Source organism: Cyprinus carpio, chromosome A11 (assembly GCF_018340385.1).
Source record: "Cyprinus carpio isolate SPL01 chromosome A11, ASM1834038v1, whole genome shotgun sequence".
In the NCBI taxonomy this organism is placed as follows: Eukaryota; Metazoa; Chordata; class Actinopteri; order Cypriniformes; family Cyprinidae; genus Cyprinus; species Cyprinus carpio.
In genome coordinates this window covers 7,257,953-7,329,246 of record NC_056582.1, presented here as the reverse complement: position 1 = coordinate 7,329,246, position 71,294 = coordinate 7,257,953, and the positions used below count along the sequence as shown (strand labels likewise).

Genomic DNA, 71,294 nt, shown 5'->3' with positions numbered 1-71,294 from the left:
TAATGTTACAATAACAGCTAAAATGTTTAAAAAAAAAAAAAAAAAATGAATGCACTTACATTAATTCATCTGCTAAAACATGTTCATTATTTTAGCTGCATGAACATACATACTGTTTATGTCTATATTTCAGAAACACTGAGCATTTTAAACCTCATGAATTAGCCGTACTGTAACCCTGATGTTTAGAGGCACATTTCCCCAGTATAATTTGTGTTGTTTTCACCAATGACAATAAAGATCAATCAATATAGTAAAAAATATATATAAATAAAAAAATAAAAAAATAGACAGCTCATTTTGACTTTATATCTAACAATGAGTCTGTACATCTTGGAACCTATGACCTTGAAATTGTTCCTTTATCACAATGTGGATATCTCGCAATAGGATCTTCTGTCTCACCGTCATGATTTATGACAAATTCAAAGTGATTATATCTCACAATGCAACTTCATATATTTCATTATTTTATATCTCACAAATATGACTTTTTCACATCATTTCAACCTCACATTTCACAATGTGAGTTTATATATTGCAATTACGACTCTGAAATCTTGCAGTTAATTTTTTTTATCGACATAATTTCAACTTTATATCTTACAAGGTGACTTTAAATTTTGCAGTTATCTTGCAATTGCAACTTTTCTGCAAAATGTATAACTTTATATTTCACAATGTGACTATATATATTGCAATTATGACTTTTTCTCATATTTTTAACTTTATATTGCACAAAGTGGCTTTACATTTTGCAATTACGACTTTGATATTGCAACTTTATATCTTGCAATGTGACTGTATTACATTAATTTTCGTAAAAGCCTTTTTTTTGTAATTGTGACATTATTTCTCATATTAGTTACTATTTTAAATTTTGTCTCATAATTACTTTTTAATTGTTTTACTCTGAGGCAGAAACAGGCTTGCATCTTTCAAACGTTACAAACGGGAAAACTTTTAAAGCAATTCTATCAGGAATCCAACAAGGATAAGCAAAACTCCTCACAAAAGAAATACTTCACCCAAAAATTAATTCCATCATTGCATTCTATCATCTTTATGTCATTCCAAATCCATATACTTTTTTTTTTTTTGTTCATAATGTCCAGGTTTATTGTTTTCATACAATGGAAGTGAATGAATATTGTGGCCATCAAGCAAAAAAATTACAAAAGAGCACCATAAAATTTATCTGCTGTACATGACTTACTTGTGCACTATATTCCAAAACATGTAATTCTGCAAAACATCTGGTTTTATTTCAAGGAATAAAATAAGTCATATGACAGATTTTTCTTTTTTGCATTATTGCTTTAAAACTAGAAAAATACCCCGAATTTATGGACTGGCTGACAAAATAATCAACCATCATACAGACCACCAATACCAATTACTGCTTATATACTGTAAATTAAATTAGAGTATATTTACACAATTTGAATTTTAAAACAACAGAATACGACTTACCATTTCGTGGCAGCTCTTCTTGTGTGTCTTCTCTTCTCTCGTGCGCGTTTCTAGTAACGTCGCGCGCAGCAGACGCGCTTTATTCTGCCCTCGCGGCGGAGAAAGTGGTTTCTGCGTGGGAAGAGAAGGTTAAGGAGTTTTTTTTCCTGTGAGAGAAAACAACGACCTACTGCCCGACAGAGCAAAGAATCAACACGTTTAAAAGTCTCATTGAGGAGGTGTTCAATACTGAGCGTACAGTATTCTTGTATTCTTGATTCATAATGACTGGTCAGTGCCGGGGACACATTGTTATTTAAAGTTATTGTATGTGAAATATGATCTTCATTAAATGATAAATATGCATATAAAGTGGAAATGTTTTTAGCACTGCAGTACTTGAAGACAAGAGACAAATATTAAGCGTATCTCATTAACATGAAAACGTGATTGCTCTCACTAGTTGAGGTCCAGCCTTCAGATGTGTGTGTGTGTGTGTGTGTGTGTGTGTGTGTGTGTGTGTGTGTGTGTGTGTGTGTGTGTGTGTGACCTTCTGCTCCGATCCACCCACTCACCACCTACACACGTGTCTTTGGTCTATATAAACTCATCTCACTATTTCCCTTGCAGCTTTCCCCAAGGAACCTGCTGTTTTTATTTTTATTTTTTTATTTTTTTTGCAGCACACGGATAAGGGTTCATTTAACTTTCTATATTTTATTGTACGTTTGCATGAATGTATTTTCATGACAAAGTATGTTATGTGATATGAAGCTGATAGGAGCTAATCATCTTTTACTTCTGCAAGATTGACAAATAACTATTCATGTACAGAATACTGTTTTTAGAAAATAAGCACGAATTTAAGGAACTATGTACAAAAGTTCATCAAGTACAAACAATAAGAGAATGTTGTTCTCAGAACATTTTCCCTCAACATTATGAGACTGTATATCAAATATTAATAAAGTAATAAGAACGTTCCATAAACATTACTTCTAACAGTTATAGAGCTTTTATACAGGGAACATTCCCTGTTATCCCATGGGAAATTTGGGGTCTTTATATTTCAAACCACTAGTGACATTAAAGCTCAAAATTATACTTATGTCAAATTTGCTGTATTCCCACCATTTTGAAAAATATAATTTTCAACATCCAATTACATACTAGAATTTGGCCTATAATTGAATGGTTGCAGATTACATTCATGAACATGATTTAATTGCTTGAAAACATTCCTATCAAGCAATTAAACCCTTACCTGAACCATGACCCCATTTCATTTCTTTGCTTCTGAGCGTAATGCCAGCTGCTCGAACTTAACTTTCCAATAAAAGGTCTAGCTTGTTTTATAGTAGCTTAAAATATAAGCGCTTGTTTGTAGAAATGATTACTAGTTAAACTACGAAATAGGGAGTTTCTTACTAGGAATCCATCAGAAATAAGATAAAAAGTTTTTTTTCTGTTTATATTTCTTAATTGTAATAATCAACGAGATCTTTTAGCACTGTGTTCTGTTCATTCAGACTAAATCTCCAATGCTCTCTAATGGTAACTTGCAGCAAAATATGCAACAGTGTTATTATTTACAGTGGGATGAAATATATGCAAAGTAATAAAACTCTAAATGTGTGTGTCCGTTCTTCAGGGAGTGTAAGGACTGAAAACATGGTTTTAACATAAAACAGCGCATTTTGCATTTTTGAAAGATGAGAGCAGCAGATTGCATCGCTATGGTAACACAATGGGCCTGCCATGCAGAGTGTGGGTGTACCTTGCATACAGTAAATGTTCTCATTTAGCTACTGTAATTATACATTCAGCTGCTGAGAAACAGGCATCAAACGCATTAGATGCAGTTAATATAATTAGAAAAGGTTTGGGTTTATTTTTGTAAAGGCTGTAAGTGTTCTTATTACAGATTAGCTAAGCAGTGACAAATCATCATGTCATTACAGTCAGTGGGCTTTATAGTGATAAAATCATAAATTGTCATGTGACACTAAATACTGGAGTAATGGTGCTGAAAATTCAGCTTTGCATCACAGAAATAAAATGCATTTTAAAATATATTTAAATAGAAAATAGTTATTTCAAATTGTTATAATATTTCACAAAATTACTGTTTTTACCTCTATTTTTTTTTATCAAATATGCAGCCTTGCTGAGCAAAAGACACTTCATTAAAAACTTTTAAAAATCATGTTTCCTTTTAACTTTTGACAAACACTGTACATAAATTTTACAGTTACAAAATAAAAAAAAAAGTTAAAATCTAAATAATAATAATAATAAATCTAAATCTGGCCTATTCTGCTATTTGATGTCTTATTTTTGTGCCCAAAACTGTGTCTTCTTTCTTATTTTAAGGCAGATTAAACGCAGATGAATTAATTTAAAAATTACATTTTATTCAATAGATAATTTCCTAAGATGTTGCATATTATTTTAATGATCAGTCTAAGTTCACTAAAATGTTTATTCAATAAAAACATTCACTTTGAATGTGTTCTGTATGGTGGTTAGATAAAATCTTGATATGATTAGCAGAATGCCATTTGTTTGTTTACATATGAATATTAAACAAACACTATTTTAAAAAAAAAAGGTGCAGAATCTGTTACTGTGTTGGTACCTTTCCAAATGGTTTGTACTTTATTTACCCTTAAAAGATGCATATTAGTACCTTGAAGGTACATGTTAATACTGAAAGAGAACATATTAGTACCTATTAGTAACTGATATTGATTGAACTGCTCTAAGCTGGACGATGACATCACTGAATCAATGATAAACTGACTTCAACTGAAAAATTGAGTGTTTCCTATTAATCTCTTGTATTATCAACACTACTTTCCTGTTTAACACTGTAAAGCTGCTTTAACACAATCTGTATTGTACAAACCCGATTCCAAAAAAGTTTGGACACTGTACAAATTGTGAGTAAAAAAGGAATGGAATAATTTACAAATCTCATAAACTTATATTTTATTCACAATAGAATATAGTTAACATATCAAATGGCTCATTTCGGATTTCATGAGAGCTACACATTCCAAAAAAGTTGGGACAGGTAGCAATAAGAGGCCGGAAAAGTTAAATGTACATATAAGGAGAAGCTGGAGGACCATTTTGCAACTTATTAGGTCAATTGGCAACATGATTGGGTATAAAAAGAGCCTCTCAGAGTGGCCTTGTCTCTCAGAAGTCAAGATGGGCAGAGGATCAGTAATTCCCTCAATGCTGCGGCGAAAAATAGTGGAGCAATATCAGAAAGGAGTTTCTCAGAGAAAAATTGCAAAGAGTTTGAAGTTATCATCATCTACAGTGCATAATATCATCCAAAGATTCAGAGAATCTGGAACAATCTCTGTGCGTAAGGGTCAAGGCCTGAAAACCATACTGGATGCCCGTGATCTCCGTGCCCTTAGACGGCACTGCATCACATACAGGAATGCTACTGTAATGGAAATCACAACATGGGCTCAGGAATACTTCCAGAAAACATTGTCGGTGAACACAATCCACCGTGCCATTCACCGCTGCCGGCTAAAACTCTATAGGTCAGGAAAGAAGCCATATCTAAACATGATCCAGAAGCACAGGTGTTTTCTCTGGGCCAAGGCTCATTTAAAATGGACTGTGGCAAAGTGGAAAACTGTTCTGTGGTCAGACGAATCAAAATTTGAAGTTCTGTTTGGAAAACTGTGATGCCATGTCATCCGGACTAAAGAGGACAAGGACAACCCAAGTTATCATCAGCGCTCAGTTCATCCAGACATTGTCTCTTTCAGGGAAGACCTTGCATTTTCCAACATGACAATGCCAGACCACATACTGCATCAATTACAACATCATGGCTGCGTAGAAGAAAGATCCTGAAGTAAAGTAGCCTGACGTAAAACTGCCTGGACAAACAGCAAAAGGTCAGGAAATAGATTTGTTGCTCTGAAATGTCACCATCTTCAAGCTTAATGTGAAGACACAGACATTTACAGCCTGACAAAAAAAGCCAATCAGATACTCATTAGACATCAGAGCTGAGACCGCAAACTCTCCATTTAGGTTATTAAAACACACAAACCACATGCTAGAAGATTACTTTATTCGCTTACGTGAAAATATATCTTCATACAATCAATCGCCACAAAATATCTGTATCATAAACATTTTCAAAACATGAAAAATTAGGTGGGAAAAGTAATACTAAATACAAAACTGCAGTCCAATTGTGCCAAATCCAGATGAAGCTGTTTATCTGGTCAGAGGGTGAGATTTCAATAGCATCATTAGGCTAATATTATGTTAATTAAATACAAAAACAGTTATAAGATGAAGAGAAACAAAAAATAGCAAAATTAGTGGTCATTGAAGTACAACTGTACGCTGGCTGTTTCCCACATTACTTGATTCATTCATTAATGGGCGTGTATGTAGGTGTAAGTGTTAACAAGGAATGAGGTGAACACAATTCACTGTAGCCCTTGAGATCTTTGAATGAAATGATATGGAGTTTACAGACTCCAAGATACATTCAGAAGTATATGTGCTAAAGATAGTGTAGTATAAAGTGTAGCTAAACTGAAATTAGTGTAGCAAATTATGGAATGCAAACCACAATCTTCAGATCGTACTCTGAGAGCGATCATTCACACACACACACACACACACACACACACACACACACACACACACACACAGGTTCAGTTAGAGTTCAATACATCAAAATGATCTTTAGTCCATACCGAGTGTAAAGGGTTCCCTGGCATCACTCTTTGGCTGAGGGAGGCTGTTTGTTTTTTATTAGTTAAAACATGCTCTAAACATGTGAGAAACCAATAAAGACATTCAATTCGATCTAGTGTTTCAGATCTGCATTAGTGTTGCATCATGGACTGTCTGACTGCATTCTCCAGGGATTTTCTAGTGACGAGAAGCCTGACCACATCTTCATTCTTCTTGGTGAGTTTCTTTCGTGCCTGATCATGTGTCACCATAGTCATGTCCCAGCCGTTCACCTGAAATTAACATCGAGCGCACAAAATAAACACTTAAATAAGTATCTAGTTCAGTCATCAAACTCTAGATGGCGCCGTTTCTTTGCCATGTAGTAAATGATGTGATCGCTAACAGATTGCATGGAGAGAACTGCGACTTTGTTCCTTATCAGAAGTAACAAAACACAAAGCTCTTGCGATTATTGGATGGGAGGCATGATACAAATAATGAGTAAAAAATGCAGACCTGGCAACCTTGGCCCGAACTACAGCCATATTTGATAAAGTTAGTACCAATAACAGATGGAAAAAGTGAAACATGAAACCGCAAGCGTGAGCGACATGTGAGCAGTGCGTATTTTTTTCGGCATGCATGTTAACAAATGAGTGCATTCACACCAGAAGCAGGAGCAGCGCTTGAGCAGCACTGAAACTGCTCAATTAAAGTGACAGCACGCTTCTGATGGACAAAATATATGTTTTGTTTCCCATGTTAACAAACATTGAAGACTTCGTAACTAACAAGTTTATAAATGACCACCTTCTAAAAACAAATTTATAGTTGTCTTTGTAAAGAAATATGTAGCTTCGGAGCCGGTAGGTGAGTAAATAATGACAGAATTTAGCTTTTTTTTTGGGTGCACCACTGCTTTAAGTGTCACTAAATGAAAAAAAAAATAATGATGCCACAGCGCCTTCTAGTGGAGGATCATTCAGTAAAATCAGGAATCGCTTGGTTTTGTGCACTGCGAGGAATCACATATAATTATTTCTTATATTACGGGTGACAGGTCTCTCACCTGCATGATTTTGTCTCCCATCCTGAGACCAGCCACCTCTGCAGGTCCACCTTTAGACACGCGTGTGACATAGATTCCCTGTGACATGCATAAAGGTAGAAGAGTCACCTCTGAAAGACAAAGGAGGAAAGTGCCATCGCTTTTAAATACTAATCACTTTACAAAACGTGATTTTTCACCTTGTCTGTCTTGTCTTCAGAAAAAGGATTCTGGCTTGGATCTTGGTCGATTCCCCCTCCAATGCTGAATCCTAATATTAAATTATCACCATCCCGTAGTTTGTGAATCTCAATTCGTTGCTGAAACACAGACAGGAAACAACGAGACAGCTGTGTTATAAGGCAGGCACACTAAAAATGTGTCCCAAAAGTAGTTAGCTATAAACACAGGAGGCATTTCTGAGAACGGTGTCCAAAACTGCTGTCTAGATAGGCGGCTGACTAGGATTTAAGACAGATCCTATGGCACAGCTGTTTATGACCATATATGGCAGCACTACCTGAACAGCAACATGAGCCACGCCTACTTCACACCTGAGTGACATCAGAACATATTGAATATAATACAAAAGAACAATTCAATTCATCATTTAATATTAATCGGATCCCAAAAAAATGACTGGTAAGCTTTTTAGAAACAGCATTTCGTTTCAATGAAGCCACGTGAAACGATCTGGTTTTGCTCTAGTTTACTCGTAAAACGTTTGATTTCGTTATATTTTGCCACATATTATTTAGAATCTAATAAATGAATAAATAGAAATGTAAATAAATAATGAACTATTGGTCACTTTGTTCGCCCCTGGCTAACGTTAGCCTAGCATGCTATCCCTTTCCATTCTATCAACTGTTAACTTAAACCTAAATAAACTTCACCAAACTGACCTGTCATGACATAGATTAGTATTGGAAGCACTAGTCATGTTTACATTGATCGCTTTCCCAGTCAAACGATATTAAATGAATCCCTGTCAGCATTAAAAACACTAAAGCTCCGCACACAAAGGCACTGATGCTAGTCAACCTTCACATGCTACAACTTTCTCAAACTGGACGCGAACTCACCACAACTGCTGTGACCGGATGCCCAGGGATGAACGACATTTTTTGTTTGTTATAAAACGTTGGTTTCAGTGCAGTGATTTCCACTGATAATCACTCGAGTGAGGGTGTTTGGTTCCTCCTCTTTGGCTGTGTGTCATGTTGAGGCTGGGCTGCGCTACACACACCCTGCCCTCCAGTCCACATTTCTCTTCTCTCGCATTGTTCGTCTTATTAGTACTTAACCAGATTTATCAATTGAGCACGTGTAATTGTTGATGCGACTTATTTATGGGTCTATATTCGAGTAAAACAGTGATTGCAGTGTCATTTAAACAAGCACCAGCACGGACTCACCAGCAGATGGCGCACTTCATATGTGTTATTCATATGTGACTAATGCTGCGTCCCAACGTACCTACTTGTATATTACGTCCTTAAAGTATGTACTCGTTTGGTGAAGGAAAAAGTACACACTTTTGAGGGTGCAGTAGAAGAGTAGGCAAGTTTTGGGACCGTTACACGCACCCTATCACTGGCCTGTCAATAATTTTGTCACAGTTAACATCTTCAAGTTTAATTTAATTTAACTTCCTACCGGATTGGAGATTAAAAATAGCACGATGATCTGCCAGCCTTGGGTCTTATTCGGAAATCTCATATTTTTTGCATAGCCTAATGATGCGTTAAAAGCCCAAACTGATGTTTATAGAAGTTCACATTGTTGTTGCAGATTAAATATAACACAGTTAACATTAAATAAATATTTTTACCAGGTTAAAGATTGATTATTAGTTACTCAAACTCCTTAATCTAAAGCTGTCTGTTAGTAACGCACATCCACCATATTTGTAGTTTTTAAAGGGCTCATCAGATGCTACATGCACTTATACAAGTTGTTTGAACTGAAATGTGTGTTGGCAGTGTGTGTACACAACCACTCTATAATGATCAAAATCCACCCAGTGTTTTTTTTTTTTTTTAATATCTTTAAATCATTTCCCCTTTCTCAAATCAAACAGATCTCAGATCCCTGTCTGTGTGACATCACACAGACAGGCCCCTCCCACAATAGTTTGATTGACAGTGATGTTTCAGCATAGACTGGACTGGCATCTTACCTTATGGTGCGTTCAAGTCATGTTGGGTACATCGTATTTACGAGTTAAACACACATGAACGCCACCACAAAGTTGTAATTACGAGTGGGAAACTCTGAATTTTCTTTAAGCTCAGAATTTCTGAGTTGGGGGGCGTGTCAATGAGAAACATGAGAGAATCAATGGATCGATTGATGCAACGTTTGTTGTTGACGGTATTTTTTTAGTTGAAATTGATAGACAGGATTGAAATATAACAAATAATACGTTTTTATGCGATACAGATTAAAGTGGCGCCATAAATTATTTTTAAAAATTAAAAACGCAGCAATAGACCCGAAGTTAGTGTAAGTTTTTTTTAATGAATCTTTGCAAATTGCCTTTCCTAATAATGTGCTAATTAGCAAGTTTCACGATGAATGCTGCTAAAGTAAACAGTCCCTCAGAGAGCAGCTCTGAAGAGAGGGGCGGGGTCAGCAGAGCTCATTAACATTTAAAGCAAAATGCTACAAAACAGCTTGCTCTGGAAAGAGCTGTTTCTGACAGGGTAAAAAGGGTGTTGTTTTACACTACCATTGAGAAATTTTAACCAAACTATGTTATAGACTTTTCATTAAGACCCTGAAGAATCATATCAGCTTGTGGAAAATGGGCATCTGATGACCCCTTTAACGCTTTTTATTTGTGTTTGTAGTTGTGAACTGAATCATACGTCAAAGCTCAATGGATTGTGGGCAATATTAGCCATTAGAGTGTGCACAAATCCACACTTAAAAAATCTTCCTGAAATACTAGACCATCTGGGGACTTTTGGCTTACTCTTTTCAACATACTATGCTTTGGGACACACTTATTTTAATCTAACATACTATTTAGGATGGATAGTATGAACACTGGGGTGCAGGGAACGGTGAAGCCAAAACGTTTTGATCTGCCCCAAGTGGTTGGACCCAGTAGCCTATTGATCATAAACTCTACCCTCTCCATGTAATCTAATGGGGCGTGAAACAAATTAATGAATTGCACTTCAAATAAATTGTTTCCAAAGATGTTTTTTTTTTTTTTTTGTCATTCTATGTAGTTTTTATCACGCTGATGTAAGTTCAAGTGAGAAAGGTACAAACAGAAAATCACAACGTATGTTGGACGTGATCCTTATGTTATGAAGAGGAGCGAATTTTCAACTAAATTGAAATACTTGCCTGCCTTCGAGTCATCGGTGGATATAGGCTAAGCAACTAATCCTGATTGCAAACAAGCTACTTCGAAAGTGAAAAGTGTGGAAACATGCAGAACGAGCGAGTGTCTAGGTAACTGATATGATCATCATGAAGTGATATGGTCATTTAAATTTATGAATTTAATTAACTTGGGTATTTTTGAGAGATAGTAAAACACTTCGAGGTGGTGTAATCACAATGAAGAAAAAGTTTAATGATTAATATTTGAAAAACAGTTGTATGCCGAATCAAAGTCAGTGTAATATGACTAGATAATTTCTTCTACGGGAAAGAGGTTTTTGTTTTGTTTTTTCTTGGGTATCTTTTTTGGTCATTGACTCTATATAAATTGTCCCAAAAAATCTCATTTATAACATTTATATTATAAATGTAGGAATATATTCCATTTTTTTTAATACTTTCAGGTTATATATAATGGAAATAAAAGGCAACTTAAGTGTACTTAGAGTAAATTTTAATAACTTTTTTACACACTTAATTATTTTTTTTTTAAATGTGCACTTTGTAATAAAGTTTTACTTCATTGTAAGTAATTTATTTTTTTTAAGTAACATGCAACCAGTTTTCACTTACGTATATCCTTTTAAAACTAAATTATATTATTTCCATAGTGAGTCCTTTTTTTTTTTTTTTTTTACTATACTGTATAGTGTACTTTTTCACAAGGGTAGGCTTTTATGTTCATGGTATTTGATTTGTATGTACTAATGATAGGAGCAAATGCACAGCTGCCTGCCGTTGTTTTTTTTTTTTTTTTTTGTTTTTTTTTTTATCATGGAAATACAGTGATCATAAATTTCTGACAAAAAGTTAAAACAAATCTTTTTTTTCTCTCTTGTTTACACTTTATTTATTTTACTCAATACAACGCTGAAAATGGAAGTTTTTTTCATATACAGTCGTTACATAAGAGCTTTGTTTGTCGTTCATTTTTATTTTTAGTATGCAAAAATACTTGATATATCTCACTGTCAGCAATGTAAAACTTTATACCATTTCTCCACACCACTGAAAAATTCACTTGAACTGTTTAAATAGGACAATCAAAGACATGATCTATGTTCAGAATAGCATACTACCATACTACTCTTGATGTTTTGTTTTGTTTTTGGTATATAGTTTGTATACCGTGCATAGTGTGTAATACCTGGATGGCCATTTGCCAAAATATGCAGTATACAACCAAAGCATACTGCACAGAATACTGTATCCCACAATGCAGAGTACCATATTTACATGATAAACATGCAATATAACGAGGTCATGTGACAACAATGTAGCATAGTACTATTTGGGACATGTAATGTTGCATATTTCATAGTTTCACATACTATTCAATATAAAGCAGTATACAGTAGTATGCAGTATGCTAGTATTCCATTCTAAACATAGCCATTTACTGGTCACCATTGATTTTTCAAGTACACATCCCAACATTTTTGACTCATGCAGTCTGTTATAAAGATTCTTAATGTACATCTACACTAGCTTTAAAATAGTTCACTATGCTCTGAAAAGAAGGTATCATAAACTCTTCTTTAAAGCTTTGGATCTGTTAATTCTTCTTAATCAGTCCTCTGTTTATCATTCATCTTTCAAATGTTTTTGACAGAATTGATGCTCATGATGTGAAACATGAGGTATCCTGGTACTGGATGGCTCATTTAAACTGCATAGAAACATGCGTGTCAACCTCTTTTAGACATACAGTATATACACGATCAACAAAACCCAAAGCACAATATCTATCCACGCGGTTACTGTGGAAGCATGGGAGCAGCCTGAGATGGGACAAGGGAACAAGTCATCTTATTGTTCATCTACTGTCCAGGCACGTACGGCCAGCTGATGGAGCTTCCAGAGAGCTGCATGTCCCTGATAAGCGTCTCGATTGGCGTCTTGCCAACCAGCCGCATGAAGAAGAGTTGAGAGATGAGGCTGGCGGGAACGGCTCTCAGGGCGGGCAGTCGCAGCAGGAGTCGGCCGAAGCGCTGCGGCTGAGCTGGATACTGCATGCGCTCGTACTCGGTCAGGGCCACCTGTGCTTTCTCCTGCAGGCTCTCGATGTGCGCCGGATCTGACAGGCCACATGCGTCTGCAGGAAACACAGAGTTTACAACACAGCTGCAAGTGAAATCCTAACAGCTCATGCGATGGATATTTGGCAAAGAGCAACACTTGTCCTGACTGAGCCTCTTATCTTTTTAGAAATCTGTGAACAACTTCCTGGAGAATTAAAATTTGTCAGTAGACTAGTTTTCCAACTAATTAGAATTTTACATTTTGAAAAGAGTGGTTGTGCAAAACCCACTGCAACTAAGGTGTTCTGAATGGTTTTAGCTTATTGCTATAGCTTAACATGTTATGAGCGGTTTCAGCATGCTTCTATAGCTTTAGCATGTTACTATTATGTTGATATGTGTTAATGTGTTATGAGAGGCTTTAGCATTTTGCTTTGTCTTTACTTGTGTGGTTGTAGCATGTTGCTATGCTTTTACTAATATGTTTTGAGTAGATTCAACGTCACCACGGATTTAATAACATGTTCTGATACATTTTAGCTTTTTTGCTATCCGTTTAGTAACATGTTCTCAGAGGTTTTTGCATGTTGATATGTCTTCACTAACACGTTCTGAGAGGTTCTAGCATTTTGTTATGCCTTTAATAACATGTTCTCAGAGATTTTAGCATTTTGCTATACCTTTGCAAACATGTTCTGAGAGGTTTAGCATGTTGGTATGCCTTTACTAATGTGTTCTGAGTGGTTATAGCATATACTATTGCTATGTTGATATGTGTTTAATAATGTGATCTGAGTGGTTTTAACATGTTGCTATTGTTATGTGTTTAATAATGTGGTTTGAGTGGTTTTAGCATGTTGCTATTGCTATGTTGATACGTGTTTAATAATGTGATCTGAGTGGTTTTAACATGTTGCTATTGTTATGTGTTTAATAATGTGTTGAGAGGTTTTAGCATTTTGCTTTGTCTAACATGTTTTGAGTGGTTTTAACATGCCGCTACACATTTATTAACATACTGATACGTTGTAGCATTTTGCTATGTATTTAGTAATGTGTTCTCAGAGGTTTTAGCATGTTGCTATGCATTAACAAATGTTTTCTGAGAGGTTTTAGCTTGTTTATATGCATTTAAGGTGTTCTAAACAGTTTTACTATTTTGTTATGTGGTTAAAATGTTCTTAGTGGTAAGTTTAGCAAGTTTAGTTTTTGCTATGCAATTTCTACACTCTCAGAAAAAAAAAGATACAAAAGCTGTCACTGGGGAGATACATTTTCAAAAGGCACACCTTTGTACCTAACAGTCCATACTGGTACCTTAAAATAAATAAAGATAAGTACTTAAGGTATAAATATTAATATGTCCCTTTTGAAAAGTGATAGTGAGAGCTTTTGTATCTGTTTTTTTTTTTTTTTTTTTTTTCTGGTTGCAATTTGGTTCCACGTTGATTCAAGTCAAGATATTTTACCCTAAAAGTCCAGTCTCTATGATAATCATATATATATATATATATATATATATATATATATATATATATATATATATATATATATACTCTCTATATATATATATATATTTTTTTTTTTGTTTACTCTCTGAATATACAAGTCTATTGGATTTTGTGCATCCGGCAGGTGAAAATGGTGCATTTGATAACTTAAAGTACTAGCACAGCTCTCCTCAAAAACAGTGTCTGTGGCAAAAATGACATGGGAAGTTTAAACGCGTTCAAATTTGTTACCCTAATTATAAACAAGGAATATCTTGATAAAGTAATGATTTGAATACAGTTCTATGGAATATATGTTTAACACATGTTAATCACGCACCTGGTGAGAACAGAGCAATGGCTTTCAGACAGCTGTATTCGGCAGAATCCACCTGCAGTCGTGCCAGCTTGTCCACCTGGTCCTGGAAAACCCGCACCTGGTCCATGAAGGACACGACACGGTCAGCGGGCATGGGGGACGAGTGAAAGCCGGCAGCTGCCAGCAGGGGGGCCGTGTGCAGCGGCAGAGCCGATTGAGCTGCATTCAGGATGAACAGTTCACTCCAGCTGAGCCTCAGAAGGGCCACCTGCTCCGACACGGGCAGGTCAGGAAAGTAGGGAATATTCCGGGCCCACTCTATGGTACTAAAGAGCAGCCGGGCTGCCAGCTCACATATATTGTCGATGCCCATGACGGAGCTGTTGGCTCCTGTGAGCTGCTGGCCGCACTGGGCTCCGTAGCGGCTGTTGGGGTACGGCTCTGCTCTCAGCAGATGAGAGATGAGCTCAGACACCGGCTGACCATTGAAGAAATCACCACCCATGCCATGACCTCCTCCAGCATCCCCACCCGCTCCAACCATGGAGGCTGGGCTGATGCCTGCGTGGGAGGGAGGGATTCGACCACGCTGGACCGCTGGGAAAAAACAACAGAGAGAAAGGAAACATCAATATACAAGTGATACAAGTAACATGAAACTAGCAAAGCTATGTAGGAAACTGTTTGGGAAATGGTCAGATATTTATGTAATATTTATTAAAATATATATCTGGTTTGCGGACCTTCTTTCCTCATTCCAACCCGGATGCACTTCTTCAGACGGCAGTACTGACACTGGTTACGGTGGTGCTGATCAATCTGACACTCTCTGTTGGACCTGTGAAGACAGTTTACATACCTTTGAGCCAAGAGAATACAAGATATCATTAAAGATTTAGCACTTTTCAAAAGATAATGAGCATTCAGATCAACAGTAGAATGTTGCAAGGTGTGAACATCACTATTTACAGATTGCATTATATCTTCCCTGAATTTTATAATTAGGGCTGTCAAATGATTAATCACGATTAATCACATCCAAAATAAAAGTTTTGTTTACATAATATATGTGTGTATACTGTGTATATTTATTATGTATATATAAATACACACACATGCATGTATATATTTAAGAAGAATATGTTATGTTTATATATTAAATATTTTTATATATAATATAAAATATAAGAATATAAATATATAAATGTATATACATGTAAATATTTTCTAAATATATAATTTATGTGTGTGTATTTATATATACATAATAAATATACCCTGTACACATACATATATTATGTAAACAAAACTTTTATTTTGGATGTGATTAATCGTGATTAATCATTTGACAGCCCTAGTTATAATATAATCTCTGCAGATACGGACCATTTAAGTCATTATTTAATTCTAGTATTATCTATGTAATGCTGAAATTCTGTGCAGAATGAAGGCAGATCTGAGGAAGACTGCGCTACACTGAGACTTGATATAATGGCACAAAACATATTTTTACATAGCAGCTTCAAATTAAAGACACAATCACCCTTGTAAATGCATGAATAAGTTATCAAAGATTTGCATTGAGTGTCTGCCAAAAAACTGTCACAATCTCTAAAACTATTGCAACTGCAAACTGACAAGAAAAAAAAAATTTTATATAAAAGGGCAAGATTGACTGAACTTCACTGAATGCTGAGAAATAAAAAATCAAATTATGTGAACAAAACTGAGTCGTTTAAAAACCTGTGTGAGCTTTAAGTCTTTTGTGTTGATAAGACACAAATTCTAACTTAATAACACACTAATAAATAGAAATATTTTAGTTGTTCAGGTGTAATCCAATAAATAAAGCTGAATGTGAATTAATCTCTGTCTTTTCTGAGTTGTCATGTGTGAAGAGCTCTCCAGGAAATTATCACATAACCTTGGCACAAACACAAAGGACACAATTCTGTTCATTCATTCCTAAAGTTCCCATGGCAGCAAGGCTAATGTTAGATCTGCTGTAAAAGGCCAATTATACAACATGCACAGTTGTTTCGACAGCCATGTACCTTTGTGTAGCATTCATTCGTAATGGCTGGTTATTTTTCTGGGTTGGGAAATGAAAATGTTAGCATGTTGCTATTATGGTATACTGTGGATATTTTTGTAATTCTGTTTTCTCCCAGAAAATTTTATAAATAAGTCAAGCCATCATTAAGCCTTACTGACTTGGTCAAATATGGCTGTGCTCAACAAATAAATGCTTTTGACATAATATGATATCCAGAAGCCAACGGTACACATCCAAACTATGACTGTCTAAAAGTCCTGTTGCGATCACAGTTGCTTAAGACAAAAAACTCTTTATTAGCTGGTGGTCAAGTCACCAAGTCACTGTTCTTTCAGCTTCTTGATTGTATGTATCTTGCTGCTGTGTATTTACACACATTTGAACTCAGCTCAGCTTGTCACATTGCCAACAGTTCCTGTTACTCCAGTTGTCTTGATTTTTGCAGAGAATGACAGACTGTCAGTTGCTTCAGGTGCTTTACACCCAAGAGAGAGAGCTTGTGTTGCTAGTCATTTGTTAAGTTGTTCCTGGTAAGGACAAGATGTACGACAGTGTTCAACTAAAAATGTTTTGATGCAACATGAAAGAAAGTCATCTTTACTTAATATTAACATTATAGCAGGGCTCAGTACCAGCATTTCACTGACATTTGTGACTACGAATAGATGTGTAAAATGTATTTAGGAGCACACGTGCGAATTAAAATGTTCATCAGTTTTATGAAAGTTGAGCTAAATAAATGAGTGTCATAAATTGAATAACAAATGTCTTAATTATGACAATCTTATCTTAACAATCTTAAATTTGGTGATGAAAACAGGAATCGCAAGACAGATTTAAATTTTTGCACGTTTCAAAGTCAAAACGCTGTGGTGTTGCGCGTTCAACAGGTTCACGTTTCAGAGCAGCTTGCAATAAATGCATTTATGCCAAGCAATTGCTTTGGTAATGAAATTATTACTTGTATACATCATGTTTACTTCATGGTTATATCATAATATATTGTAGAGATGGATGTAAAAATGCATATTTTGATCTCCCTTACCCATTTAATTAAGCAGCCAGGTGGAGCATTTCAAAATAAGAGTCCCATTGTATTTTGGCCTTTATACTTAAAAACCCCACAAAAATGTACGTATGTATGTATGTATGTTTATAATGTGTATGAGAGAGAGAGAGAGAGAGAGAGAGAGAGAGAGTGAAACTAATATTTAAAAAACCTAATTACTTTTTTCATTTAGCCTCTACATTTTTCAAGTTTTTAAAATTTGCTTAGAAGCACACATGCGCCTTGAGAAAAAAGTAAGCGTCAAGCATTTATTTTAGCATGATTACTATGATTTACTCCTTTATTGCAGGCTCTGATTCATGAGTTTGTAAATGTTCACTTACATACTCTCTAATTTAAATGTCAGTAAGAGGTTAACAGAGTTCACAGAAAGTTCAGCCAAATTCCTTTGCCAAGCTGCATCTGGAAACACGGCGTGTGATTGGCTGTTGTGTCTGAGCAGTCACAAATCATTTCGTTTATTTATTTACAGATGGTTCTGATGTGTTGAGACTTCAAAAAAACGATTGTGCCAGTTTGTTGTAATCACATTTTGCATGTAAGTGGAAAACATTGAACCTGTTTGCTAAATAATGTAAGACGGTGTGATGGATAATGCATCTTATAATTTAATTTTAATTTTAATGCATCTGTGTCTTACCTGCAGGTATAGTTGAGGTTCCGTCTGATGCTCCTCTTAAAGAAACTCTTGCACCCTTCGCAGGTGAAAACGCCATAGTGCTTCCCGCTGGATTTGTCCCCACACACCACACAGTCCACCACGCAGGCCTTGTCCTCCTCGCCACCTTCCGCGTCGCTGTTCCCCGCTCGGGGCGAGCTGCTCTCCTCCTCCCCCCGCAGGTAACCTTTCTCACCGAGTCCATTAGCGCCGCCATTGGGGTTGGCCCATCCCCCGCTCACCATGGCCATCTCTGTGTTCACCAGCAGGAGCTGCTTGAGACACCTTCCCACGTCGAGAACTCAGAGCCGCCCCGGAGCGAATCCCTTTAAGCTGCAGACAGTAAGCCGAACAAGTCAGACTCGGAGGAGAAACACATTTAACAGCACTCTGAAGACCTCCGAGGCTTACCCGGCTGACATGTTTTTGTCCTGTAAAAATCCCTGTTGCTTTTCTTCATGTCCCCTAACCACAAAACCCTCTGAAGACCTCAAGATCCCTTTGATTCAATGAGCAGTTCAGAGTTGGACAGCTCACCTCACCCTTTTCACAGGAAACAACAAATTACACATAAACGCACCCAGACTTCAGGGAAAAAGACAAGCTCATCCACATGCTGCACAGCTCTGAGACGTGGATGAAGTGAAACTCCTTCTCAGCTTGCAGCCGCCGTGACACTACACCAGGAAAACCTACTCTACATGCCCCCTAGTAACCAACAAGTTAAACCAGTTCCTTCAGTACTGAGAAATAATGCAGTCGTGTTTAGAAAGGTTGAGAGTATTACAGGTCACTTGGGTAGGTTTGACTCAACCTGCCAGTGTATCTCGTATTTGTTCCTGTTTTAGTCTGAAAAATCACAAATGAGATCACTTAGCATCTCAGTTGTTTCTCCTGGACAGCAATGAGATTAAAAGGAGAGCGAATGGAGACGAAGTTAAGCCTCCTGCTTCTGTGAAGAGCTCCCCTCTAATCTCATAAGTGTCTCATCTAGTTTCAGAAGAGTTTCTCAATGGTGTGCTCTGAAGACATTAAAGTCTGTGAGGTCAAACATTTTCTCATCAAATTCTTCCAAGAGTTCATTTTTATAGCTTTATGGTTTTACTGTACATCAACAACATTCATCAGTCTCATTTGTGTCTACTTTTATTTTTCCTCAGTAAACATCTGAGACAAAGTTGATAACTGAGAACTTCACTCCCCTGAGCTATGAACAATCAACTTCTGAGCAATAAAATGATCTTCTGGAGTTATCTAAACATCATATAATCCAAAAGGAAAGGCTTCCTTTAATTTTGCGCATCCTCAGGGACATTATTTTGGCTGTCAGTGCAAACAGCATAAGATTTGCCATAAATGTGTATTTTTATCCTAACTTTAATATTTCACCCTCATTTACTTTCATAAATCTGCTTTAAACTAGGTACAAAAAAAGTTGCATTCAGGACCTTAAGGACAAATATGTCGCTATCAAAACTGTGATATTAATTCCCATTCCATTTAAAAATAAAATCTTGCATTCTTTGTTAATAGGCTTTGATTCTGTCAGCAAAGCTTTAAAAAATGTTTACTTTTTTCCCCCATGTTTACTAGTTTCTAACTGATGGTGCCATTTTCTGATGTTTGGCCATTGGAGCAAATATATATATATATATATATATATATATATATATATATATATATATATATATATATATATATATATATATATATATATAAAATGTATTTTTAGGGCAATTGAAATGAAGTTATGTAATTATAATTGTGTGGATGTATTGGTATATATATCGAGAATGGATTATTTAAAAATAAATAATATCTTGACATCACACAAAAAAAAATAATGCATCAAAGTTAATGTTGCTTCCAATCACTAACATATCTAAGACTGTAATAATCCTAAATAAATAAATACAAATAAAAAATATAATAAAAACATCTGCTTAGCATTTGTTATATGGAAAATAATAGATTTTTTGTGTATTCTTTATTAAACAAAATAACAGAGGCAGTAAATAAACAGGCATTTAAGGTGTTAAAATCCTTAAAAATAATGAATTTTCGGTACTATATATATATATATATATATATATATATATATACATTTGATCAGGGCTGATTTTGGTAAAAAAAAAAAAAAAAAAAAATGTCAGTAAAAGCATAAAAATAAAAATTGAATATAATATTATGACATTTTTTGACACTAACATTTTTGTCCTAAGGACCTCTGAGTAACTTTTTTTGTAAATAATTGATGCATAAGGGTTAAGCTTCTAATAAAGAGCTGCAAACAGCAGAAAGCCACAATGCCAAACATGCAGACAGCAACCTGGCTAATGATAAACAGAGCTCAGCCCCCACCCTGCTCCTCAAGGACCAAAGTTCAAGAAAGTTCCTTGCTCTTTCACTTGGTTAAACAACACAATCCTGAATGCTCTTGCAACTTAGCAGAGAATGAAGCACCTTTTGGCCGAGTCTCAGTACACTCTGTGCAAATATGAGCGAGAGAGAGAGTGAGTGTCCTTCCGTACCTTGTTTTGTCAGTGCCGGTTGGTCCAGCCGTATGGTCTCCGGGGCCTCAGCATTCCCAAGAACCGACCTTAAGCTCTTTTAGCAGTCTGCTGCTTCCCGTGCCCTGCCTTTCTCCATTCATCAGTAAATCATGAGATCCAATGGTCAGGAGAGACAGCTGACCCGAGCGTCTGTGGTGACTGGCCAACAAGCCTCGCTCTGTTTTCTCTCTCTCTCTCTCTCTCTCTCTCTCTCTCTCTCTCTGAGTGGTGGAGGACGAGCGAGCGTGTGTCTGTGTATTCAGGGATTTGACACTGCTATTCAAGCCCTCTGGTTGCCATGGCGCCAGCTTCCTTATAAGGGTAATAGAGTCAAAGAGCAGTGAGTGGGCTGTAGCCACTCTACACAAACAACCAGGAATGCGTTACCACACACACACAGTTAACCCCTCCAGGGATGACCATAGGTGCACTCAGTATGCATCTAGGGACAGAGAAGACCTCCTTAGTGAACATCTAAACATTAGAAGATGTGATTGAAGTCAGACCACAATGCAGAAGATTTTAGTTTTACAACTGTAGAAAGTTCCTCAGCATACTTCAGCTTGGACGTTGTCTTCAAAAACACTAGCATGTCATCCTGTTTCACCAATCCTCGTGAAAATTGTGAAAGAAGTCATTGTTTTATGTGGATGTATTTTTTGTACTGAGCTGGTGTTTTGGTGCAGTGAAGAGCTTTGAGCTGCTTTGTTAATCTGATTTAGAGCTTTTTAGATCACTCTCTGTGGAGGAAGCTCTCGGAAATCTTTTTGTCTTCTCATCTGATTGTTTTGGCTTTTATACTGCTGAAAGAGATGCCTTGAAGCAAGCAAAGCTGGTCTTAACTGAAGGATGGTCCGGCTGGTTTCTCAGCATGACCTGCGGGGCTAAACTCATCTGAAACCAGTAAACTGGTTCAGGCGGTAAAATTGGTGGTACAACCCAAAAAGCTTTTTTTTTTTTTTTTTTTTTTAACTCAAAGAAAATTCAAAAGTTTAGAAACGTGTAAAGAGCGTAAAGAAAATAAATAGCTTTTTAATTAGTGGTTGCACCCCTTTTTATTTATTTATTCATTTATTGTTACTAAAGTTTGTTGAAAGACTCTTTTTTTAATATGCATTTCTATAAACTTGACACATAATTTGTAAACTATACTTTTTTAAATTCATTTTCAATCTTCAATCATTTCAATCTTGCACAAAATCATTAAATAACAATTAATTTTAACATTTACTCTCCCTTTCGAGTGCCATATAGTAAAGCATGTTTGGAAGTAGAAATCTCAGTTTAAATTTATCTGAATTAAAAGAAACAAGTTTGTTAAACTCAAAACAATGAACTAATTCAGATTACTTAAGAAGTGTAAGTTTCGTGAACGCATTCGTGAACTAATTTGTTTAATTTTTTTTTTTTGGAGCATTGAATGTTTGTCCTCTGCTTGCTTTGCTGAAAAATATAACCAAATGTAAAAAATAAATAAAATTAAGAATATTAATAAAAATAAAAAACGTAAATATATTTGTAATTTTTCCTTTATACTTTTGTGCAGCTTTGGTTCTACTAGTTTACACTTCAAAATAAGTATTGCAACACTTTTGTTTGATAGCTTTTTTTATTACAATGAATCTAATTTGATAAATTTGCCACTTGTATAGAAAAAATTTAATATAAATACCCCCATTCATTTGAACTGAACAGAAACTGATTCTACTGATTGAACTCATTTGTTTAATTTAGATTGTTCCTACTCAAACCAATATTTTTTTTTGTTTGTTTTTTTAGCACTAAGGTTTACAGTGATTCTTTGTATCTTTTTGTCTTTTTCAGGACATGTTTATTCTTTTTAGCCATTTGTTTTATAAAAATCACTCACTGCTTTACTGATCTGCATCCTACAAAATCCAGTTGGCACAGATTTCGAGCTGTTTGTCCTATGCTGTGTGTGTTTTCACTCTGTGTGTGTGTTTCCAGGTTTCTGGGGTTTAATTGTTGGTCTTTGATCTGGAATGCAGCCCTTCCTGGATTCGGATCTCTACAGTCTCTCTTTCTAACATATAAAAGCCAATATTTATCTCAAATGATCATAGATCATTCATCTAATACACCATCCAGTCACTATTTTAGCCCTTTTATTTTAAATTCTATTCTGCCCACAATTCTTTCCTTTTAGCATCCGTATTACAGTATATGAGATTACAAAGGTTTTATTCTGATCTGATTTTTCAGGAAAAAGCTTTGTTTCACCAGTGCTGTGGTCTTACGACAGCCGGCCTGAGCTCTTGGTTCAGGTGTTGAGGAATGTGGTAAGTGGGTTTAAACTTTAACCATTTTATGGGTGCAAAACCATTTGCCCGAGCAGCACGCACTGAACTCTCTTGCCTCTGATAGCGGCGTGGTGCTCTCTGACCCGTGCGAGAGGTCTGCCTCCTGACGTTGTGGGACCTTTGACCTTAACAGAGAGACAGAGCATCAGACACTGAGCAGCACGCCGCAGCAGGCTGTACAGGAACATCTGCTCGGCAGAGCCGCGAATCAACATGCTCCACCCTGAGAAAAACAGAGCAAACTGCCTTCATTTTGTGGGAAAGTCACACTTGAGCAATTGTTATTCAAATGAGTTGACCTCAGTATTGATTACGAGGTTTTTAAAGATGTCTCACACCAACTAAATATTTAGTCAAGTGTTCCTCTCAGTGTCATTTTAGTGTCATTGAGATAATATTATAGTTTTATATTTGTATATATTTTATATTTTTTTATATTTTCCATTTTCATTTCAATTCTAGGTACTTTTAGTAATTTTGTTGTGCATTTTTAGTAGTTTTTATTTTTTATTTGTCTACATAGTTTTTATGATTTGTTTTTTATAACAGTACTAGTTTTAGTTATTTTACATTTTACATTACATAGTTATTGTACATCATATTAAATTTTTAAGAAACTATTTTTTTTTATGGTTTTAATGGTAGTTTCAGTTTAATTGACTATAATAACCTTGGTTCCACTAAACAAATTTGGAATAATTCTTATAATTCTTGAATATGTTGCTGTAAAATCATAACACACCCCCTTCAAGCAAATAACTTGTATTTATTTTTAATTAAAATAAAAACAAATTTATTAACTTTTTTCCTCTGCTTTTATATATATAGTGGGAATGGAAAGTATTCAGACCCCCTTAAACTTTTCACTCTTTGTTATATTGCAGCCATTTGCTAAAAGTGTACACAGCATAATGTACACACAGCACCCCATTTTGACAGAAAAACACAGAATTGTTGACATTTTTGCAGATTTATTAAAACAGAAAAACTGAAATATCACATGGTCCTAAGTATTCAGAGCCTTTGCTGTGACACTCATATATTTAACTCAGGTGCTGTCCATTTCTTCTGATCATCCTTGAGATGGTTCTACACCTTCATTTGAGTCCAGCTGTGTTTGATTATACTGATTGGACTTGATTAGGAAAGCCACACACCTGTCTATATAAGACCTTACAGCTCACAGTGCATGTCAAAGCAAATGAGAATCATGAGGTCAAAGGAACTGCCTGAAGAGCTCAGAGACAGAGTTGTGGCAAGGCACAGATCTGGCCAAGGTTACAAAAAAATTCTGCTGCACTTAAGGTTCCTAAGAGCACAGTGGCCTCCATAATCCTTAAATGGAACACGTTTGGGACGACCAGAACCCTTCCTAGAGATGGCTGCCCGGCCAAACTGAGCTATCGGGGGAGAAGAGCCTTGGTGAGAGAGGTAAAGAAGAACCCAAAGATCACTGTGGCTGAGCTCCAGAGATGCAGTCGGGGAGATGGGGGAGAAAGTTGTAGAAAGTCAACCATCACTGCAGCCCTCCACCAGTCGGAGCTTTATGGCAGAGTGGCCCGACAGAAGCCTCTCCTCAGTGCAAGACACATGAAAAAAACGCCTGAAGTACTCCAAGATGGTGAGAAATAAGATTCTTTGGTCTGATGAGACCAAGATAGAACTTTTTGGCCTTAATTCTAAGCGGTATGTGTGGAGAAAACCAGGCACTGCTCATCACCTGTCCAATACAGTCCCATCATTGAAGCATGGTGGTGGCAGGATCATGCTGTGGGGGTGTTTTTCAGTTGCAGGGACAGGACAACTGGTTGCAATCGAGGGAAAGATGAATGCGGCCAAGTACAGGGATATCCTGGACGAAAACCTTCTCCAGAGTGCTCAGGACCTCAGACTGGGCTGAAGGTTCACCTTCCAACAAGACAATGACCCTAAGCACACAGCTAAAATAACGAAGTAGTGGCTTCACAACAACTCAGTGACTGTTCTTGAATGGCCCAGAGCCCTGTCTTAAACCCAATTGAGCATCTCTGGAGAGACCTGAAAATGGCTGTCCACCAACGTTTACCATCCACCCTGACAGAACTGGAGAGGATCTGCAAGGAGGCATTGCAGAGGATCCCCAAATCCAGGTGTGAAAAACTTGTTGCATCTTTCCCAAAAAGACTCATGGCTGTATTAGATCAAAAGGGTGCTTCTACTAAATACTGAGCAAAGGGTCTGAATACTTAAGACCATGTGGTTTTTCTTTTTTAATAAATCTGCAAAAATGTCAACAGTTCTGTGTTTTTCTGTCAATATGGGGTGCTGTGTGTACATTGAGGAAAAAAAAATGGACTTAAATGATTTTAGCAAATGGCTGCAATATAACAAAGAGTGAAAAATTTAAGGGGGTCTGAATACTTTCCGTACCCACTGTATATATATATATACACATACAGGTGTTATACCTGTATTCTGATTTTTTTTTTTTTTTTTTTTACAAGTATATTCTTTTTTCTTTTTTTAAAGAGTAGGTTATGCTTCATAATGACTATTGCAAAACCTTTGTTTGAGCATTTTTTACAATTCATTGCATTTGATAAACTCGCCACTTGGATACAGTACATGTATATAAATACACCTTTTCATTTCAATTTAACAGAAAACGATACCCCTATTTTCTGTTGCTGTATTGAAAATGTAGCTGTAATGATTAGCACACGTAAATACCCCACACTAGAAGTACAAGCCTAGACAGAGAAAACAGGGGATGGAGAAAGAAAGAGGAAAAAAAGAGGGGTCAACTGGGGTGATTCTATGTGCTCTAATACGCTCAATGAAGACATCTTATTGGGTAAAGAGATTACAAACCTGCTCCCTTCACTGAAGGCCCTGCTTTCACCTCTAAGATTCTTACTCTCTTAATCGCTCTCTTACTGGAAAAGAGAGTTAGGCGTTTACGTGAGGTCAGTGTTTGTGTGCTGCGCAGTGGTTTGGGGTCAGCTGAGGCTACGTGTGTATTCAGTCTAGCGTTGATATGTTTATAAAAAAATTAGTTCATCAAAACACTGTCAAGAACCAAAAGCACAATAAACATGGTCAATATGAGAGTCATTGTATAATATACAAGTGTAAAAACAATGCTTTCTTAATAAAACATCTATTGGTATCAGTGTAACTTACCTGCTGGTGGTTTAATCTTTAAACACCATTTTGATATTACAAATTATCAATAATCAATATTATAAACTTCTGATAAATGTCCCCATTTGTGTTCCATTTAAAGAAAGTCAGTCATGCAGGTTTGAAATGACATTGGAGTGATTGCACGTTTTCACCCATTTTTCCACCCTTTAATAGTCTGTTGGACAACCGAAATGAAAGCGAGAAGTGAAAAACCACGTTCAGTCATTTGATCAGGGTCAAATGTCTTTTTTTATCTGAATAGCAGCATGTTTTACCACTAAGTGCTGAGTGTGAGAGGTTAAGAGCGATGAAAGGGAGGGCTGGAGGCAATGAGAGGGAAACAGAAATAGAGTAAGAGAGGAAGAAGAGAGCATTGACTTCTGTGAGAAAAAGAGCATCGGCCAGCCACAATCCACTCATGCTGTTCAGGGGGAAGCGTATTTAAATGTGACAAGGTAAATGAGCTGACCTTAACCCTGTGGGTCAGAGTCCGCTGTGTGTGCGTGTGTTCTTTTGAGGGGGGCGGGGCCCTGATAACCCATCCCCCACGCTCTGATTGACAGCTCCTGTTTTTGTGAGTTTTTTTCCCAGGGATCGGAGCATCCCAAAGCTCTTAAAACACTTTACACTACACAGATGCTGCTGGGTTTGTGTGACATGCTCTCTTTTGACATTTACCTTTACTTTCCATGTCACAGCTTGTTGTATTTGAATGAGTGAATTAGTCAATTAGATCTGTGGGTTAGTTATGAATAACGTTGCTTCTAAACAATGTGTATCTAATCACTTAAGTCCTCACGAAAATGTCACATTTCCTGTCTTGGTGAGCACTTACAAACAGTCAGCTGTGTCTTAAGTGAGTAGCAAACAGTTGAAAATGATGTATCAATACATTGTTGCATAAAGACTTGAGGTCTGGATCTGGGTCTCGAGGGGTCTAGTTTTGGTCTGGTGCTGATGGTTGCTAGTTTTTCTAGGTCAGTGATCCTCAATGATTTTGACTCCAAGGCCCCCCACATTGTCTAAAACAACATTCAAAGGCTTTGTAGCCCTAGTTTTGTTTTTTAAACTTATTTTAATATATTAAAAAAAATATATTCTAATTAAAATGAATCGCATTTCAGGATGCCAGAAGTTTTAGGAGTTTTTATCTTTTTCAGGGTTCACACTGTTTTTAACTAATTAATTTGCATGGGTCTTCCAGTCGTTTGTGATTTAATGGATAAGAATTTTTCTAAAATATTTTTGAGCTTGGCATAACTATAACTTGGCATAACTATATTTAATGGATAAGAATTTTTTAGAGCTTGGCATAACTAGTAAAATATATATTTTGTTTTAGGACTTTATTCATTTACATGACTTTTCCAGGCCTAGAAATCACAGTCTTCCTCATACACTCGCAGAAAAAAGTACAAAAGCTGTTACTTGGGCTGTACCTTTGAAAAAGGTACACTTTTGTACCTTATTTACCCCTAAAGGATGCATAGTAGTACCTTACATGTGCATATTAATACCTAAAGTGTACATATTATACATATTAAGTGTACCTTAATGTTACTTTACCAAGATTTAGGCCTGGATATCTCATGTCTATGTCTACAGGAATCTTTTCACACTTTTTTTTTTTTTTTGGTCTCCCTGGTGAAAAAATGTGTGGGATCGCCACTAAATTTTATTTAATAGTTGTGGAGAAACAAGAATGATTATCTCATCATTCAGTATGAGGTTTTCACATCACCTCAGAGTTGAAATGAGCAGTTTGTTTAGGACAGCGATATAGGAGACGTAATCATTATCTTTATCCAAATGATCACTAAAACTCAGATCTTCCCCAGCAGGCGTGTTCAGGACAAGGTCTGTGTTTAACGTGACCCCGTGACCCCCTTTATTCACCAGCTCCTGCAACAGAGAGCAAATCCTTTACCCTGGGGGTGTGACACTCAACCTTTGCCACAGCTGCAGTCAGCTGGCCCGGGCGACACTGAAAGACGTGGATCAGTGAAAAGAGAAGACAAGAGAAGAGTCAGGCTTCTCTGACCTCTCTCTCTATTGTGTGTATCTTCCTTCCCCCCGTTTCTACTGTGAAAGCGATCGTGAGGCTGAATCTTCAGGAAGAGCGATCCGTGCTGGGAATGACATGCCACCTCTGGTACACACACATACCCATTTTCTGTGATTTCTGTTTTTCTGAGACTTTTAAATGAAAATGATTATGCAGCTGCTTTGATCGTAAAGAAGGAATGGTCTCAGGAGGTCAGAGTAATATATACTATAATTGTTTTTGTTAATACTTTGAATTAGATTTTATTTGTATATTTTATATTTTATTTTAATTTTAGTTCAAATTTTAGTAATTTTGTTGTGTTTTTGTTCTTTTTATTAATATTTGTGGTTTTTAGGGTATGTATTGACATCAGTGATGTACTAAAAATTAAAATGTTTTTCCTTTGCATTTTTGAAAAGTGTTGCGTACAGATGACAACATCGACAAAACGATCCCTGCTCACTGGGATCCACGAAAATGACAAAAAATGCTGTAATATGCATACCAGGCCAGTAGTTGGCGATGTAACTTTATAAAGAAACACTGGTGTCTGTGCACATACTTTGTACTTTATATACTTTGCTTTATACTTTTAAATATACTTTATTGCACACAAAACTGAGTTTTTTTCTAATGCGCATGCAGCTTTTGTTGTTGTTGCTGCCTGCTTTTATACAGCAAACTACCAGTTCACGGTCAAAACTGTAATGAGGCCTGTTTTATTCATCATGTATAAAACAACTTTAAATTATTATTAAAATTACAAAATGCGCTTGCAATATTTCACATACACATAGCTGTACATGAAATGAATAATACTTAAAAGCAAATATTTTTAAAATAATGTACACACATATATATCTGTAATGGCCTAGAAAAAGATGGCCTGTCCCAATACCCAGAGTTAAGGTCTTTGCACTTGACAGCTTGTCTATTTACATGACGTAACTTCACGGCAATCCGTCAAAGTAAATGTTCAGTTAAACTTTTTCACATGAGAGAAAAATATGCCTTTGAAGAGATTTTTCCTACAACTGGGTCAGTATCAAAACTTTTGTGTGATGTTGCATCCACAACAACATGTGTCTGTATAGCTGGCAAACCAATTAGCTTTAAATTACCAAATGGTGCATTTTTTTTACAGTAAATATAGTTGGAACTTTGTTTCTAAGCCTGTACTTACCCAACCTCTCACCCAGAATCAACATTCAGCATTAGCTTTCAGAAATGTTTGTCATTGAAATGACACTAAGAAGGACTATGCTGTAGAGTCTTTTAGAGTATGGTCTCCTCTCTCTTCCACTCCATAGCTTCCAGTGTAGCACTTAGCTCGGCCTCTTCTTTAGCATGACGTTCGCCCATGACTGCGATTTGCTTCTCCAGTCGCCACAGCTGCTCCTGATGCTTCTTTCGAGAATTTCTGGAGGTGCTTGTAACTTTACTGTAGAAAAAAATTATTGTAATTATTCTAGCATACATGGGTTGTTGACATTTAAGTGTGCACAAATAATGGTAATGCTAACTTGATACAGATAATGCTAGCTTTTTGTAACTATTGTAATTGGTCTTACACCACTCTGAGTGGGATACAAAACAGCATTAGACACACTAATAAGGATGCTCTTGACCTCACTCCCATCCGGATCATATAAATTGGTGTTTTTGCACCATTCCAAATTTGATTCAAATCAACTGACATGAGAATCAGGCTAACTAACAAGGACTCTAAAGACCACAGCCACTAGAGTCAGTTGCTAGTGGGGTTTACCTGCACAGATTTACTTAGGGCTACATAATGGTAAAACAGTTAATCACAATCATTTTGCAAAAAAATATAATCACATGAGCACAAATGAAAAGAACATCAACTTGCGTAGTTTGCATGCAGATTTAGTTGCAGTAAACAGCACAAGTGACTATGTGAGAGAAAATAGACTAGCTCTATTACACTAATGGAGATCAATGGAGACCACAACTTCAGCTTACGTGTTTTCAACTTTTAAACTTTTTCCATAATGGCCAGGTTGGGAAGACTAAGTAAACCACTGGGCAGAATGCATATTGATTTATGGAAAAAGCTCTGATTTGGGGATTTAAACTGTTGACATCTGGCAACCACTACCACAAACGCTTGTGAAGTCTTTTTACCAATGAAAGATAAAGCAAATAGCAAATTTAAATATGTTTTTAGGATAAATAACCATCATTATAATCAGTAATTATGTCCCCACTAGATGCAACAAATGCCTCGTTTGTAATGGGTTTCATTGTTTTTTTCTGGTCATGCCGGGACACACGGCATCACAGTATGTTAAGGGGCATAACATTTCCTTCACATGCTTGAGGCATTCAAACAATCACAACGCACTGGTTAGCTGGCCAATCAGAGCACACCTCGCTTTTCAGACTGATGAGCTTCGGAAAAATCGACACATTTCAGAAATGTGGGGCATAGAGGAGAAACAATAATTTATATTATGTGGAAAATAATGTTTTTTTTTTAACCTTAAACTGCATGAACACATTGCATTACACCAAATACACAAAATAATGTTCTTTTTATCAACGTCATATGACCCCTTTAATAAATCGAGAGAAGCAGAAGTCATGATCACAATGAAAATACAATTAATCTGAACAACACTGAATTGACTTGAGCTAAATAATAACACTACTGTCTTTTAGAGCAGCTTTACAGCAGAATCTGAACTGCCTTCATAGTTGAGTTTCCATAATAACTGATTCTGCTATTTTACTATTTACCTTTATGAAGCTGCTTTGACACAATCTGTATTATATAAAGGTGATTTGACAGCTCGCCTCTGTTATATATTATATCCGTTAGAATTGTCGTTAGTGAAGAGCTTGGGACTGTGGGGCTTTGTCCAGGTATATTAGACCTTGTTTGTAAATGGTGTGGTCACGTGACTATATAAGTTGTTACTATGACAATCATGTGACTGCTGATACTCTACTTCCTATGCTAATGAAAGTGTTGTGATGTAGTTTTGGATTACTTGTAGTAGCGGGAGAGGCGTGCAATCTCCTCTCTGTTGATCCTCCTCTGAGTGGTGCTGTCTGTGAGCGCCGAGTCCAGCGACTCACGTAAAGCTGCCACTCTCTTCCTTAGTGACTGTTCCCTGCAACAGGAAGTAGAACATCCACAGATCAACTCATTTTCATGAGTGTCTGATGTGTTTTGATGTTTTTTCCTACCTTTGCAGTGTTGCTTGTAGTTCTCTTAGGATAGAGTGATTCCGAGGACCAGGAATTCCCCCTCCATCTTCTAGTTTTGCCAGATTTTCAGCAATTCTCTACAACCAAGACCAGGCATATCATTTTTCAGTTCTGAAGCTTTATGATAGCAAGAGGATATTAAGCATCTGGTAGTTTGACACATTATAATTCACAATTTTCTGTTGACCATCACAGCCAGTACTCTAAAACGACTAGTATCATTATGTTTTGAAAATGTAAGTATCAACTTGGTACTGACCCAGCTAACAGAATTTATAGGAACATTTTTAAAAGGTATGATGTTCCTCAAACATTCTGTCAACTTAATTTTGATTTAAAATTCAACATTCTAGGAATGTTGATTTGTAACATTCCAAGAACGTAAAAATGTAAATTTTCCTTAATGTTAGTAGAATGTTATTTAAAGGTTAGTATGATGTTCCTGCAACATTCTTTCAATCATTCAAACACCTGTTGTGATCAAGCACTGAAAGAAAGAGAAATAAAGAACACAAACTACAACTTTCTTAAACCACAGCCTTAGATGAATTGAAGATAAAAGACATAAAATATATTTAAAAGGTCTGATTAAACAACTCCACAAACAGCATTAACGGCTTCACTTACAATATTACTAAGCAAATTTACTTTATTTCTGTCAGACATCTATAGAAGTTTAGATGTCGACGTCTTATTGAAAATGTTTAGTTTGAGGTCACCATCATTGAGATCAGTGTTTGCTTTAGTTGGCTCTTGACCTTTGACTTTTGTTGAGTTGCTTATTTTGCAGCAGTTTTCAGAAAACATTTCTGCATTGATAAAGCAGCTATCTATTTTAGTGACAGACAAACGACTGCATTAAAGTGGTTTAAATTTCTCAATCAATGTAAAAAGAAATAAATTGTAACGCTATTGTTGCACTTCAGATGCTGAATGTTGATGTTTGGGGGTGTATAAATAATGTCATTGTAAATTTTTTGTTTACAACATGTTTTGTTTAATAAATACACTCACAGACATCAACATTCGGCATATGAAACATAACCATGGTGACATACTTCATGCCAGCACACAAAACACATTCATGGCTCCCAGCATGCATTGCTGCAAGGTTTGTTTGTTTTTTTTTTTTTTTTTTGGATTGTCACCATTGTTGAGGTTTGTATGATGAGTGCTGATGTCTAAGTGTGCTGTATTAAACTTTTAAATAGTTTTGGATAGTCTTACAGAAATCATTAACATGTGTAAAAATTATTTATTTATTTCACATTTGAGTTCATTATTTCTTTCTCATATAACGTTTAAATTCCAAAAGTAAGTAAAACAACATATAAAACAGTTGTCTAAACTACTTTAAAGCAGTCATTTTCCTGTTATCAAAACAGACAGGTTGATCTGCTTTATCAACGAAGAAATGTTTTCTGAAAACACCTGCAGTTGCTGCAAAAAAAGTAACTCAGTATAAGTCAAGGGTCAAGAGACCAACTAAAGCAAACACTGATCTCCATGATGGTGACTTTAACATTGACGAACATTTTTAACAAGAGGTCAACATCTAAACCTCTGTTAATTCTCAATAAGAACTTCTGTAGACGTCTAACAGAAATAAAGTCAATCTGGGTAGTAATAACTGAAGCTGGTGATGCTGTTTGTGGAGTTGTTTAATCAGATCTTGAGAGATTTAAAGTCTTTTATCTTCAGTTCATCTAAGGCTGTGGCTGAAGAAAGTTGTAGTTGGTGTTCTTATATCTCTTTCTTTCAGTGCTTGATCACAAAAGGTGCTTGAATGATTGAAAGAATATTTCAGGAACATCATACTAACCTTTAAATAACATTCCACTAACATTAAGGAAAATTTATATTTTTATGTTTTTCGAATGTTACAAATCATTGTTCCTAGAATGCTGAAATATAAATCAAAATTAAGTTGACAGAACGTTTGAGGAACATCATACCTTTTAAAAATGTTCCTCTAACATCAAAAAACTGGACATTTTTTACATTCCTAGAACCAGCACTGAATACTTGTAGAACGTTCTTGTAACAAAAATTCTGTTAGCTGGGGAAGTGCCTGCACTTTTGACAAAACTAGGTCACACATTTCAAAGCACCTGCTGGGTGGCTCTCCTCTCCCCCAGCTCATCTCGCAGACTGTCCAGGATCAGAGCACCAGCAGAATCCTGGGTACTCTGGACCATCAGCGCCAGGTCCAAACACCGCCTCTCTTTCTCCAGGAGCCGGAGATTCCCACGCATCTCTGACATCTCCTCCTGAGCAAAATTAAATCATGTAATGAGAAATCCTGATGAAACTGTATTGCATTATATGCGTAACATATATGAGTGCAACCCTTGTGCATCCTTAGGGACATTTTTGTCTTTCTTTTTTATCAATTTGGCTGTGTTAATGCAAAAAGCATACATTTTGTGAAAATGTTATATTTATGGATATATATATGGAATTTTAATATTTCACACTCATTTCCTTTCATAAATCTAGGATATGTATTCAAGATCTGTGTATTTTTTATATCTAAAGGACAAAAATGTCCCCATTGGATCCCATAAACAGCTATATTTAATCTCAGTGCTCTTTAAGCATAGAATTATGCATTCTTTGTTAATAGGCTTTGATTCTGTCAATAAGATGTCAGATTTTTTAAAATACTTTTTTTCCACATGTTTCCACCATTTCTGAGGTTTGGCCTATGGAGAAATACTCACTTTTTCCTATTTACTGCTTTGGCTGAAAAAAAGGCAATTAAATTGAAATTATGCTATTATAATTGTATGGGGGATGTATTGATATTGATATCAGAGTGTGGTTTGTATGTGTGTTCTGAGAAATTTGTGTGTGTTTGTGTGAATGGTAGTCGCTTATAAAGTTTTTTTTTTTTAGCTTGTTTTATATATATATATATATATATATATATATATATATATATATATATATATATATATATATATATATATATATATGTCCATGTCAAAAATCGGTCATAAAATACAAAAAAAAATATATATATATATTTATTTATTATTATTATTATTTTTTTTTTTTTTTATTATTTATTTATTTTTTTTTTTTTATGACCGATTTTTGACATGGACATTTTGTTCTCTAACAAACACCAGGTTTAAAACTGGTTCTGAATATAGAAAATATCATATGGCTCACCCTGACTGTCACCAGCTCATACAGTAGAGCTGCTTTCTCCTCTTTGGTGTTTTTGGAAAGTGAACTAGCACGACCTCTGACCCCTGCGAGCGTGCCAGTGTCGGGACTGATCTTGCCCTGTCCTGCTTCGCCCTGCTGCGGGATACAAACAGCGGCCCTGTCCTGCTTCAGCCTGGAGATCCTTTGCAGAATTACACCAGCCTTGTCCTCAAACTCCTTTTCCGACAAGCTGCAGTTTACGGAAAGAGAGAGAGAGAAAGAATGAGAGAGGCTTTTCAGATCTAAGACGATGTCAGATAATTTCATTATCAGACCAAATTAAGTGGATTGAATGATTGGTTTGGAAAGGTAATTGCATGTTAAGTCAGTGTAATTAATCTAATTAGGACTGAAAATAAGGCCATAGCTTTGCTGAGATACTTGCACGCTGCATACCAATTTCCTTTGAAAATATTATGCCAAAGGTGTGCAGATGAGATATTTCTTCATGTGATGCACTAAAGAAACAAAAAGATTTTTTCAATTAAGCTTAAAGTTGAAACAAAAAGAATTTTTCAATTAAGCTTAAAGTTCAGAAGAAAAAAAAAGAATTTTAAGTTAAATAATTTAGCCAGATGGTTACATTTACATACACTCTCAAACAGTAATGTAACAAAGGCTGCTGTAGTATCAAAGTCAAATTTTAAGACATGGTAGTGTCCCAATACTCACATGCAGTATTATTCCAACTCAAAATCATGTACATATACTGTCAAAGTAGTTTTAGTGCATAGCAGAAGAATGGAATCGGGATACAGCCCACAATTTTCAATGCACTAACCTTAATATTGTATGTTACATGGGACGGATAGTAAGCAAATTGAGATTCAGCCTTGGGTATCTCTGTCTAACTAAGACTCTGTCCCAAATGCCACCCTAAGCTAATGAGTTCCTTCTCTGAATACTTTGGTGACATAATACAGCACCTTGAACGGGACACCCTGCAGTCTTGTGGACATCATGAACATGCAAACGTGATGATCAACAAATGATCAAATAATTATCAAATTTATCATAAGAGACTGTATATAAAGCAATAACCTGTATGGTCTGGTCTCAGCAGTGCCCTCTGGTGGACTGGAGGATGCCTCGCCTTTGTACAAGTTCTTATCTGCTGACTTTGCGAGGTCAGGCTGGGGTGTGCTAATTGTTTCTGTAAGAAAAAAACACCACTGTATTTATATGTGTGTGGTTGTACTTTCACGGGCTGTAACTCAAAGAGTGTGCAGCACCTGCATTCTGTTTTTTTCTGGCTTCGCACAGGCACAGCAGGTCTCTGTAAGCCTCCTCACACTCCTCACTGTCAATCAAAGAGCCATTATCAGCACACACACCTGCCAATCTTAGAGGCCAAAGGTCAAGGTTTACAATGTCAAAAAGAATCAAGAAAACACTGTCAGGATCAGTTTTAGAAACCATTATGATATAGACAAGTGTCTAAGCGCTGATCCTGGCTCAGTGGTGATTTTATGCTCATGTACTGTAGTGTGAAACAGAGGTAAAGACAGCAGCACACCAGTACGCCAGAGCCATGTGTAGAGCCGAGCTGTCTGCCTCCTGTCGGCTAAGACTCATGCTCAGCTGCTCCGATTCTCCTTTCCTTTTGACCAGCGCGGCATTCAGACGCTCATTCCGAGCTTTCAGTCGCTCTAGACATCTGATCAGAGAAAACACACCTGTGAGAAGAGATTCAACAGTTCCAGCATTCAAACATTATTCAATAATAAGGGTTAAGGAAATCAATCCACCAAATTTCAGAAACTTCCCCGGCTCAAATTATTTTTATTTTGTTAACATTTTTTCTCACAAAAGACCAACATAAATAGTTTACTGAATGTATGTTTACAGAGTAATCCACTATTTTGGGGGTCAAAATTACAATTTTAACCTGAGATTTGAAGCCAAATAACAGGGGGTTAAAATGACTTTAGAAAGATGGCGGCATCATTATTTTATTTTTGCACAGAGACTGGTAGGTCTATTAGTAAAATCTGTTGACTTTAGCAATCTTTGCTGTATTATATGCATATACTTCTTGTGTTTTATCCTCAAATGTGCATGCCTGCAACTCAAGACGTATCAAAGATATCTTAATGCCCTTTTAGACTTTAGTTCTTAACAAATTTTCTCCTGTTATCTTCATTTTTAAAGCTTCTGTGGTTCATTTTAGAGATATATGGACTTCATTGTAGTAAATTGTTAAATTTTACACATACTCTCAGAATACCTTAGCAACCACTTAACAACCATTTTGAGATGATAGGAGATTGTCTGGGAGAGAAAGGAGGGAATGGAATCAAGACAGACTCAAACTTGACAACCACAGCTCAATATTTTGAGGTCTTTGGATGCAGATCATGGCAGTGTAATCTGAGTCAATATAGAGTAACAAAACCATTTCATCTCTCACCTCTGCAGCTTATCGATCTCAGCCTGAAGCACAGAATCAATGGTGCAGGGTGACGGAGGGGAGTCCGGCCTGAAGCCCGGAAGTTTGCGGGACAGCAGAGGGGATCCAGGATATGGAGGAGAGGAAAAGCTAGGGCTCGAAGTTGGACTGGAGGACAAAGATGGACTACCAGAAGGAGAACGACTCACTCCATACAGCCATTTCCTCTTCAGGTCCACTACCTGCCAAAAGATGAGTTCAGCAACACAAGTTATGAAATTATAATTATATGGCTGAATTAAGAAATCAGAGTGTGTTTTGATGTCTAATGAACATCGTTGCATCAAATCTTTAAAGTTAAAGATTTTTTTTTGACTTATCAGCTGATCAACATATATTATAGTAAAAGTATTTAAATTCAGACAAATATAATGTTGGCCCAACAGCACATTATTTATGGTTGCTAAAAATGCACTATATAACAGTTTAAGCTACTCTTTGAAATTAATAAGTATATAATAATGTATATATTTATTTTATATTATTCAATAGTAATAATAATAATAAATAATATTATTACTTTGAGGTGTGCCACTGATATACAAGGTTAATTTAATTTAATTTAATTTAATTTAATTTAATTTAATTTAATTTAATTTAATTTAATTTAATTTAATGCAGTTGCATATGGACTTTAAAATATGAAATCATATTTTAATATAATTATATGAAGACATATTTTAATGTTTTTATATGCCTATTTATGGCACCATTAATTAATCTCCTATACTAGACAGCAATTTTACAGTTATTATTAATAAATAATAAATTTATCATGATTATTCTTTAGTTCATTCTGTAGATAAAGTATTTTTTAAATATATGATGATGATGATTATGATGATGATGGCGGTGGTGATTATTATTATTATTATTATTATTATTAAAAAAGTTATTAATAAATAACTTTTTAGATGTTTGCACTCATTATGAAGAAAATTCATAAAAGTTTTTTTTAATGTTATTTTTCCTCTCAACATCCATATTTATTGTCACACACACACGCGCACACACTCACACACACACACAAAACAAAATGTGGCAAAACACCACTAATGATGTTTTTATTTTAACTTTATTATCATGAATAACATTAATAATTATTTTTATTATTATCCAAATCATTATTTTATTAAAACAACAAAAGTAATATTGTTATCATTATTACCAATATTTTTAAATCACATTTTTATATAATAATTATATTATCATTTTTTATATATTTTTTAATAATTAACTATAAGTCTATTTATGGCACTATTAATTGATGTCCTATACCAGATTCCAGTTTTAAAGTAGATCTATAGTAGTAAATGAGTTTTATGATTGAAAATGTAAACATTTTCGCTATTAATGATTGATTAGGAATATCCTGATCAACCTTTTCCTGTAGCCACTTTTTCTCATCCTCAAGATCCATCAGCATTCTTTCAGCACCCACGAGCTCTCCCTGGCGGCTCTTCAACGAGGCGTTGAGGTCTTGGTTGTGTTTGTAGAGCGAGAGAACATCCCGCTGAAACTGACGTCTCTCATCAGGGGGCAGAGCAGAGGGGTATGAGATCCCCAAATCCCTCTCCATCTCCTCCAGCACCTGGGGCGGATCACACACATCAGAGCTGAAGGAAGTTCAGGTGCACATACAGGATCCTACAACGGGAGCTACATCAGCACCTGTGTGGCCTGAACCCAGCTCTCGCGGGCTGCAGAGAGATGCTTTGCCCGGATTGACTCAGCATTCTGAGTCTGCAGCCTGAGCATGTTCCTCCCCTGACCACTAGAGTCCTCAAGAGCAGAGAGAACCTTCTGCAGCTCCTTCCAAAGCTCACTGCTGCCCCCTGTGCAAAAACAGAGGGTTTTGTGTGGGGTTTTTTTTGTGTGTGTGTGTGTGTGTGTGTGTGTGTGTGTGTGTGTGTGTGTGTGTGTGTGTGTGTGTGTGTGTGTGTGTGTGTGTGTGTGTAAATTTCCAAATTGTTGTGCAGTATAACAATTATTCAGATACACTTAATAAAACAAAAACAAACAAAATATTAGGGAAAATGTGACAAAACACCATTAATGATGTTTATTATTATTAACAACATTTATATTTGTATCAATAATTATAATTATTAATTAGTTATGAGCTAAATTCTTGTTTGAATACATTTTTGACTTACTATTTTATTATTAAAATACAATTATCATTATAATTGTTTAGTGTATTCTGTAGAAAAGTTTTTACTTTTACAAAAATATGATGATTATTATTATTAAATAAGTTTTTCATACAGAACTAAAGAACTTCTTAGGTGTTTGCACTCCATTATGAAGAAAACTCAAGAGGTTTTTAATTAAAAGTGTTTTTTCCCCTCCCAACATCCATATTCATTCTTACAAAAACTCATCAAAAGAAAATGTGGCAAAACACCACTAATGATGTTGAACTTTATTATTATTATTATTATTATTATTATTATTATTATTATTATTATTATTATTATTATAATTATTATAATTATTAATATTATTATTATTATTATTATAACCCAAATTATGATATAAAAATTATGATAATTGTTTTATTATTAAAATAATAAAAAATATTATAATTATGATGGTGGTGATGATTACTACTACTATTATTATTAATAATAATAATAATGATAAATAACATAATGGCACTCCATTATGAAAGCAAGTAATAAATTACTATGTTTTTGTTTTTTAGCAATATTTTTTCCTCCTGACGTCATCCATATTCATTCTCACAAAAAAAAAAAACTTTAATGATCATTAATTTATTATTAAAACAAAAGTATTATTATTATTATTTTTATTATTAACAAAAACAAGAATAAGAATAATATCATCGTCATGATAAATAAAAATAACGTTTTAGTTGTTTGCACACCAGTATGAACCCAACTCATGGATTACTGAAGTTTTTGATTTTTTGTGTTATTTTTCTTCCTAACATAAAAATTTATACAATTTCTCAGGAGTCTTAATTTAGAAAAAAAAAAAAAAAAAAACGCTTGCATGTGTAAATGTCATAAAGTGCCCAGAGAAAATTATTTTAAAGTTTAATAAGTAGCTTTGCATTTGGAAACAAAAGTCTGGCAGGACCAGTAGCGCAGTAAATAGCAGGCTGTCCGTTCTGACACAGCATTTACTGTGATTGACGATGAGGCATTGTATAAACACCACATGCCTTCTGAGTCCCTGCAGATGTTCTTGGTCTTGGACTCTACAGATGCTGTGCCAGCGTCCACCACCGTGAGGATTGAGCCCTGCTGCGGGACGCTCCCACTGACCCGGACTGGACTCTCAGGCGTTTTCATCTCTCTATGAGAACACAGACCTTTTCACATAGTGTAGAGCAAAAAATATATATATTTAGTTTGCAATTGTTTGAGGCAGGGGTTACCGTGGTATTTGTAGGGAGTCCATCTTCCTGCTGAGGTCAGAAATGATCTTCAGTAAAGTGTTGACCTCCGTCTCACACTGCGCCAGTTCAGAGTCCACTGACACCAGACTGTCCGAGCTCTGCTGGAACTTGACTTATGTGAAATATTGCAAGAAAATGTGCAAAACCAGTATTCACTTTAGATCAGACTTGAGTTCAGTTGGGATGACACTCTACAGGGGCCCAAAAAAGTCTTTAAACACTTTCATTAGATACTAAAAGGGCTTTTCACAATTCAAATAGTTAAACCTGGGTCATTTTAAACCCCGGGTAAAGGGAATCCTATAAAGGTGAGAATGAAACAGACTCTTTGTTTTCTATTACTATCTGACATTTTCTCCTCAAACGCTGCAAGGACAGTTGTAAGGGCTGGAGAATGTCACGGTTTCATCTACTACACACATACTGAATCTGCATGAGCTTTTCACCATTTCTTTGGAGAAAAAATACCATCATCAGTGGTAGAGCATTGCGTTAGCAGCGCAAAAGGTTGTGGGTTCGATTCCCAGGGAACACATGTTAGGTAAAAAATGTTAGCCTGAATGCACTGTAAGTCGTTTTGGATAAAAGCGTCTGCTAAATGCATAAATGTAGAATGTACTACTCAAAATTACGGAGCCCCGCACATGACATGCAAGAAAAAAAAAAAATTGTGCACGCAATTTACTAATACTATTTCTTTCCCTCGATTTGCTAAATTGAGCACACAATTTACTAATTTGTTCTCTCGATTTATAAATCGTGTGCATGATTTAGCAAATAGTAAATTGTTAAAATTTAGCCTACTATTTTTTTCCTGCATGCCATGTGCAGGGCTCCATACAAAATAATGATAACTAGATAAAAAAGTTAGTCAAGACAAACTTTAGGTTGGCTTGAGCAACCCTCGCCTGAAAGTTTATAAAGCAGTTGTTAAAGCCTGAAGTTTGAAAAATTTGATAGATAAGATAGATGTTGATTACATGTTTCTAGCATGATTAGCATGTTTTTAACATGATTGGCCTGTTACTAACATATTGCTGGCATAATTAGCATGTTGCTATAATGATTAGCAAGTAACTTGCATGTTGTTAGCATGATTAGCAAGTTACTAGCATGTTGCTAGCATGATTAGCATGCTACTAGCATGTTGCTAGCTTGATTATCAAAGTAACTATCATGTTGCTAGCATGATAAGTATGCTACTAGCATGTTGCTAGCTTGATTAGTAAAGTAACTAACATGTTGCTAACATGATTAACAAGTTACTAGCATGTTGCTAGCATGATTATCATGCAACTAGCATGTAGCTAGCATGATTAGCAAGTAACTAGCATGTTGCTAACATGATTAACATGCTACTAGCCTGTTGTTAACATGATTAACATGCTACTAACATGTTGTTAACATGATTAACTTGCTACTATGTTGTTAGCATGTTGATAGCATGATTAGCAGGCAAGTTACTAGCATGTTGTTAGCATGATTAACATGTTGCTAGCATGATTAGCAAAGTAACTAGCATGTTGTTAACATTATTAACATGTAACTAGCACGTTGCTAGGATGATAAGCAAGTTACTAGCAAGTTGCTAGCATGATTAGCATGCTACTAGCGTGTTGATAGCTTGATTAGCAAGTAACTAGCATGTTGCTAGCCTGACCAGCAAGTGACTAGCATGTCGCTAGCATGATTAGCAAGTAACTAGCATGTTGCTAGCATGACCAGCAAGTGACTAGCATGTCGCTAGCATGATTAGCAAGTAACTAGCATGTTGCTAGGATGATTAAAAGTGACTAACATGTTGTTAGCATGATTAGCAAGTAACTAGCATGTTTCTAGCCTGTTTCCGTGACTCTCCGACGCATGTGAATATGAGGCCCGTGATTGGCTGTCTGTTGCTAAGTACCTAGCTGAAACATGCTAACATCACTAGCTTCTGTACATGTTTGCACTGCAGTGCAGGATTAAATGAACACCACAGAAGCGCTGCTAAACTGCTCCGGAGCAGACTTTCGTAACTTGGGGTTAAGCGCAGTGTGAAAGCCCTCAAGTGGCATTTACAAACAAATGAACTCAGAACTTTCTCAGAACTAAATTCACACTTGCAATGACATTTAAATATCATAGTGATTCTTATTAAATATGTGAAGAGGAGCTGAACACTGACAACTAGACAGAATCCAAATAGTATGTTGTCTTCATTTTGAACATATATCTATTGTTGTATAATCTAAAATCTTTTTTTCTCCTCTCTTTATACATAAACACACACTCATGATGATGCCATATAAAACAATATGGTGTTGTTGTTTTCTACATCACCCTTTTGTTCAGAGGAGAGGAAAAGGAGGAAAAAGGCACATCCTGAAACTGCACTTCCTGCAGCTGCGTGATGTCGCTCATTGTGAGAAAAGAAACTCTCAAACTGTTGTTCTCAGCACTCAGTTATAAATATAATTTAACTGTATGGTTTCAGGACCTCGCTGACTCCAGATCTGCCAGGAGCTGAGGTTGGTTTGAAAGTGGTGACTATTATAAATTCTCAGCACTGCTACAAATCACAATTTGTGACTAAAACTCTCTCGATTTCTGCTCAAGTATGCTCTATGTCCAATACTTAAAAAGCTTTTCTGTTACACTTTACAAAGCTGGTGTTTAAAACAAAGCGTAATGCTGTTTTTCTGCTTCAGATTCTGCATAAATCTCATCACTGTTCCAGAAACTCACCTCCATGACTCGTCTGACCTCGTCTCAGGTAGAGTCCTCCCCAGCAGATGAATGAAAGGGCTTTCTACGAGCGCTCCAGTGTGATTCGAGTGTCTCCTCCTCTCTTCACTGAGCGCTGCATGAGAGCTGCAGCACATCCAGATCAAACCCTGCTCCTGCTAAACCTGCTCCCGTCTCAGTCTCTTGACTGTCGTCTCCACCCTCTGTCTCCTCAGATCTTTTCCTGTTTGGGTTATTTTTGACTCTCTATCTCTGTAGGAGATTATTTGATAAATCTTAGTGTTTGTAAATAAATTATTTATAAATCCTCTCATTTTAATCATCATATACAGTGCTATACTATTTGGTGACTGTTTTAGAAAAAAATAAATCTTTAAAAATTTCCATAACAATATTTTAGTCTCTGCTTTGGAGAAGCTGTATGTGTATATAAATGAATAAAGCCCACAAAGTTTGGGGATTATTATTTAAATTATGAATCTGAAGTTGTTAAAAAAAAAAAAAAAAAAAAAGTAAAATTAAAAATTCTGGAAACACACTAAACACTAAAACAATGTTCTATATGTGTGTGTGTGTGTGTGTGTGTGTGTGTTAAAATAATACAATAAACATTCATATAGCCTATATATATATATATATAAGAAACAATCATTTAAACAAACTGTTATCAAATGTGTCACATATAAAACTATGTTATAAGTTATTAATAGTTATATTTTTTATTACTAGTATATTATATATATATATATATATATATATATATATATATATATATATACATATATATGATAATAACTATTATAGCTATAGTTTTATATATATATATGAAACACAATCGTTTAAACAAACTGTTATAAGTTATCAATAGTTATTACTAGTTATTACTAGTTTATATATAGATATATATGATAATAACTATAATATATATATATATATACATATATATCTCAAATATGTCACATTAAATTATGATTTCACTTCCACAGACTGTATATTTAACAGTAGCCTGTTGTATTGCATTGTAAATCATGAAATCTAATTAGTTGTGCTTAGATCTAATACAGTTTTTCACTGTATATATTAAGGGAACTTATCAATTAAAAGGTCTTGACTGTTTTGTCTTTTATAGCTAAAATTACAATAACTGTTTACAGTAGGATTTGTAATTCAGACTTAAGTTGACTGAACCAAATGGACCCTTGAGGTACAATAAGTATGTTTATATATCGTTATCTCATTATTCTTTGTCTGACATGTTTTCTGTTTAATTTGGTTGTTGTTGTTGAACTGATCGCACCGGAGGAGAAGGTCGTGGCGCCAGAGCTGCAGAGCTGAAGCCGCAGTAAGTCTCCAGTCCGCTGGAGGCGCTGCGGATCAGAAACACCCTTCAGCACTCGACTCTGAATGACAGCGACACAGCAGCGAACGAGGAAGTGTCGGTCAATAATATTGTAAAATCAAATTTAGATCATTCCCCCGCCACTGAACTCATATTTTCATCCTCTGGATCTCGGTAAGTTATTGTCAAACGTTATTTCGCTATCCTGCCTGCGCTGCCTGTACAAGTCTCTCACGATCTTCAGAAATCACGAATGTTGACTGACTGCTTTTGCTTTACAAACCAATATTTAAAAACTAATTTAGGTTTAGATTTTAAAATAAGCCATATCTTGTCAGGTTTGTTTTTATTGAAATAATTTGAGAATGTTTGCTCTTTATTCAGTCGCCTTTACAATATTAAGTAAAAAGTATATACAGTATTTCGTATAGGTTTGGTTTATGTTGTTGTTCTTCATTTATTGGTGTGATTTGCTGTAATATGTGTCATCTGATGTTGTCAGGTTGTCATGGAGACCCCTGAGCCCGGTCAGGCAGATGGAGAGGAGCGGATGCTGGAGCTGAGACCCAGGACCCGCTCCAATCCGGAGGGTGCAGAGGACCGGCGCAGCAGCACCGGCAGCCTGAACAACACCCTGGCGTCACCGCCGCCGCCGCAGCCGGCCGTGGGCAGCCGTGTGGAGGGAGAGGGAGAGGCGGCCAGCACCGACAGTCCTCCGGCTTCAGCCACCGCACCTGCAGCTGTAGCTGCGACGGGAAGCTCTACGGCCAGCATGCCTGCGATGAAGGAGAGACCCAAAGCCCCGCAGCCGTCCACGAGCACCCAGACCCCCCCTTCAGCCGAGTTACACCTGCGGGCGCCTCGAGTCAACTGCCCAGAGAAAGTGGTAGGTCTGTCAACAACTCCAGGACTTCAGGAAATGTGCTTCTGAGAACACGTCCGTCAGTCAAGTTTTCTCACAATATCTTTTTTTTAAACAGATCATCTGTTTGGACCTTTCAGAGGAGATGTCTCTACAAAAACTGGAGTCGTTTAATGGGTAACTTTACGGTTTTTCAGTTAAACCGTTTCCTTGGTTTATCACATTCATTTAGAAAAGACGAATGTGTATTAAATGCGTTTGCTGTGAATGATTTGCATTTCCAGGTCCAAGACGAATGCCTTAAATATTTCACAGAAAATGATTGAGATGTTCGTGAGAACCAAGCACAAGATCGACAAAAGGCATGAGTTTGCTCTGGTGGTGGTGAATGATGACGCCATGTGGGTGAGTGCACCGTCACGCTGAAACTAACACTCGCTGTGATTTAATGAATCTGTCTTTGAGTAGTTGACAGAGGGGTCAGTGACACGATGCTCTGTTTTTGTCTGGTTCTATTAATTTAATCAGAAGTATTCAAAAAGAATTAAATTCTTTTAAAAACAAGTGTTTTATTATTTCATAGAAAATGCTTTAACAAAATTGTTTACGGACAGTGTTAGTATTTATATACTATTTTTGTACTTAGTATTTTGTTATTTGCTTTTATTTTACATTTTTATTTAAATTTTAGTTTATTAATTTTGTTATGAGCTTTTAACATTTTCAGTGTTTTATATTTCTATGTAGATTTAATTGAATTATTATTTATTTTTTCAATTTTAGTACTTATGCCAAGGCAACATGTTTAGTAGTTGTAAATTTAAGTTTTTCATGTAATATATATATATCATTTCAGGTTTATTTCAATTACCAAAAACTATTTTCAGTTTAGTATAGTTAACAATAACAACTCTGTTCACTGCTTATTATTGATATTATAGACAGAGAGGACCCTCATAACTGTGTGTCAAGGTCAATAAGTCTCTCAAAATATCAGATCATTTTTATGACAAGGCAAGATTAGTTTAGGTTGTGAAATATCATGTTTTTTTACGAATTTACAAAAACAAAAATAATTTGAATTTTTACCCTGAAAAAAAAAAAGGCATTTTAAAACTTTAAAAATATTTAAGACACATGCATGTATTCATTGTGTATGGAAAATATGATAAATACCTTTTACTTGATGGTTACATCCAGCGTTATATGTTTTCTGAACTTGCCTCTACTTTAGTTTTCATTTCAACTTTAGTTTAAGTTGTATTAATTTAATGTGCTTTTGTCTTTTTTTTTTTTTTTTCAAATATTTCTATTTATGTATTTTTATTTCATTTTAAGGTTTAGTAATTTTGGTACTTCGACTTAAACCTTTATTTCAGTTAGCTGCCTGGGCAAAATTTCTGATTTTCATTTGTTTTTTTTACATTTTTTGTTGACAAAAAGGTATAAATGTTTTACAAAACCATATAAAAAACTAACATGAATATAAAGAGTACATGTTAAAGAACCGAAATAACAAAATGCAGGACTGACGTCGAGCATGTTACACTGCTGTCAGTGCGTGACATTCATGTGAACAACCTCTTTCATCTGAATCTCTTTCACACACAGTTATCAGGATTCACGTCTGATCCGCGAGAGCTGTGCAGCTGTCTGTACGACCTGGAGACCAATGTCTGCGAGTCCTTCAGTATCCTTATTTAGAGAGTTAGGCTTGTTTTTTGTGAAATCAGGTCGGTCCAGATACACACTAATAAGGCATGCAGAGGAAGCAGTGAGAATGAATCATGATCACACTGATCATTTCCTTAACTTTTTTTTGTTGTTGTTGTGGATGTTCTCATTGTTGTGTTGTTAGTTTTTTTTGTTTTGTGTTTTTTATTATTAGACTGGTATAGACTGAAATCCTTCCGGTCAGTTGTATGTTTTCCTTCTTTTGTAGTTTGCAGAAAATTGAGCTTCCTCAGATGGAGAACATTCAGACCATCCCTCCTCCTTTCGTAGTCCGGACTCTCCTCCTCTTCAGCCGGCATGCTGGTATGCTTCAGTTCAACCCCTCTGATGCTGCCAAAGTGAGTTTGTTTGACACCTTACTACATAATTATGAGTCAATGACAAGAACACTTTTTTACAGTGACTTCGAAATCTGGGGGAAATCTTTCACAATTATGCAAAAAGTGGTAAATGTGACCAAATCAGTCATGTGGTGCAACCAACAGTGTGCAAAAATATACATCAAAAACCAAATCAAAAACAAAAAACGACATATGAAGTGATATCATAGTGACAACCCCAATAAACCTTCATGACTGTAAGTCTAAGCCAAGTTCAGGCTGTCATGTGGTACAACTCCTTCAGAAAAAAAGATATGTATAAATTAAGAATTTATGAAAGTTGGTTAAAATGCTTTTTATTTTGAAAAATATATATATGAAAATACTTTTTGGGAAATAATCATTAAGATGTGTTCACCCACATATATTCAAATTGTAAGGAAAATGACTTTAATTAATGGTTACACCACATTACGCATTAAATTTAAACAGAATTTTTATTGAAAATGGTATTTTTTCAAAACCATATGAAATCAATATAGACACAAAAATCTTTAAACAAAATTAATCATTCAGAAATTTAGCTAAAAACTAAATTATTATAGTAAACAAACTAAAACCATTAAAAAAACATTTTCATTACTTCACAAAACAAACTACAAAGACAAATAACTAAAACTTAAATAAAAGTTAATAAAACTATATAGACATTTAAAAACTAGTTCAAAAAAAAAAAATGACAATAACACACCCTAAATTACTAAAACCTGACCTAAAATTAACATGAAATTAGAAAATATTAAATATTAACAAAAACTATACTACTACCTTAATGATACTAAATTAACAGTGTTTTCCTCAAATGAGTGATCCTGCATATTCTCTTTCCTTCCAGAAAATGTTATAGTGTCTTTTTTTTTTTTCTTTGATGTTTTTTTTCTTAATGGTGGTGAATGAAGGACAGAAGACACTAGCTGGAAGGTTTGAGCGTCCTATGATTCCCTTAAGTTATATACGTTTCAGTTTTATAAAGAGGTGCTGAAAGTCTGTGTCTGTATGGTCAGGACGTGTACGCCTCCTTCGGTGAGCTGGACTCTAAGGGAATGTGTTACCGCTTTGAGGTGTCACTGTGTGGTCCCGCTATTGAGCTGCACAACTGCATGGCCAAACTGCTGTGCCACCCGCTGCAGAGACCCTTCCAGAGCCACGCGTCCTACAGTCTGCTGGAGGATGAAGACACGCAAGAGAACGAGGCCACAGTGTGAGACTCACATCTCCTGGATTCATAACCACAGACTGAAAAACTCCAAAATGAAGGAGTGACCTGTGAATAACTGCATATATATGGCTTTTCCACTGTTTCTGTTCTGGAAATGCCTCTTTTATTACTTTTGAAAACTTCAGTGTCTTAATTTAGCACAACAGCTATAACCACGCAAGCTTAAAGGGATACTCCACCCCAAAATGAAAATTTTGTCATTAATCACTTACCCCCATGTCGTTCCAAACCCGTAAAAGCTTCGTTTGTCTTCAGAACACAATTTAAGATATTTTGGATGAAAACCTGGAGGCTTGAGACTGTCCCATAGACTGACAAGTAAATAACAGTGTCAAGGTCCATGCTCTTCTGTGTCATCGTTGCCACAAGGATGCGCTGTTTCTACGTGTATTTAGCTTTGATTTGAAATAAAACAGCGCATCCTTGCGGCGCGGATGACACAGAAGCGCATACACAGCATACGGTGAAATGGAGAGACACAGAGGAGACTGTTGACAAAGGAATTGTTGAATAAAGTCATTATTTTTGTTTTCTTCGCTTACAAAAAGTGTTCCCGTCGCTTCATACAGCCCAGATTGCACGTCTGATGGCAGATGGAGTATTCTGAATATGACTTTCATACCTTTTATGGACCTTGACACTGTTATTTATTTGGCAGTCTATGGGACAGTCAAAGGCCCTCCCGGTTTTCATCCAAAATATCTTAAATTGTGTTCCGAAGACGAACGGCGCTTTTACGGGTTTGGAACGACATGGGGGTAAGTGATTGACAAAATTTTCATTTTGGGGTGAAGTATCCCTTTAAGACCCTGTTGTGGAACAGATGATTAAAGCTAACCAATTAGTTTTGAGCATGTCAGCTATAAATGTTCTGGTTTCTGAAAATGTGGTGTGAAGGGAAACATCATGCATCAAACGTCCGCTGGTAAGTGGCGGAGATTCACAGATGAGCTCATGTGAATGATCCAGTGACTGGATCTTTAATGTGCTAATTGTTTAGTGAGGGTTCATCTAGACAGCATCTAATAACTGTTTGCTCACTCCTGTCAAATAAATGAAATATAAATGCTCTGTGAGACTCATTTGCTGCATGGGTGCCTCAAAAACGAACCAAAACACATTATGGTTGAGAAACAGTGTAGCTGTGGACAAAACTGTTTTAAAAGACAACCGCAAGACATTTTCAAGTAAAGAATAAAAAATAGTGGGACTTAATAGAGGGTGGGGCTTGATGCTGTTCATCATAATTTGACTGGAAAGTGAAAAGCAATGTTATTGGTTAATATATTCCACCAAATCCCTCATGTTGTATGGATATATGCTACACTTCATTATTACATACTGTACTAAATGTATATCCTGTTAATAAAATATTGGAAAGGGCCAGTGAATTTAACTTAACAATAGGGTTTGAAAAAAGATGCATTATAGAACAACACATACTGATAATAATGTCTACATGCAGGTGACATACATTTAGAAGCAGGGGAATTTTTGTGTATTTATTTTTTGGTCATGAAGAATATGTAATATCCACTAAATATACATTCTACTTCTATGAAGGCAAAACAAAACTCTTGATGGGAAAATTAAGCAGCAATGAAATTGTGACCACAAGAGGTCGCAGGAGTATAGCTGAACAAAATAAAAGTCATTGAACTGAAACGGTTTTTTTTATTATTTTTAAGAAGAACTCGCTTTGTTTTGATTCTTTGACTACATAAACTTATATGAAACTGTGATTCTGTATCCTGCTTTTAAGCAGCACGAGTTCACAGATATTAGTCGAAGGAGTTTTCAGGTCATATTTTTTTCTCCTTTATGGTGTTAATAATCATTAACCTTTTTCACAACGTAACCTCCTTAGTTCTGATAAGTATTTTGATCCAAACTGTAAACAAAGATGGAGGAAAACCATCAAGGTCAAGTCTCAGAAACTCCAGGACCGAGTTTGGAGACCCCTGATCTAAAGAATCGTTCTTGGAATCATGCATGCCAATAAAGAACCTTTATTTTTAATAGTGAATAACAAGTGTACCCACAAATATGTGATTTATTTGTTCACCCAACATTTACTCACCCTCATGTTGTTCCAAACCTGTATGACATACTGTAATCCTCAACTTTTGTTTTCCAGAGAAGACTGACATGGCAGTGAGTAAATAATGAAATTTTGGGTGAAATATCTTTAAAAAGAAACTTTAAGGGAAAATGAAAGTTCTGTCATCATTTACTCACCCTCAAGCTGTTCTGAACCTGCATGAGTTTCTTTCTTTGTTGAACACAAGAAAGATATTTTGAAGAATGTGTGTAACTAAAGAGCTGTTAGTATGGAGAAAAAAAAATAAAAAAAATACTATGGAGGTCGATTGCTACCAGCAACTGTTTGGTTGAGTAAATGATGACAGAAATTTTATTTATGGGTGAACTATCACTTTAATATTTGATAGCACTAAAAATGTGTGCAAAAATTCTTGGAGTAATGAATATTTGTTGAGCTCTCGCTCTAATGCCCTATAACAGTTCATATGTCTTTATGCTGTCTTTTGCAGATTCAGATTGTCTTAAAGCTCATTTGCGTTCTTTAAGGAAATTTTAAGAACTTTTAGTCCCTTTCAAAAACCCTCTGTAAATTACTTTCCGTTGAGGATGGATTGGCAAAGAGACAATGGCCTGCAGGAAAACCCCTGACTTACTTTATGTCCCCTCTTCACACTCTCCCAGACATAACTCTCAGCTGCGAGCGTCATCGCCAGCCCAGGATCAAACGTGCTGCCGCCTCCTGGACTTCTGGGAGAGTTTATTTTTCATTCCTGTGAGGAGGATGACAGGTCACTATTGTTGTCCCTCCGACTCCACCGATGTGGCTCTGCAGGAAACAGTTTCAGATGGGTTGTTTCGATCACATGTGTTTATGTATCTGATCTGATCCAGGAAGAGATGGAAGGACCTGCTTTTGTCCTTTGCAGGAACATTGTTTTTCTTGGCCAAAGTGGGTAATTCCTAAATGATGGCTGATATAAAGTTAATTAACTTATATTGAGAAACACCAATATGGATGTCAAGAACAGCTAAAGAAAAATCCACAATGATCATCTGAAATAAGTGTTATCTAGATGTTCGACGGTGGTCTGAATTCCTTGTCAGGGTTTGGTGTGATTTATGAGGGAAAGTAAGGGAGGAGCTCTGGCTCTGTTTATCTCTGGAGATCTCCGTAGGTTTAAGTACCGATAACCTCTGGAGCTTTCCTGGGGAGGGTCCGGAAAGAGTCACGGCGCGGGAAGTGTGTCTCTGCATTTATAAACACAGCTCCCACCCCGTGTCCTGGTAGAAGTGTTTACATGTCATTGCCCTCAGGTGTGACGGGGTATTCTGTTAACGTTTTGACCATCGTTTTTTCATAACAAACCTCTAGAATCAAAATCCTCAGAAGGTCCATCTCATTCCCACAACTGGAACTCAGAAATGTACAACAACAGCTACTCCCGGGCCACGCTTGGACTGGAGGCGAAAAAAATCCACAAGGCGAAGGGGAAAAGCTGCGGCTACTACATGAGGATCGTCTTCTTCTTCTCGTCTCTGATCCAATCCCTCATCATCGCCAGTTTAGTGCTCTTCCTGGTGTACGGCCAGCCGGAGAAGACCGCCGAGGAGAAGAGAGTGGAAGAGCTGGAGCTGGCCTTTAACAAGCTCTCCACAGACAACACCAAACTCAGAAAAGACAAAGCTGACCTCACCAGTGCCCTCAAAGAAAAGACTGGAGAGAAGGATGCAGCGGATAAAGAAATAGCAAAGCTGAAAAATGACTTGAACTTGACAACAATCAAGAGCAGTAACCTCCAGAAGTCTCTTGTAAGTCCTTTATTTGCTTGTATGTTGTCTCCATCATTTACTCACCCTCATGTAGTTTCGAATTGGTATGACTTCCTTTTTCTGTGGAACAAACAAAAATATATATTTTTAAATATCTTTGTGGTTGCACAGACGAAGGTAAGTCATACAGGTTTACAATGACATGAGGGTGTGCAAATGAGAACTGAAGATTAATTTTTGTGATGTTGTTGTTAATTTTCAGATTAAATTTTAAAACCCTAACACTAATAATAATTAAACGCTTGGTTTTGATTGGCTGTTTTACAGTCTCTTTGTGATGCCAGTAAAATAAAGCTTTCAAGCACTCGAAATACTCCACTCCCATGTCCACCAAGCAACAACAATCAGAATGGTGAGTGCAATCAATCAATCAATCAATCAATCAATGATTAATGAATAATCAAATTCACAAATTCGCTCCTGTTGACATGGCTCACTTTTCTCTTCTCAGGTGAAATAAAAACTCTAAATACTCTTCTGGAACAGCAGAAAGTTCTATATGGAATCCTTAAGAGTAACTTCAGCCAAACGGTGGAGTACCTTAAAGCTGACTTGGACAACGCAGTGAAAGATAAAAATGAACATCATAGTCTGGTGATACAGCTGAGACAAGAAAACCTGAATTTGAAATCCGAGCTTGATGTTTACACCAAGAAATGCAAAGAAGACTTTGCAGAGTCCCTCCAAGGCATCCAGACGGTCACAAGTGCCTTCCTGACCAAAATCGACAACTTCTTCACCAACTCAGTCACGTTTCACCTCACCTGCTCGAAACAGGAAGAACAGATGGAAAGGATTCGCTCCAACTGCTCAAGCCTCTCTCGGCAGGTGGAGGACAAGTTCCAGAGCTACCTGGACAACGTGGGAGCGAAGGTCTCGAGCATTCAAAAACAGAGCAGCTGGCTGGAAGTACAGAATGCGGAACTGACTTCAGAACTGGACAAGTGCAAAACGGATCGGGAAAAAGAGACTGCGGAGAGCAGCAAGAAACTGCAGGACGCCCAACAGAAGTATGATAAGCAACTGGAGCAGCTTCTCAAAGAGCAAAGCAGACTGAGGGACGCCAAAGAACTAGTAGAAGCCAAGCTTGCAGTGAAGGATGCCACACTTATATCATTGCAAAATGGCTGCGTACAACAGGTAGGAGTTAAGCTTAGATGAGTAATGTTGCTTAACATTTGGAAAATCTTCCATGATGGCCATTTTTAGGATATGTGCATGTTTGAATGCTGAAGGGTGTACCATAATTAAATCTATCTTCACTGCTTGTGCAGCCCAAACCTGCTGGTCTTCAACCCCCTGGCATAGCCGGCCCTTATCCCCCCGCACCTGGTAGGGACCATTAACCGCTAAAGGTAAGTAGTCTTTATTCGTCATGGCCAGAATTTCATTTGAAAGTCAATATTCTTTTGGTCCTACCCACTTTGAAGGGTGCAGGGCATTACTGTCCATTTGTTACATGCTACACCAGGGGTGTCCGATTCTGCTCCAGGAGGGCCAACGTCCAGTTTAGCCCCCACCTGCCTGGATGTATCTAAAGGCCTTAAGAGGAAAGTTCACCCAACTGTTCCAAACCCATATGAGTTTCTTTCTTCTGTTGAACATAAAGTAACATATTTTGAAAAATATGGGTAACCAGAAAGTTGCTGGACCCCACTGACTTCCATATTATGGGAAAACAATACTATGTAAGTCAATGGGGACCAGAAACCATTTAGCAAGAAAGAAAGTACTAAAGGTTTGGAATGGCATGAACATGAATAAATGATGGCAAAATGTTGGGTGATTCTGGAGGTCTTTGCAGATTTTAGCTGTAACACACCTGCCTGGAAGTGTCTAGTGATTCTGAAGACCTCCTTTAGCAGGTTCAGGTGTGTTGCTGAAAGGTGGCCCTCCAGAAGCAGGACTGGATAATCTTGAGGTTGTGGCAAATAAAACTCTTATTAACTTGTACCTTGCCTTGAGCACTCTGTGTGGCATTTTGTCAAAACAGCATGAAAGTATGTAAATACACAGGGAATAAGAACTAGTCTTTTAGTGTATGAGGGTACAATTGACAACACAATTAACTACAAACCCACACTCAGAAAAAAGATACAAAAGCTGTCACTGGGGCGGTACCCTTTAAAAAGGTACACTTTTGTACTCTAAAGGGTGCATATTAGTACCCTAAAAGTACATATTAATACCTAAAGTATTAATTTTGTCCCACTTCAAGGTCACAAAAACAACTTCAAAAATGTTAATCATTAACATCTGAAACAAAACATGCAAGACTTTGTGATAAGTGCTATATTACAAGTCAAAAAGTGGCATATAAGGTGAACATATTGAATATTTTGCTAAAGTACTAATAAAAAGCCTTTCAGGTTTTGATTTTTAGGAGCTCATCCTTTGTTTGGAGGACTTGTGTTAATTACACATTTCAGGCGGAGTCATTCAGAATGTCTTTTTTATTGTTTTCACTCTTTTCCGCAGGCTGGGTGTGGAGAAGGGAATGATCTGAATCTCAAGGCCGGACTCCAAGTTTTTAAATGTGTCTTGTGTGCGGGAGTTTCCTGATTTTGAGCCTGTGATCTCTTTAGTAAATAGTGTCGTCACTTTGGATCTCTGTAAATGTACATGCACTCTAATGTTTAGTTCATTTGTATAGTTGTGTTTAAGCATCATGGGCTGTGAACTTGCATGACATGATGTACTTCTGAGGTCTGATTCAGTTATTTAGAGTGGTGCGGACCTAAAAATGTGACACTGTCTTTCCTACAAGCACACGATTAATATTGCATACGATTTTTCTGTGAATATTCCATCAATGTGCTATGATGTATATAATATTCTTTATAGATAATTGTGTTTCAACAATTATTTGTTTGAACAGGTTTTAATGACCTTTAACAGTTTTTAATATATATATATATATATATATCAACTCTTTTTTTAAAACCTGTACTTAAAGATAAAACAAAGGAAACTTATGACATAAAATAAAGAAATATTTAGAATTTCTAGCTCACTAATCAAAGATCATATAATATTTTTTATTTTGTATTTATTTTTTTGGACAGCTGCATACACTTTTGCATTATGGATGTCATTATGAATGTTGTGTAACAAAGACTGGCCAACTCATTGTGACTCATAATAACAAAATATATTTAAAATAATAAACATGCATTCTGATGACATGCTACAATTTAAAAAATTCGGTTTTTGGGTGTGGTGTGCTGAATTTAAAGAAGAGGAAACAATAGACAGAACATTTGTTGATGCTGAATGTGTTCTTTGCTGAGATTTGTAAATAATTTTCTTTATGCATTCTCTGTTAAATTTATAACACAATTATGAAGGAATCTGTATGTTCTGAACATTTGTCCTCTCCACCAAACTAATACAGGCCAGTGAGATTTATGGGACCTTTTTAACCCCACTAATCTGCAGAAACAACAGCTCAACAGCGTCATGAATGAGAGGAAGGCAGAAGGTACAGCGTGCTGTGCACAGCTCCTCGCACCCCGATGTCGTCAAACGGGTGAAGAGTTCAGCAAGCACACATAAACATTTAAATGAATGTCAGATTGACAGGAGAACAAAGGGCCGTGGGGACCGTTTCTGAACACCTCCTTCCTAAACAGCCGGGACAGCTGAACACAGAGAATGCTTAACTGCATCAGATCGCCGCCAGCGTGTTTGAGCTCAATGCGCCCAGAACAAATAAGAACTCCTCCTGCCAAGGCTAGTGTGGTCATCCCTTAAAAAAGAGCCACTGAGAGGAAATTTAATTGTTTTGGGAGAGCCGAGATTTGAAACTCTATAACCTACTACTATATGCAATAAAAAAAAAAATGATACATTTCTCCAGTTACAGTGCATTCTTTTGTTGACTGTTTGGACTGATCAGGTCATTTTATGAAACAGCTTTTAAAATATTTTGTGATGTAAAACTGAATTTTTACCATCCATTACGCCAGTCTTCACAGACACGTCAACTGTTAATAGTTAGTCAGCTAGAAAAAGTTACTCTAGAAAGGAGCATTTTGCTAAATATATTACAAATTCATTATATTTTTACTTAACCTGTTGTTTTCATGTGTGTTTGAATAAATCAGGTTTTATTCCAGACACTATTTAAGTGTTTATATTTCAACAAAAAACTAAGGTAGAAACATAATTATGTTATTTTAAAAAATGACATAAAAACTACATTATGTGCAATTTAAATGTTTTTATGACTCCTTTTTGATTATCAAATACATCTGGTTATTAAATGAGATTTATTTCCGCCTGGATGCTGCGCTTGTGCTCAGCGGAGATGAGGTCACTTTTGTAGAGGATCAGGATGCACTCCCTGCTGTGAGATGAGTGCTCAAGGATACTCTTCAAGTGTCCACTGAGGAAGACAGGCACTAGCTGGGGCTCTGAAGGAAGCTGCATCAAATCGACAAACACAAGGGGCCCTGTGGGCAGCAGCGGAAGGTCGTTTCTTAAGCCTGTTTCCTGAGCCTGGTCTGCTTCTTACAACCTTTGACCTCGTAGAAGCAAAGTGGCCACTTCCTGTCTATGCCATCTCTTTAATAAATCACAGCACACTGTACATGCAATTCACTGCTACACACAAATGTAAACTGTGAAAAAGAGGGCCTAATGTGCAATGATGGCACTTGGAACCTTTTGGGCACGATTACATTTTTGGGAATATCACTGCATTAGATAAAATAAAACTAAAAAAAAAAGGATAACCGCAAATAAATTATGATAGACATTTTTTTTTTTTTTTTTTAAACTAATAAATATTACTTTTAGCCCACGGAACCACGGAATTAAATTTTGGCTCTTCAGATTAAAAAGTTTTGGTACCTCTGGTCTAAATTATCTAAATTAATTTGAATCTTTTTTTATTAATTAATCTTCTTTTTTTGTCTAAAATTTGATGTGTTGCTCACTTCTAGTTGTAAAAAAAATTGTTGCAAAACATGTTGTAAAAATTAATTTATAAAAACATGCACAAAAATAAATAAGTGTGAAATGATTGAATATTAGTAAAAAAAAATAAAAAAAAAATAAAAAAAAATAAAAACTGGTTAAATTGATTATTTATCTCTAATTTGAAGTCAGTAATCTTTTGTCTTTAGAGGAACCCATGACTGGAACAGACTTCTACCAGAATTAAAAGACATAATGTGGTTTATCTAAAAAAAAAAAAAAAAAAAAAAAAATGAAATCTACATGTTTATTTTCCCTGATTCATTGAACAAACAAACAAATTAAAATTTTAGACAGTTTTTCTCAAATTCAAATAAGACAACCATCTATTGTTTTAAACCTAACAAATTTCTCTTGTAACATGTTCTTTTAAAATGCATGCCACTTGTTTTATTTTTTTTTATTTTTGGTTGTCATTAAAACTGCCAAATCTTTTTCTGCAAACATTATATACCTAAACTCTTTATATTATTGCATAACCTCCCGTGTTTATTCAATCGTGAAACATGTGACACACACCTATATCTAAGTCTGTAAATAAACAGATCATTTCCCCTCACACGGCACAATGAGTGGCAAAAAATCTTGAGATATATTTCCCCTCTACAGGCCATTTTTAGGATGGCGATATTTATCACTTTGGAATGTTTGCGCAAAAATGCCTCACTGTTTATTCTACCTTGATTTTCCCACACGTGTCCGTAAATACATACCGCTGACGGGCGCGCCGGATGCCCTCCTGCTCCACGCTGTCTGTGGTGTACCTTAGCCCTGCTGCGTCACTCAGCAGCACGGGATACCCCTTATATCCAGCGGGACCTCCACGACATCTCTGGTGGTCCCCGCTGTGGGAAACACTATAGCAGCAGTACACTGAGCTACAGAGTAAGAGAAGATACTGAAATTAGTTCAGAAACTAACAAGAACAACAAAGAACAGCAGTATTTAAACATTTAACCCTTGCATTTTCATGCTACCAGTACTTATTTTTTATCTACTAGTATCTTTACCATGAAATTCTAGCTACTAGTGTATATTCTTAAGCTATTCTTTAGCTTTTTAAAGATACTAATACTTATTCAATAGACACTAGTACTTATTATTAGATACTGGAACTAATTCATTAGATTCTAGTACCTAATAACGTATTTCAATAATGACTAGTAACTTATCTATCGTTACTAGTAACACATTCCATTCCATTAGGTACTAGTACTTATTTGTTGGGTACTATTGCTTATTCTTGAGTTACTAGAATCGTTTTAAAGATACTAGTACTTGTTCAATAGATACTATTATTGATACTTATTCCAAATGTTACTAGTACATTTTTTTTTATTTATTTTAGTAGTCAAATTTTTTATTGAACTCTACAGTGACCATTAGGGCTGGGTGATATATATATATATATATATATATATATATATAATATATATATATATATATATAAAAAATCTCGATATTGTCAAAATTTTTACAATATTCGATATGTATCTCGATATGTTTGCATTTGCATTTGCAAAACAAGTACAGAAAGTGCATCCTGTTAACTTTTTTAGTGCATGCAATTCACAACATACACTGTGCAACTGGAGGAAATAATTAAACTTTTGTACAAGTTTTTAGCTAAGAACACAAGTCTGTCTGTCTCTGGTTTAAGAGAAGCTCTGTGGCATAAAACTATGTTCCCACTGGCACTAAAAACCCTCTCAGATGGGGAGCTATTTGCTGAAGCACATAGGTATTTCTTTATATATATATATATAATATATATATATATATATATATATATATATATATATATATATATATATATATATATATATATTAATACCAAAGACTTATACGCTCTCTCTGTCTATATTATGAAAAGTGGTAAAACAAATGAAAAATATTAAAAATGATTTTAATAAATTTATACTGTTAACTTGAAGTGTGCACCAAGAACTAGGAAGATACAAGTATCGGATCAGTACTCTATTTAATAGATACTAGTATCAAATGAAAACTAATAGTACTTAATAAATAAGTAACAAATGCTAACTAGTAATGTTTAAAAAGATTTTAGTCACTATTGAAATAAGTATTAGTATCTAATAAATAATTTTGTATTTTTAAAAAGTTACTAGAAGCCAAAGAATAAGCACTAGTAGCTAATGAATAAGTACAGGTACTTCATGGAAAAGATACTAATAGCCAAATAATAAGTACTAATAGCATGAAAATAGATACTAGTACATTTTAAAGATCAGATGCTCATAATGCACTTCCAAGGACAATAAACAAGTTGATTTCTCATTTAAGAGCTGAGATGTTGGGGGCCTGTGAGACATTTTGTTCTTAGACTCAGGCTTCTCAGAAATCTTTAATTTCTCAGGATGGAGGGCAAAGGTATTACCAAGGGAGATGCACAAGACTTCGAGAAAACCAAGATTTACTATATTTAAAATGTGATGATTGCAAGCACACAAAAACAACACAAAGTTCACATCCTGTAAACGTGACATCTGACAGACCAGTGTTACAGTGATGGGCAAATAATATGCATGGGCAGGAACATATGCAATTTTTTTGATGAGATAAGGAAACATCTTCCTAAAAATGAAGCTTAAAATTAGATTTGAAAGAGTTGAGCAAAAACAAAGTTCACCACCTTTGAAGCAAAAGTGAAGGGAGCACATGCCTGTGTTACTGAAGTTACAGCCAACAATAACTCCTGGAGTTTCCAGTTGTCTAGTTCAAGTGAAGGTGGGCCTGAATTTTCACATTACAAAAAAGATTCTTTATAGGGATAATTCAAATTAAATTTTAAATGAACAAATTAAACCTGTTCATCATATAAAGCAATCATATATCTTCACAATACATACATTGGATTAAACTGCTCGATTTTACAATGTCTTAACAATGTCCTACTGTATTTGGATCTCTTAAAGGGTAAGTTGAAAATTCTTTCATTAATTACTCACCCTCATGTCATTTCAAACTCGTAAGACCTTCATTCATCTTCGGAACACAAATTAAGATATTTTCGATGGAATCTAGAGCTGTCTGACCTTCCCATAGACAGCAACGCAACTGAAATTTTCCCAAGTCCAAAAATGTATCAAGGAAATCTGTGAATTAATCCATGTGACATCAGTGGTTCATCCGCAGTTATACGAAGCTACGAGAATACTTTTTGTGCACAAAAAGAAAAAAAAAAATAACGACTTTATTTAACAGTTTGTCTCCTCCGCATCACCCTGGTGCCATTTTGGAGAATATCTCAGTTATAAGCATGAGCCTTGTCAGACTGATCGTGGGAGAGGTGTTGCGACAATATTTAGTGATATCCTCAATGTTACCCAGAAAACAGGATAAAAGAATTAAAAAGAATTTGCTGATTTCCTCTCAGACCTATTGGTTACCGTTGATAAAGAACTAATTGTCGGAGATTTTAACATTCACGTTGATAATACCAATGATGCATTAGGACTTGCATTTACTGACTTAATAAACTTCTTTTGGAGTCAAGCAAAATGTCACCGGTCCCACTATTCATTTTAATCATACGCTAGATTTAATTATATCACATGGAATCGATCTTACTGATATAGATATTCCACCTCAAAGTGATGATGTTACTGACCATTTTCTTGTATCGTGCATTCTGCGTATTAATGATATTAACTATATAGCTACGTATTATCGTCCGGGCAGAACTATTGTTCCAGCCACCGAAGACAGATTCACAAATAACCTGCCTGATTTATCTCAACTGCTCTGTGTACCCTTAAACACATATTAACTAGACGAAATGACTAGCGACATGGGCGCTATCTTCTCTAATACATTAGAAGCTGTTGCCCCCATCAAATTGAAAAAGGTTAGAGAAATACATACTGTGCCATGGTACGACAGCAATACCCATTCTCTCAAGAAAGAAACTCGTAGTCTTGAGTGCAAATGGAGAAAAACTAACTTAGAAGTTTTTAGAATTGCATTGAAAAACAGTATGTCCAGCTATAGACAGGCTCTAAAAACTGCCAGGGCCGAGCATATCCACAAACTCATAGAAAATAACCAAAATAATCCAAGGTTTTTATTTAGCACAGTGGCTAGATTAACAAATAACCAGACACCACCTGATCTAAATATTCCCTCATAGTTAAATAGTAAGGAATGACTTTAATTTTTTCACTGATAAAAAAGATAACATCAGAAATACAATAACAAATGTAGATTCTACAGTATCTAATACTTCAGCTTCATTCATCTCACCCAAAGATAAACTGCAGTGCTTTACAACTATAGGACTGGAAGAGCTAAATAAACTTATCACTGCATCTAAACCAACAACATGTTTATTAGATCCTGTACCCACTAAATTACTGAAAGAGTTGTTACCTGTAGCAGAAAAACCGCTTCTCAATATTATTAACTCGTCGTTATCTTTAGGTCACGTCTCAAAACCATTCAAGCTGGCAGTTATTAAGCCTCTTATTAAGAAACCACAACTAGATCCTTGTGAACTGGCAAATTACAGACCCATTTCAAATCTTCCATTTATGTCTACAATTTTAGAAAAAGATTTGTCTGCTCAATTGTGCAAAAAAAAAAGATCTCTATGAAGAATTTCAGTCAGGTTTCAGGCCCCACAGAAACTTGCACTTGTTAAAATTACAAATGATTTGCTTCTTGCATCAGACCAAGGCTGCATCTCATTGCTAGTTTTACTTGATCTTAGTGCTGTGTTCGACACCATAGATCACGACATACTCATAGATCGATTACAAAACTATACAGGTATCCAAGGGCAGGCTTTAAGATGGTTTAGATCCTACCTGTCCGATCGCTACCACTTTGTTTATTTAAATGGGGAGTCATCTCATTTATCACCAGTAAAATATGGAGTGCCACAAGGATCTGTCCTAGGTCCTCTGCTATTTTCAATATACATGTTGCCCCTTGGTAATATTATTAGGAAATACGGGATTAGTTTCCACTGTTGTGCTGATGATACTCATCTATATATCTCAACAAGACCAGATGAAACCTTTAAATGATCTGAGCTAACAGAATGTGTTAAAAATGTAAAATATTGGATGACCAATAATTTTCTCCTATTAAATTAGGATTAGGCAGAGATATTACTTATTGAACCAAAAAATAGTAAACAGAATCTCGTAGATTACAATTTGCAACTAGACGGATGTACTGTTACTTCCTCTACTGTCAAAAATCTGGGTGTTATATTAGACAGCAACTTGTCTTTTGAAAATCATATTTCCCATGTTACAAAAACAACATTCTTCAATAGGAATAGCCTCCCTGATAATGTTCGGGGTTCAGACACTCTCTCTGTTTAAATCTAGATTAAAAACACACCTCTTTGGCCAAGCATTCAAATAATGATCTCATAATCTTGGACTGCAGTTATATCTGATCAAATGCGCATTATTATTCTTTAGCTTGGATTAAACAAATTAATTTTATTTGGTTGGAACAGCAGCTACGCTAATTATGTCTCTATTTGTTTCTCTGTTTTGTCACGGGATTTACATCCCGTGGTAACTAGGATTTACACAAGCTTCAGTCTGGATCCAGAACACCTGAGAAGAGATGATGCCAACCTCAGACCTCAGATTATGCAAACCCTGAAACAACATACAGAACTACCACATTTTGCTATAAGTTTGATTGCATAATTGCTGTTAATAGTGTTCATCGTCTTGTTTGTTTACATCTTTAATTGATTTTTCCATACATTTCTGCCATATGCACATAAACTGACAGTCATCACTGATAAGCTACTACTAAATATTGTAGAAAGTTAATTTTCTGTAAAGTTGCTTTGCAATGATTTGTACCGTAAAAAGCGCTATACAAATAAACTTGAATTGAATTGAATTATACTGAACAGCATGTTAGCTATGAAATTGACTAACTATATAATAAAACACTTTGAACACTTAAATTCTTAAATAAGACATCTTCAGCAGCTCTTGTCCTTTTGTTCTCTGCTGCTAAACGCTGAACCGAAATAACTGCACATATATCAACACATAAATCGCTCTAAACCACTGCTGTGCTCTGCAGCTCCCTTGAGACAATGAAAGTTTGAAGAAACGTTTCACTGTTGTTGCCATTCAGGTAGAGTCTGGTATATATTTATATTTCCATATGTCCACTGGAAGGAAGACGCCAGTTTCACTTAAGTGCTCTTTGTGTGAACTTCCTTTAAGTGTTTAAATAGCTTACCAATCCTATAATCAACAAATGTTACACTTCTTGTTTGCTGCAAACCTCAATTCTTCAAATGTTGAATTCATGCTGACATGCTGAATTCTCACTCCAATTCTAGTTTAAAAAGGAACTGAATTCAAAAAATGCTTAATTAAATTATAAACTACACAGGAAGTGACACCAGAAATCAGTCAAGCTGGGCCGCAAACAATAACAGGCCTGATGAATGTGGGGTAATTCAGAGCAGGAAGTTCGGTGATATCCAGACATCCCCTTCTGCTACTGAAGAGGTCAGAGCTCAGAGATAAACATCATTAAAGGCCGTACGGTGTCACTTTATGAGTGTGCATGATAACATGTGCATTTATCACAACCATTAACCTTCTGTCATAGGACAATGTGACACTTTCGGCCCTAAAATCTGTTTAAGCATTTTTAAGTAAAAATATGATATTCCCAAACATACAGAAACCTGATCTGATGCAGTGTTTTGTTCACTCAGGTACTCCCTGACTAACTTGCCCAAATGAATAAAAATGCTAAAGTGTACAAAAGAATGAACAGCAGAAAATATGTTTCTTATAAGTTGAAAAAAACAAACAATAATGTCTAGGGAGCTGCAAAAGATGCTGTAGAATCCATTAAAAAATTAGAAAGAAAAAAAAAACAAATCATTTTTAAGGCTGTCAAACCTAACATAATCACTTGGGATTGTTCAAAAGTTTGAGGTTGTCAGATTTTTTTTTTTTTAGGGATTTTGAAAGAAGTCTCTTATGGTCACTGAGGCTGCATTTATTTGCTCAAAAATACAGTAAAAATAATAATCTTGTTAAATATTATTACAATTTAAAATAACCCACATGTATCTGAATATATTTTAAAATGGAATTTATTTCTGTGATGCAAAGATGAATTTTTATCCTTCAGATATCATCCTACATTAATATGCTGATTTGCTACTCACTAAACATTTCTGATTATTATCAATGTTAAAAACAGCTGTGCTGATTAATATTTTTTGTGGAAACTGATAATTAAATCATATAAAATCTTATACCTTAACCTGGTCCTAAACTTTTGAATGGTGGTATATTAATGGAATTTAAGATAATATTTTAACAATTTGAATTAGTTCTACATATTTCAAAGTATTTAATTTGGTTGTTTTATAATATTAATATCTGTCACACAGTCACACAATTTTTCCTACATGATACTGGAACATATAAAGTTGTCTTTTTTTGCAAAAAAATTTGCAGAAACTTGCCATTGAAAAGTATGAAACCCAGTGTTTTTTAATTGCAGGATCCCAACCTCTCAGCTCTGATAGTCACAGACAGCTGGACAAAAAAAAAAAAAAAAAAAAATGAAAAGCAACTAACAATATAATAGTTCATAGTTTTTAAGCAAATAATAATGCATTAGGGAAAACAAAACACTTCCCACATCCTTTCCTCTGACATCAAAGGCTGTACAGCCAATAAAATCTTTCAGCACGTACTCATCTGTTGTTTTGGTAGAAGCCACATTACACAGACGAACAAAACTACTCAAAATAAAAGAGAAAATACAGTCCAGATTAAATGTGGGTTCACTTGCAGCAAAGATAAACATATTTAATTATTATTTTTTTGCTTTCAATGACACAGATCTTGCTACCAACATCAGTCCTGATCATAACTACCAAAAATTCATTTATTTTCAGGATTTTAACCTTTTAAATGCCAGTTTGTTCACATAATGCCACTGTTGTTGTTTTTTTAATGAAAAAAAGAACACATAAATCAATTTTATTCCATATACTAAATGCTGAGCAGAATTTTTTTGTTTTTATTTTATTTTATTTTTTTATTTATTATTATTTTTTTTTTTGATTATTACAGTCTTGGATAAGTCAATGACTAGAAACAATATTAATTTTGATGCATTATTATTTTGTGCAGTTTCAGATTAAAAAAAAAAATCACTAATTTGTTTTGAATAACATTTAACACAAATTTCACAGTACACACAAACAAACCGCACTCTTATATTCATACCAATACATCCACACAATTATAATTACATAACTTCAATTCAGTTGCCCCTTTTTTCAGTAGAAAACAAATGGTTGTCCAAATGGCCAAAGCTTAGAAAATGGTGCTTTAGGGTGGAAAATAGTCAAAAATAAAAATAAAAACAGTCCAAATTTTGAAGCCTTGACAAAAGAATGAAAGTCTTTTAACAAAGCATGCATGACTTTATAACTAAATGGCACTGGGATTAAGTATTGACATATTTAATGGGAAATTTTTGTCCTTGAGGTCCTGAGTGTAACTATTTTTGTACCTATAAAATAGATTTATGAAAGAAAATGAGAGTGAAATACTAAAATTCCAATAAAAATACACATTTATGGCAAATTTTATGCTGTTTGCATTAATGACTAAAAGTCAAAATGATATGATAAAAAAAATTATACAAATCCATAAGGCTTTGGCACACTAGAAGTGTGTCAGTGTAAACACTACTTTTCATGACCTCTATTAGTGACTTTACAGCCCATCTGTAACTCTCAGAGGAAGGAGATGGTCTGTGACGCACACTGAAATCCCTCTATTCTGCAGAGGAACAGACTCTAATGTAAATATAACAACCAAACATTTGAATGAAGTTGGACAAATGATGGCAGGAGCATTCACTGTGCATTCTTCAGGCACTACAACAACGTCAATGGCCTCTCAATGTGACTTTCAAAGGTTTTGATTCCTTCTCTGTGGTGTCTTTGAGGTCAATACTAACAGGAAAGTCTCACAAATCATTCTGGAAATGAATCAGTGAGGATACTGATCCATCTGAGGAGACGTACCGTCATTTAAGACTCTATCCTCTATGAGTTCATCCTCACTGAAGTCGATGAATGCCTCTATATCAGGGATGGGCAACACCGGTCCTGGAGGGCCACTATCCTGCAGAGTTTAGCTTCAGCCCTCATAAAAACTCACCTGCCTGTATCTATCTAGTAATCCCGAAAACACTGATTGCCTGTTCAGGTGTGTTTAATTAGGGTTGGAGCTAAACTCTGCAGGACAGTGGCCCTCCAGGACCGAAGTTGCCTATCCCTGCTCTATATGCACCAAGACACACACACAAATACAACAACTTAGTCAGAATTCCACAGAATGTTTTTAGAGACTCACTAAAGCTTGGACAACAGTTCGACAAATTATCTATATATTTAACATTAATGTAAAGTTAATGTTGAGTAACTACCATTTGAAAGTTTAGGGGAAAATAAATTAATACTTTCATTCAGAAAGGATGCATTAATTTAATCTTTTACTTTGTTACAAAAGACTTCTATTTCAAATAAATGCTGTTCTTATGAACTTTATCAAAGAATCCTGAAACAATGCATCATGGTTTAAAAAAAAATGTAAGCAGCACAACACTGCTTTCAACACTGATGATAATAATAAATGTTACTTGAACACCATATCAGAGTGATTTGTTAATGTTAATGTGAAGATTGGGGATGTTGTGATTATGATTAAGATTTGGATTTGAGTAATGGTTTTGATTTTAAAATATATTAAAATAGAAAACACTTGTTTTAAATTGTAAAAATATTTCACAATATTCACATATTTTTGATCAAAATGCAGCCTGGACTTATTTTAAAAACATTATCATACTTACCAAACTTTTGAGTTTGAACTGCAGTGTAAATTTTAGACGTGATTTTCCCAGTTTCTTTCTTTTTTTGGTACCTGAATGAATTTGTATTTTTGAACAAAATGGTTGAGTGAAAGATTCAGTGACTCACTTGTCACTACTCTACCAACTCGCATACCAGTCTTGGAAAATCACTCAACCAATCCAATTTGAGGACCAGAACTAATTGTTTCATTTAGTTTTCAATATAATTTAAGTGAAAAATTTGAGAAACTTCCGTGAAGATCAGAAGAACTTCTTAGTATTTAGTATGTCGCTGTTTGGTTTAATGAAAGCAGCTGTATGAGGTCCACGTTCAAAGAGTGATGATCATCTAGCATAATTTGAAAATGATCCAAAGGGCATGTTGTCACCTTTTTTTTACCATAACTTTTCTTTGTTTTAATATTTTTTCAAAATCCTGAAATCTTGTTCATTTCCAGAATTACACTCCTTGGTGCTTGTTAGCAAAAACCTCCTTCCAGGAGTCTTTACACAAACCATTAACCGACATCACATTGGGTCCTGAGGGCTCTGGCGGCTTGGCACAAACCCTGCTCAGGATGTCCTGTCTCCTGCTCTCTGCTCCTCAATGACTCAAGCAATCAACACGCTCTTACACACAAACAATAGATGGACAACATCCATGATAGAGAGACAACACTGCCCAATCTAGCAGTAAATTCTGGAATTATTTAAAAGAAAAAATAATAACCTCTTAGATGAACACACTTATGACAATTGTTCTATTGGCTTGTACAGTAAATAACAGCCCATTCACCTCACAGTAGAAGGAAAACAAGACTTTTCCTATTACCAATAGCATGTGTATATTTTTGAATGTGTTTAGTTAGATGTGCTCCAGTGTTTCAGATCTCTCTAATTGCTCTATTAATCAAACTTTATTAATTTTTTGCATTACAAAAAGAAGAGAAGAATGAGAAAACTGGGTGTTGTGTTCCTTACATACTCTTTAACAGCTAGTGTGCTGTCTGTGGTTGTCAGAGAGTTGCAATGTGGTTGTAAAAGTGTTCTCAGTGGTTGATATATAGTTACTAGTGTGTTTTGTGTGGTTATTTATTGGGCCAAGCCAACATTTTTCACCTGTTTTATCATCTGCTAGATGAAAACCATACACTATTTAAAGATTTGGGATCTGTGAGATTTGTTGTGATTTTGAAAGAAGCCTCTTACACTCACCAAGGCTGCAAAAATGCAGTAAAAACAGTAATATTGTAAAATATAATTACGATTGAATATAACTGGTTTATATTTGAATATATTCCGACCTGTACTCATTAAAATATATAAAAGGAAAAGTGTTCATACAAAATATATTATATTGTAAATAATTAAAAAACTTCTTGGGTAAAACCCAGTGGTTTGAACGATAGCGGCAAAAATTGGTAAAGATTTAAAATGACAATGAAAAAAATAAAATAAACATGACACATTCTAATGTACAGAAAAAAATAAAAATAATTTTAAGCTTTATTAAACCTTTATTGTTTCGATGCCTAAAAATCAATTTTCATATTTGGCCCTCCAATATATATGTGACCCTGGACCACAAAACCAGTCATAGGGGTATTTTTCAAAATCGAGATTTGTACATCAGGATAGGACAACATTTGGCCGAGATACAACTATTTGAAAATCTTTTGTGGTCCAGGATCACATATCACATCTAACATATATGAAATAACCACTTATATGTGACATACATGAAATTATCCCCAAACAGATCTATACAGGTGGAGCTGGGGATGGTGGAGGTTTCTGAAGCACGCTGCAACTGCTACAGCAAGCACTAGCCAAGTATTTGAATGTAGAGCAGCAAGCTCATTGGCTGCTGATGTGAACGAAACCAATCAGCTGTGCCGTGTGAATGATGATGTGATTACATCAGATTGAATTATCATCAATTATCTAGAGTTTCATGACAGAACTTTATATTTGAATGCATACTTGTTGAATTAAAGTTGAATTCTTTAAAAAACAATACAGTAGTGAACTAAAAAAAAAAAAAGTAACAAACATAATACAGTGCTGCAGGGATGGTTCCTCTGGAGCGATCCTAAGTGTTCTGCTCACTAAACGCACAAGTTTTTTGTTTGCAGCACTGATGATTTCCTAATGGATGGGAGTCAAACACATACACCACTTAACAGTTCCCACAATATGCATGTATATAGCTTCTGTCTGGAATTTCCTGTGCCCTTTACTGATAAATATGTTAAAGCAATTTAGGTTGTTGATGCAATATTTTTGGAACACAAAAGCAGCAAGTGGAAAACAATGTTAATATGTTGGTCAGATGACAAAAACAAAGTGACATGACATACAGCCAAGTATGGTGACCCATACTGAGAATTCGTGCTCTGCATTTAACCCATCCAAAGTGCACACACACAGCAGTGAACACCCACACACCGTGAACACACACCCGGAGCAGTGGGCAGCCATTTATGCTGGGGCACCTGGGGAGCAGTTGCGGGTTCGGTGCCTTGCTCAAGGGCACCTCAGTCGTGGTATCACCGGCCCGAGACTCAAACCCACAACCTTAGGATTAGGAGTCAAACTCTCTAACCACTAGCCCACGACTGCTCTTAGACCTGGCCATAAAGATGTACTAAAAACAAGAGATATTCCTGATCAACCCTTTACTCATTCATTTAAGCTGAACACTCCAGTCTTGGTAAATGCAGCCCAGGTCTCCTGCCATTTGATGGAGAGCCTGTCGCCTCTGTGCTTCTGTCTCTGCATGGATCCATTAACCTAGACCCTTTATTTCAGTAAGGTCTAATTTTCCAGCATTGAACACCCGTCGGGTAAACCCACCCGCTTCTGCAGGCCGCAGACCCAGCAAACTCCCTGAAACACACAAAATAAGATACCTTTAAAATAAAATTAACTTTATCACATAACTATTTAGAAACATTTAGATTTTATAATGTCTCCAGATAAAGACTATAACTTAATAAAGTACTACTTCACTTAAAAGGAGAAAGGAATGTGTAAACACTTGCTACATGCATATTAAAAGCTAGATATTTCCAAGCATAACACAGATACTGCCATCTAGTGTTAAAATGCTGATTCAACTAGCTTTTTGCGATATAGATTTCTGATGATAAAATTCATATAGAGGGTTTACAATAATGGCTGATCTCTCTCCCACACACCAGGTGCTTGTAAGACCCCACTAATGACAGCAGGCCCGTGAATGTGAAACTCTGCACTGTCCTCTCCTGTAAAACTACCAGGACCTGAAACAGTGAAGAGTGGAATGTGTCATACCAGAATTAATATGTCATTTATATAACGCTCGAACTGTAAATTAATTTAATTAACAAAAATTAATATTTTTTTTAAAGAAAACACTTTTACAAGTGTTTTTTTTTTTTACACACTTTTATTAAGCAAGGATACATTAAATTGATCAAAAGTGACAAAAAAAGATATTTATAATGCTACAAAATAGTTCTTTTTCAAATAAATGCTGTTCTTTTGAACTTTCTATTCATCAAAGAATTATTAAAAATTGTATCAGTTTCCACAAAATTAGAAAGCAGCACCAATGTTTTCAGCATTGATAA

At 35.7% G+C, this 71,294-nt stretch overlaps 6 protein-coding genes and 1 pseudogene across 9 annotated transcripts in view; 2 read left to right on the top strand and 5 right to left on the bottom strand.

Annotated features, from left to right (window-relative positions):
* The window catches only part of LOC109107626 (excitatory amino acid transporter 1-like), a 12,683-nt gene extending 10,752 nt beyond the window's left edge, over window positions 1-1,931 (bottom strand). Inside the window, exon 1 of the mRNA XM_042766106.1 lies at window positions 1,474-1,931. The gene's annotated coding sequence lies outside the window, so the exon portion shown is untranslated. The remainder of the gene's footprint in view (window positions 1-1,473) is intronic.
* A 3,612-nt stretch (window positions 1,932-5,543) lies between these two features.
* LOC109108008 (tax1-binding protein 3) lies at window positions 5,544-8,644 on the bottom strand. Its single transcript, XM_019121181.2, has 4 exons — window positions 8,317-8,644; window positions 7,432-7,551; window positions 7,253-7,330; window positions 5,544-6,473 (listed from the first exon to the last, which is right to left on the bottom strand). The coding sequence occupies exons 1-4, from the start codon at window positions 8,353-8,355 to the stop codon at window positions 6,333-6,335; spliced, it is 378 nt and encodes a 125-aa protein (XP_018976726.2). The 5' UTR covers window positions 8,356-8,644; the 3' UTR covers window positions 5,544-6,332.
* Window positions 8,645-11,455: 2,811 nt separating this feature from the next.
* On the bottom strand, window positions 11,456-21,036 carry LOC109108009 (nuclear receptor subfamily 2 group F member 6-like). Of its 2 annotated transcripts, XM_019121182.2 has the most exons (6): window positions 20,778-21,036; window positions 18,658-18,789; window positions 18,229-18,579; window positions 15,207-15,301; window positions 14,485-15,060; window positions 11,456-12,728 (listed from the first exon to the last, which is right to left on the bottom strand). In XM_019121182.2, the coding sequence occupies exons 3-6, from the start codon at window positions 18,495-18,497 to the stop codon at window positions 12,454-12,456; spliced, it is 1,215 nt and encodes a 404-aa protein (XP_018976727.1). In that variant the 5' UTR covers window positions 18,498-18,579; window positions 18,658-18,789; window positions 20,778-21,036; the 3' UTR covers window positions 11,456-12,453. The 2 variants fall into 2 exon arrangements, with proteins under 2 accessions (XP_018976727.1, XP_018976728.1); XM_019121183.2 differs by lacking the exon at window positions 18,658-18,789.
* Window positions 21,037-28,933: 7,897 nt separating this feature from the next.
* Window positions 28,934-43,573, bottom strand: LOC109064813 (Usher syndrome type-1C protein-binding protein 1-like). 3 transcript variants are annotated; one of them, XM_042766102.1, is made up of 14 exons: window positions 43,388-43,573; window positions 40,640-40,774; window positions 40,424-40,557; window positions 38,905-39,068; window positions 38,615-38,824; window positions 37,195-37,415; window positions 36,301-36,441; window positions 36,017-36,084; window positions 35,826-35,937; window positions 34,746-34,974; window positions 33,680-33,838; window positions 31,548-31,645; window positions 31,349-31,471; window positions 28,934-29,772 (listed from the first exon to the last, which is right to left on the bottom strand). In XM_042766102.1, the coding sequence occupies exons 1-14, from the start codon at window positions 43,522-43,524 to the stop codon at window positions 29,607-29,609; spliced, it is 2,097 nt and encodes a 698-aa protein (XP_042622036.1). In that variant the 5' UTR covers window positions 43,525-43,573; the 3' UTR covers window positions 28,934-29,606. The 3 variants fall into 3 exon arrangements, with proteins under 3 accessions (XP_042622036.1, XP_042622037.1, XP_042622038.1); XM_042766103.1 differs by having other exon boundaries at window positions 28,935-29,772; window positions 40,640-40,767; window positions 43,388-43,530; XM_042766104.1 differs by having other exon boundaries at window positions 28,935-29,772; window positions 40,640-40,758; window positions 43,388-43,530.
* A 1,172-nt stretch (window positions 43,574-44,745) lies between these two features.
* LOC109064814 (BRISC and BRCA1-A complex member 1) lies at window positions 44,746-47,356 on the top strand. The gene is made up of 5 exons (XM_042766101.1): window positions 44,746-44,900; window positions 45,229-45,612; window positions 45,707-45,765; window positions 45,873-45,993; window positions 47,200-47,356. Exons 2-5 carry the CDS (start codon window positions 45,235-45,237, stop codon window positions 47,290-47,292), a joined length of 651 nt encoding a protein of 216 aa, XP_042622035.1. The 5' UTR covers window positions 44,746-44,900; window positions 45,229-45,234; the 3' UTR covers window positions 47,293-47,356.
* Window positions 47,357-52,178: 4,822 nt separating this feature from the next.
* Window positions 52,179-55,522, top strand: LOC109064815 (plasmalemma vesicle-associated protein-like). Its single transcript, XM_042766100.1, has 5 exons — window positions 52,179-52,773; window positions 53,062-53,146; window positions 53,246-53,934; window positions 54,069-54,149; window positions 55,273-55,522. Exons 1-4 carry the CDS (start codon window positions 52,387-52,389, stop codon window positions 54,138-54,140), a joined length of 1,233 nt encoding a protein of 410 aa, XP_042622034.1. The 5' UTR covers window positions 52,179-52,386; the 3' UTR covers window positions 54,141-54,149; window positions 55,273-55,522.
* A 1,507-nt stretch (window positions 55,523-57,029) lies between these two features.
* LOC122146551 overlaps window positions 57,030-71,294 on the bottom strand; it is a 17,247-nt pseudogene continuing 2,982 nt past the window's right edge.

What these genes read in the sequence shown, in the direction of transcription:
- LOC109108008 (XM_019121181.2), bottom strand. Translation starts at nt 8,355, where the DNA reads ATGTCGTTCATCCCTGGGCATCCGGTCACAGCAGTTGTG. An exon ending in CTGAAGACAAGACAGACAAG is followed by an intron (nt 7,331 to 7,431) that starts GTGAAAAATCAC and finishes TGCATGTCACAG; the next exon opens with GGAATCTATGTCACACGCGT. An exon ending in TGGGAGACAAAATCATGCAG is followed by an intron (nt 6,474 to 7,252) that starts GTGAGAGACCTG and finishes TGTTAATTTCAG; the next exon opens with GTGAACGGCTGGGACATGAC.
- LOC109108009 (XM_019121182.2), bottom strand. Translation starts at nt 18,497, where the DNA reads ATGGCCATGGTGAGCGGGGGATGGGCCAACCCCAATGGCGGCGCTAAT. An exon ending in AACCTCAACTATACCTGCAG is followed by an intron (nt 15,302 to 18,228) that starts GTAAGACACAGA and finishes CTGTCTTCACAG; the next exon opens with GTCCAACAGAGAGTGTCAGA. An exon ending in GGTTGGAATGAGGAAAGAAG is followed by an intron (nt 15,061 to 15,206) that starts GTCCGCAAACCA and finishes GTTTTTTCCCAG; the next exon opens with CGGTCCAGCGTGGTCGAATC.
- LOC109064813 (XM_042766102.1), bottom strand. Translation starts at nt 43,524, where the DNA reads ATGTGCTGCAGCTCTCATGCAGCGCTCAGTGAAGAGAGGAGGAGACAC. An exon ending in AGGTCAGACGAGTCATGGAG is followed by an intron (nt 40,775 to 43,387) that starts GTGAGTTTCTGG and finishes ATATTTCACATA; the next exon opens with AGTCAAGTTCCAGCAGAGCT. An exon ending in CTACAAGCAACACTGCAAAG is followed by an intron (nt 31,472 to 31,547) that starts GTAGGAAAAAAC and finishes TTCCTGTTGCAG; the next exon opens with GGAACAGTCACTAAGGAAGA.
- LOC109064814 (XM_042766101.1), top strand. Translation starts at nt 45,235, where the DNA reads ATGGAGACCCCTGAGCCCGGTCAGGCAGATGGAGAGGAGCGGATGCTG. An exon ending in AAACTGGAGTCGTTTAATGG is followed by an intron (nt 45,766 to 45,872) that starts GTAACTTTACGG and finishes TTGCATTTCCAG; the next exon opens with GTCCAAGACGAATGCCTTAA. An exon ending in TGAATGATGACGCCATGTGG is followed by an intron (nt 45,994 to 47,199) that starts GTGAGTGCACCG and finishes TTTCACACACAG; the next exon opens with TTATCAGGATTCACGTCTGA.
- LOC109064815 (XM_042766100.1), top strand. Translation starts at nt 52,387, where the DNA reads ATGTACAACAACAGCTACTCCCGGGCCACGCTTGGACTGGAGGCGAAA. An exon ending in AAGCAACAACAATCAGAATG is followed by an intron (nt 53,147 to 53,245) that starts GTGAGTGCAATC and finishes TTCTCTTCTCAG; the next exon opens with GTGAAATAAAAACTCTAAAT. An exon ending in AAAATGGCTGCGTACAACAG is followed by an intron (nt 53,935 to 54,068) that starts GTAGGAGTTAAG and finishes CTGCTTGTGCAG; the next exon opens with CCCAAACCTGCTGGTCTTCA.